At 39.4% G+C, this 61684-nt stretch overlaps 2 protein-coding genes across 4 annotated transcripts in view; one reads left to right on the forward strand and one right to left on the reverse strand.

Moving 5' to 3' along the window:
- The window catches only part of Rictor (RPTOR independent companion of MTOR, complex 2), a 68620-nt gene extending 49129 nt beyond the window's left edge, over positions 1 to 19491 (forward strand). The window contains exons 25-33 of the mRNA XM_013018519.1: positions 618 to 1623; positions 2003 to 2074; positions 4904 to 5081; positions 5985 to 6069; positions 7236 to 7469; positions 12494 to 12649; positions 13492 to 13615; positions 14841 to 14979; positions 15072 to 19491. Of these exons, the coding sequence (XP_012873973.1) occupies positions 618 to 1623; positions 2003 to 2074; positions 4904 to 5081; positions 5985 to 6069; positions 7236 to 7469; positions 12494 to 12649; positions 13492 to 13615; positions 14841 to 14979; positions 15072 to 15146 (2069 nt within the window). The 3' untranslated portion in view covers positions 15147 to 19491. The remainder of the gene's footprint in view (positions 1 to 617; positions 1624 to 2002; positions 2075 to 4903; positions 5082 to 5984; positions 6070 to 7235; positions 7470 to 12493; positions 12650 to 13491; positions 13616 to 14840; positions 14980 to 15071) is intronic.
- Positions 19492 to 27455: 7964 nt separating this feature from the next.
- Positions 27456 to 60233, reverse strand: Osmr (oncostatin M receptor). 3 transcript variants are annotated; one of them, XM_013018636.1, is made up of 16 exons: positions 60063 to 60233; positions 55721 to 55892; positions 53569 to 53844; positions 52295 to 52430; positions 51622 to 51773; positions 44645 to 44787; positions 43923 to 44073; positions 41920 to 41996; positions 39855 to 40077; positions 38036 to 38215; positions 36929 to 37033; positions 34768 to 34941; positions 33929 to 34096; positions 31755 to 31836; positions 30969 to 31041; positions 27456 to 30157 (listed from the first exon to the last, which is right to left on the reverse strand). In XM_013018636.1, exons 1-16 carry the CDS (start codon positions 60231 to 60233, stop codon positions 29585 to 29587), a joined length of 2856 nt encoding a protein of 951 aa, XP_012874090.1. In that variant the 3' UTR covers positions 27456 to 29584. The 3 variants fall into 3 exon arrangements, with proteins under 3 accessions (XP_012874090.1, XP_012874089.1, XP_012874091.1); XM_013018635.1 differs by having other exon boundaries at positions 43923 to 44076; XM_013018637.1 differs by lacking the exon at positions 33929 to 34096 and having other exon boundaries at positions 43923 to 44076.
- Positions 60234 to 61684: the final 1451 nt, after the last annotated feature.

Consider the following 61684-nt stretch of genomic DNA (forward strand, 5'->3'; position numbering starts at 1 on the left):
TGAGAAATCTTTCTCTTTTTTAAAATTTATTAACTTTTTTTGAGTACTGGAATTTGAATTCAAGGCCTCATGCTTGAAAACTAGATGCTATATCACCTAAGTCACACTCTTAGTCCTTTTTTGCTTAAGTTAATTTTTTAGATAGAGTCTTGTTTTTGTCCAGAGTTGGTCTCAGCTATTAATCTTCCCAGTCTCTGCCTCCTGAGTAGACAAGATCTCAGATTAGTACAAATTTCTAGCTGAAATTCAGTTGTTACTGCTTTTGTGACATAAACTACTAAGAGTTTGTATCAACCAAGTAAGCATATATACTTGAGTCTCCATTTTCCCTGTAAATTCATCTTGAATATTTGGAAAATTAAAGGTAATTTTATATAAACTATACCATAATGAGGCTTACAGAATTTCTTTGGAAGTAAGATGAGATTTTCTAATGTCACAATCTTACCAGGGAACACTTTTATGTAGTTCCATAATTTAACCCTTTAGCTTTTAATTTTTCCCCCAGATGACTCTTTGAAACACATTTTTTAAAAACATTTTTACTGAAATGGATGTCATTAATAGTTGTCATGAATTTCTTTATATGCTTTAACTAATAAACCCATCTATCATAGGTATGTTCATAATGGAAGATGACCGATTCGGCAGCAGCTCTACTAGTACATTTTTCCTTGACATCAATGAAGATGCAGAGCCAGCATTTTTTGACAGACCTGGACCCCTAAAGGATAAAAATTCATTTCCTTTCTTCGCTTCTAGTAAGCTTGTGAAGAATCGGATCTTAAATTCACTTACTTTGCCTAATAAAAAACATCGTAGTAGCAGTGATCCAAAAGGAGGAAAACTGTCATCTGAAAATAAGACAAGCAACAGGCGGATTAGAACACTTACAGAGCCCAGTGTTGACTTCAATCACAGTGATGATTTCACACCTATCTCCACAGTACAGAAAACATTGCAATTAGAAACTTCATTTGTTGGAAATAAGCACACTGAAGACACTGGTAGTACTCCAAGCATTGGAGAGAATGACTTAAAATTCAAGAGTTTTGGTGCAGAGAATCACAGAGAAAACACAAGCCGAGAAAGGTTAGTTGTAGAAAGTTCAACAAGCTCACATATGAAGATACGTAGCCAAAGTTTTAATACAGATACTACAACAAGTGGCATAAGTTCAATGAGTTCAAGTCCTTCTCGAGAGACAGTAGGTGTAGATGGAACAACTGTGGATACAGACTGTGGAAGTATGAGTACTGTGGTAAGTACTAAAACTGTTAAGACAAGCCACTACTTGACACCACAGTCTAACCATCTGTCTCTCTCCAAATCAAACTCAGTGTCCCTGGTGCCTCCAGGTTCTTCACATACACTTCCTAGAAGAGCACAGTCCCTTAAAGCACCCTCTATTGCAACGATTAAAAGTCTAGCTGATTGTAACTTTAGTTATACAAGTTCTAGAGATGCCTTTGGCTATGCCACATTGAAAAGATTACAGCAGCAGAGAATGCACCCATCTTTATCTCACTCTGAAGCTTTGGCATCTCCAGCAAAAGATGTGCTGTTTACTGATACTATCACCATGAAGGCCAACAGTTTTGAGTCCAGATTAACACCAAATAGGTGAGTAAAAACATTTTAAAATGAACAATAATCATTGTATAACAGACCTAAATGTAAAACATGAGTCAGGTTTAACACTGCATAAGAACTGACCTAGAACTGGGGGGCATAGCTTGGAATAGAGCATCTGCCTATTAAACCTGTTAGGTCCTAAGGTCACACTCCAGTACTGCCAAAACAATAAAATAAAAACTGACCTATTATGATTGGTTACTATGGTAGGCTGTTAGCTCCTTGTTACCCGATATGATTTGAAATGGATTCTTGCAGCTGCGAGGGGGGAAAATAAAACTCCATTAGACCTTAAAAATAAACACTTGCTTTTCAAGGACACAAAAAGTCACAAAGCTTTTTTTTATTTATTTCTCGCTTCTGCAAGGATCGATTTTAAAAAGAAGCATGTCGGGGGAATCAGGAGCTTAAGACCTACAATAACAAACAACCTTTTCAGGTAGGTCAATTTAAGGCTCCAAAAGTTGACCTCTTTTTTTTCTTTTTAAATAACTGAATTTTTCAGTTAAATTATTTTAGCTTTCAAGTACCTCAGATTATTAACTAGGGACCTATAAACACTAAATGAATTAACTGTTTGGTCCTCAGGACTCAGCAGAGACTTCTGAAGCACACTTTAATTTTTATCAAACTGTTCAGAGAGAACAGTTTGTTTTACCTTGAAAAGAGATACAGTATAAGGCCCAGCATCAGTGACTCACGCATGTAATCCTAGCTATTTGGGAGGCTGAGATTAGGATAGTGGTTTGAAGCTGGCAGGAAAGTCTGTGAAACTCTTAACTTCCAATCAGCCACTGAAATGCCAAATGTGGAGGTGTAGCTCAAACTCTTGAGTGCAAGCCCTAGGATATATGCACACACACACATCCTTTGTTGTTTGTTAGGACAAACTTCCCTTAGTTTTTAAATTACTTCTATTTGTTTAAATATATTATTACATAATGTCTGGCACATAGGGAGTACTCTATAAAAATTAGTTATAGCTGGGTATTGGTGCCTCACACCTGTAATTCTAGCTACTCAGGAGGCTGAGATGTGTGTATTGCACTCCAAAGCCAGCGCAGGCAGGAAAGTCTGAGATTCTTATCTCCAAGTAAGAAGTAGAGCTGTGGCTCAAGTGATGGAACACCAGCTTTGAGCAGAAATGGCTAAGGTACAACGCCCAGGCCCTGAGTTCGCGCCCCATTACTGGCACACATGCATGCACACACTTAAGTGTTACTCTTGTTATCATTGGTAGTTTTATGAAACTCATCTTTCTCTTACATGAAAGTCTAATTTGAATAGTGTTACATTTAATTGAGGGGAGGTACTAATATCAGATACTGAATTTTATCTCCTGTTGTAGAGTTTAATAAATTATGATGTAATGCATGACCTACCTAGAAGAATCTGGCTTTGACTCCTTCACTAATCCAGAACAAAGCCAACATCCTGACATCTATGCAGTGTAATTCATGAATTTGCCATTTGGGCAAATACCTCATATAATACATACATACAGATACCTCATATAATAGAAATTAGATAGATCAGTGCTTATAATAGTGCATTTTAAGTAGAAAAGCATCCCTTTTTACAACAGAAAAATAATACATAGAGTAGATGTAAATGAGAACTATATTGATTGAAGTAGAAATTGGAAAGGAAGACAATCCAGTGTTTTCCCCCCTTCCATAATTCTTGAAGAGATTTATGAAGTCAAGGACACGTAATAGTAAGAATAATCACTGACCTCTTTTATGAAATTCCGAAATTTCTGTTGAGTAGGGTTTAGATGGAGATTAGGAATGACTTTGCTATGAAAATTGTAATAGCTACTGCTGATGCCTTTGTTATATGTTGTGTGAAATAATTCGTTGATTTAGTATCAAGCTAATTGAGGCAATTTTAACACACTTGCTTTTCAAAATAGTAATATTCATAGGAATGTAGAACTTTGAATAGTGTTGTACACATAAAGCAGATGCCAAGTGAATGGATTAGCCATATCTGTTACATGAATCTATATGGCAGTTGTGTATTTTATGGAAATACCGATTTGTAGTATTTGTTGTGGAATTGTTAGTGACAAGTGGTTGTGTAAAGACCAGTGCCTCACGAAAGGCTATCTCTTGTAATATTTATAAATTACACCATTTTATTTCGTTACATAAAATCTGTTGAAAATTAGAATGTTAATAAGTAATTGCTCTTATTTTTCTTAAGTATAATAGTGAATGGTATTAATAGATGTGTCTTGAGCTATGTGATAGCAAATCCAGTAGTCTTAAGTGACTGAAAAGATAGTACTTGAATTGTACCTCTATTTCTAGGTTAGTTCTTTTTCTACTCATAGATGTTGAAGTTTTCTAATTCCTTGACTTTTCTCCTTTACATGGGCTATCTTTTTTTTTTTTTTCTAATTGTAAAGATGCAGTTACATGAGTAAGGTACATTTCTACCTGGGATATCTTAACAATAGTCTTTGTTGACATTCAACACTACTTCTGATTTTTTGTGGGGGGTAGGTGGGGGAGGGGCTGTGGGGCTTGAACTCTGAGCCTGGACACAGACCCTGTGCTCTTTAGCTCAAGGCAAGTTCTCTACCACTTGAGCCACAGTGCCACTCCCAGTGGTGGTTAATTGGAGATAAGAGTCTCACAGACTCTCCTGCCCTGGATGGCTTTGAATCACAATTCTCAGATCTCAGCCTCCTGAGTAGCTAGGATTTTAGGAGTAAGCAACCAGTGCCCAGTTACTTCTGATTTTTTTGTATATTGCTATAGCAGCTAATTTTTTTTATTGTGAAAATACTGTACAGAGGGGTTACAATTACATGGGCAAGATAATGAGTACATTTCTTACCAAGCATTGTAGCCTCCTCCTTTGTTTCCCCTTCCCATCCCTTCCCATCCTACCCCTGCCCCCGCCACCCAACGCTCCCCCCCCCACCAAAGTTGTAAAGTTCCTTGTATGTCTCATTGTTGGAATTGGTCCACCTGTATCCCTATTTAAACAATTTGTTTTTTCCCTTCCCCTCCACAAATTATACCGACATCAAATACAGTGAAAGCAGGAGTTATACCGTGGGGGAAGGACATACAAAGCAACAGAGAAATAATCTTATAAATGTGTTAGAAACAATCGCATGAAAAGTGTGTATGTGATCCCAGTAAACAGACTGTTTAGTATTTGGTTAGCTACGTTTAAAAAGTTAGAAATAGAAATCACCTTTTAAATATAATACACATCAAGAGACTTAATGTAATTTTTTGTGGCATTGTAGGTTTATGAAAGCTTTAAGTTATGCATCATTAGATAAAGAAGACTTATTAAGTCCCATTAATCAAAGTACCCTCCAGCGATCCTCCTCGGTTAGGTCCATGGTGTCCAGTGCTACATATGGTGGCTCAGATGACTACATCGGTCTTGCGCTTCCAGTAGATATCAATGATATATTTCAGGTACATATTACAAATCTTACTGTTTTCTTATTACCTGATGGATTGTTTTCTCTTAAATGTTTATTGGAAATTATAACTTAGAGCAAGTTGTAAATTATGGGGAAGATAATTTTAAGGCAATTTTGTCTTAAGGAAATTTTAAGATGAAAATTCACCTTTTCAATTATACTCTTTAGTCAACTCTTGTAGACTCTTGCATTTAGTACCACAAAGTCTCTAGAATTTCATCCTTTCTCTCATACTAAATTAGCACCATGTTTGATTTATTTATGTATTATCAGTGAAAAACTAGTATTTCTGACTTTGTTTTTCCATACTTGTTCCTCTTTTTCCACCTAGAGTAAACATATCTGATGCCCAGTTATATAAACTGGTACTAATTCTAGGAGATACCCACAGATGTCTACATGGTATTATATATAGTACTGATGAATACACATTTGCTCAAAGGACTACGTTTTCCCCCCCTAGTACTAAAGATTGAACTTGGGACCTCAGGTTTATTGATAAGCACTGTACCACTTGAGCTATGTCCCTACCCTTTTACTTTGATTTTGAGAGAGGACCTCGCTTACTGCCTTTGCCTGGCTGTGAGCTCTAGTCTTCCTCTACCTCCTGAGTAGCTGAGATTTCAGGCATGTGCCACCATCTCAAATTAAATACCTTAAATAACGTAAATTACCAGTTTTTAACATATATTTAGATCATTGAAAATATGCTAAAAGGGTTTTAGAGTTGGTCCTTTGTCTTTTTGGGCAATCTCTCCTTTGCTAATAAACTTTCCATTGTACATTCATAATGTATATACATAGCAAATCTGTTTTAATTATATTTTACTTAATTTTCTTCATATTCATAAGGTGGACTTTTTGTACCAAGACTTATGATTCATATCTGTTTTAGGTAAAGGATATTCCTTATTTTCAAACAAAAAACATACCTCCACATGATGATCGAGGTGCAAGAGTGTTTGCCCATGATTCAGGAGGTAATGAATGCATGCTCTTTGTTTTCATGAGACTACTTATTAAGTTAAAAATGAAAAGTTTTTTATAGAATGACACTAAAAATTCAGGTAAATACACTTTTGGATCAGTTAAAAAAATTATACCAAGGCTGGGTTGTAGTTCTAGTGGCAGAGCACAAGGCCTTGAGTTCCAACTTTGATATTGACCAAAAAAAAAAATTAGACAAAGTAACTGAGACACTTAAAATGAAGCCTTTATTAGACAAGTTCTCAATCTGTAGGTCTGTAAGTACAGGCTGCACTATATATGCTTGTCTGTAACTCATAATCCTCTCCTCAGCCTCCCAGTCCTGTGATTAGGCTTGTATCAACAAGTCTGGCACAAGTTTTTTTTTTTGTTTCTTTTTTTTTTTTTGGGGGGGTGAGGATGTTCTTTTTTTGTTTAGTTTTGCCTTTTGTTTTTGTTTCTTTATTGGTCGATCGTGGGGCCTGAGCTCTGGCCTGTGCACTGTTCCTCAGCTCTTCAGCTCAAGGCTAGCGCTCTACCACTTGAGCCACTTCCAGCTTTTTTTTTCTGCTTATGTGGTACTGAGGAATTGAACTCAGGGCCTCATGCATGCAAGGCAAGCACTGAACCACCTTCCCAGCCCCTCATGTTTTTTTTTTTAATAAGGACTTAAAATTGTTATTCCAATTAAGTGCCTGCCTTCTAAATGATACTTTTTTTTTTTAAGTCCGTGGAAAATGCTTAATAGTAATCTTCATAGGTTCAAGAAACATCTGTTTAGGATGAGGAAAGATAAAAAATGTTTCTGTAAATTTTACAATCTATTTTTTATAAAATTTTATATTTTATACATATGAATACAAGCCAAAGATTTTACAGCTTCATAATCTTGATTTTTAAGTCTTTAAACTTAGATTATTTCTTGTCTTTAGGCAAATTCTGGGGAAAATTGAACTGATACACTGTATTTTATATTTAAAACTCATACTAATGTAATATAAATAAATGCTGATTATAATTATATCATAACTTAGAACAAATTATTTTTCCCAGTTAAAATTAGATGTTAAATCATAAAAAGAATTTTGATCTTCTCTAAATTTCCATACAGTTTAAGTAATTTATAGAAGGTATCCTTGGTACTATCTCATCTGACTATTTTATATTTTCTTACATATAGGTCTCCCATCTGGAACTGGAGGTCTTGTAAAAAACTCTTTTCACTTGCTACGACAGCAGATGAGTCTTACGGAAATAATGAATTCAATCCATTCAGATGCTTCTCTGTTTTTAGACAGTACAGAAGATACTGGGCTACAGGAACATACAGATGATAACTGTCTCTATTGTGTCTGTATTGAAATTCTGGGTTTCCAGCCCAGTAACCAACTAAGTGCAATATGTAGTCATTCAGGTCAGTGATTTTTCTCCTTTGAGATGAATCCACCTGCATTTGAGTCTGTTCCAGTCAGTCACAAGTCAGCTGTCAGCCCTCTTGACTATTCCTTCTTACTCCATTCTTGCTAGTTCATACTTACTCAGTATCTCTACTGTAGTATAAGTGTTTTAGCCTTTAATTGTGATTTCCTCCAATCCACCCTTAATACTCTTGACTAACATTCATCATAATTCATTTATGATACACAAGACTCTTTGTGGTTTACCTAGTGTTGTTTTTCATCATTTTTCTCTTTTTTGGGGGGGGGGCTGAACTCTGGGCCTGGGGCCTATCCCTCAGCTTTTCAGCTCAAGGCTAGCGCTCTACCACTTGAACCACAGCGCCACTTCTCGCTTTTTTCGTTTTGCTTATGTGGTGCTGAGGAATCGAACCCAGGGCCTCATGCATGCAAGGCAAGCGCTCTACCACTGAGCCACCTTCCCAGCACTCATTTTTCTCTTTTACAATTGACATACCACTACTGACTGACTGAATAACTGCTAGGCATGAAAAATGTGTTTTCCCCACTATTCTTGTGAAATATGTTTTCCCCACTGTTCTTTTCTTACCCCTTCCCCTCTTCACACAGAAGCAAGTTCATCACACAGATGCCTATGGTCTATCTGAGAAGTCCACCTCATCCTAAGTGTCAAGCACTTTTTATATTGTGTATTTCTAATATCTACCTATGTAGTAGGCTCTCGGTTTATATTTGAGAGCATGTGTGCATATATGGGTATTCATACATACACCAAGATTGGCCTTTCTTTTTAATATGAATCAATAAAAGTTACACATAAGCAGTTTCAAATTAGTATAAATGTGTTTCAAGTGTTATTGAGTGTATACTTTTTCTTAATAAATATTATCTAGATACCTCAGGAAAACCTCGTAGTGATTAGATTTCTCTGGCTCTTCCAGATTGCTTCTTCATAATTCAGTGCTTCCCAAATCATTGGATTGTGGCATGTAAGCATGCTACACATAGCATAAAATTAAGCAGTAGTATAGCAATCTTCTCTTTGATTCCGTATCCCAGTGAGGCCTGAGTTTGGTAGATCCTTTTGACATGATATAATTATTTTCACTTATTTATAATTTTTTTCTGTGAATTTGGGAAAGTGTTAAGATATATTTCACATAGTAGAAAAGATACACTTTTGAACATTTGGTTACATTATTTATTCTCTAGCTCCTATAAGTTCTTTTTCATTTACTTGCTCAATAGGTATATATGAAATACTTTCTAGTAAGCTTTGCTCTACTGTCTTTTACTTAGGTATGAAATATATATGGGATTAGCCCTGGAATGACCCAGCCATAGAGCAGTCACAGCTAGTTTTAACCTATTTGCTATCTGCAGCAGGGAGTGATCAAGCCAAGTATTACAAGGTTGGGGACTAGAGAAACACTTGCTGCAGTCTGAGAGGCCCTGGTCTTGATACAGCCACCTTTCACCCCAAAGTTTTTTCTAGTGATGCCAACTGTTAGATTGAGGAACAGCACATTCAGAACATCTTTTAATTTGGACAGTATAATGTGCCCATTGATAAGCATTTTGTAGCAGGGATTCTAGTTGAACCTTTAAATAATCATGCACAAGGAAAATGATAGCCTTTCAAAATTCAATATTATATGTTTCTGTTGGGTCCAATATATATACCGCCACATTTGCTATATTATATACTTAACCAACTTACAGCAGGAAATCTTACGAGTATATTTAACTAACCAGTGTGAGAGGTGACTACGGAAAAAAATATTGACAAATATAAAAATAGCCTCCACAACAGACAAACAAATGAAAAGGAAAAGTAAGGGCATCATTCTGAAGGTCAGGATTATTAAGATGATAAGCTGAGAGGTAAATAAAAACTACATTGGGGAGAGGAGGATCCAAAGAGACAGTGATGGATTTCACATTTGGTTGACTATGGGATTAAATGTTTCACTTAAAATCTATGTGAAAAACAAGTTTATATAAAACCTATACAGATGATGGTGTTGGGGAAAGATGAAGTGGAACCCTATCCATCTGGCTTTCTTGCCCAATTTATATACTTTGAGGAGGCCCCAATAAATAATCTAATAGCAAAGTAATGAACTTTGGGAGCAAAGAGACTTAGGTTCAAAGCCAAGACACTCTTGCTAAGGTATTTCATCTTGTATCGTCTAGTTAATCTCACCAAGCCATAGTTTTATTTTTAGCTGAAGTCTGGAAATAATGACCCCTTCCTAGTATTAAACCCTCAGTAAATAGTTTACATTGTAAATAATTATATAACTACACTTTCATATTCCTAAATAAAATAGCCTTGTTCTCTTCCTTTTACATCTTCTGCTATTCTACAGTTAGTTGGTAACTGGGTTTATAAATTCAGAAATAGACAGGCTTTGTTGGCTTAGGCCTGTAATTGTAGCTGCTCAGGAGGCAGAGATCTGAGGATCAGAGCCAGCCTAGGCAGAAACATCCATGAGGTTCTTGCCTTTGATTAACTAGGAAAAGGCCAGAAACAGCTGTGAATCAAGTGGTAGATTAGCAGCATAAGCAAAATAACTAATCCAGGCCTTAATGCTGGAAATTGTAATATCAGCAATAGATTTCCCTATAGAAATGCTTAATTTTTTCTAGAAATAACTTAACATTTCCCATAAACTAAGTCTCTTTGCTCCCAAAGTTCATTACTCTGCCTGTTAGATTATTTCCTGGCGTCTCCTCAAAGTCCATAACATGGATTTCTGGTTAAACAACAACAACCAAAAACAACAACCTTATGATTTATTTTTCTGAGTTAAGGCAAATGGATGTTTTGCTTACAGCATTTTGTTTTGCTTACAGCTTTTTGTACTTTCTCTCATAGTGGTATTCAACTGCAGTCAGCCTTATCTTGCACTACAGGGAGTAAAGCATGCAGCTCCAGTGTATTTTGTTTAGGGTATAAGCTATGCTAAATTTCTTACCTTCATTTTTAAATATAAAATAAGACTAAGCTCTAGAATGCTATAAATTTAAAAGAGAGGAAGCAGTCAAAGCAAACAGGCTTACACTAAGCATCATCCTTTGTAAGTAAATCCACTTAGTTTATAGACTAAATGCTTTATCCAAATTAACAGTAATCTTGAAATAAAGTATCTCCAGTGAAAATGTGTTTAAAGTTCATTACATGGAATTCTTCTTAATTGAGAATGGAATTTAAGTTCTTGAAAGTCAATCTTCGGAATCTGGTGTGTACAATTTGCCTTCAGCTGAATAAGATGCATATCCTCTATCAGTAAGAACAGTAAGTCAGTTAGCTGTTCTTTTCCCCATCCCAGGAGTTTTTGGTTCTCTTTATCCTGCTGGTATAAATAATACCCCTATTTTGATCAAATCTCTGGAGTTTTCATGTAGCACATATTTATCTCATTTAAGATGTTATTGGCGTGATTTAATATGTTTCATAACTAATGCCCTTCATACAAAGAGCATCATCAGAGGAGAGAATTATATTTGAACCTTACTTACTTAGAGAAATGAGGTTTGTTTATTTTATAATGAAAAGCTAGAACTGAGAAAAGGTAATTGTACCCTTCCTCAAACCAGGAATGTTTTACCATTTCCCCTTGGTAGTTCATAAGCTGAGTGTAGTTCATAAGCTGAGTCTAAAATAACATGATTATTCATTGTTACTTAGGAAAAGTAGTTTTAAAGTACATCTTTAGTTTAAGAACCTTTCCCAGTGGTTTTATTTTAAAAAGCAGTGCATACTAACATATGTTACTTTTACATGTTTGGCAAACATAATTCTTTAATAACCAAAATATTAAACTGCACTAAATTTAGAAATCTTATTTTCCAAGGAACTAAAGTATTTTCCATTTAGTATGATATAGACAGTAATCTTAGCAAGTACAGTTAGATGAATGATAAGTCTTATTTTGTGGAAACCAAAGTAGGAGGAGGTAATAAATACTTCTCATATTGTAGGCTAAAGAAAACTGGACCTGCCTTTAAAAAGTTTTCTCCTCTAGCTGATTGTGTGTGTGTGCTCTGTCAAACTTGTAAAAATCAATTTTCAACATTTTTTAAAATATCAGGGTTGTGCAATTTTTTTATTTATTTTTTATTTTTATTTTTTGTCCGTTGTGAGGCCTAAACTCGGCCTGGGTGCTATCCCTCCACCCTTCAGCTCAAGGCTAGCACTACTACTTGAGCCATAGTACCACTTCCAGCTTTTTCTGCTTATGTGGTGCTGAGGAATCGAACCCAGGTCCTCATGCATGCAAGGCAAGCGCTCTATCACTGAGCCGCCTTCCCAGCCTTGGGTTGTGTGATTTTTATAGGTTGTCCAGTGTTAGTTCCTAGAAAGGAAAACCAATGATTTTCTGACTTCCAGTTGCTCCATGTAAGTAAGTTCCCAGGGGAAAAAAATTAAACCCCCAAACATTTGAAGTTAAATGTTAGTTTACTTCAAAATCCTCTTAGCAATATGTAGGTCATATAGTAAATAAAATTATAGGGAATGAACTGAGCTTTATGTAGGAAAAGCATTGTTCTTATATTGATTCTGTTCAGTGGAAAAGGGAAAACTCAGGAAATAATACACTTCAATGCTGCTAATATAACACAAGATCAAGAAAGAAAATTAAGCCAAAGACCTGAAGAAGTATGTATATGGGGGGGCATGTACACACATGTACACACACTTAAGTTTTAATGGCATTTTACTATGAAAGGTATTTAAATGGGGAAGGAAGGATGAAAAGAAAGAAAACAGATGTTTTCACTTTTAGCTCTCTATTCACTTGAATTTTTAATCACATTGCTATAGTATTGTTATTTAGGAAAATAAAGAATGTCTTCAAAGTTTAAGATTACCCTGTGTTAGCACTCAATATCTAAGTAATCTCAATTATTTTGAAAATCTTATTTTGAGAGAATTGTTATAAATACTCTTTTATTAGAGTTGAGAGTAAACAAGAATAAAGTATTTATAATTCTTTAAATAAATTTGTTTCAGATCTTCAAGATATTCCATATTCTGATTGGTGTGAACAACCTCTCCACAATCCCTTAGAAGTAGTTCCGTCTAAGTTTTCGGGGATTTCTGGATGCAGTGATGGAGTGTCTCAAGAAGGCTCGGCAAGCAGCACTAAGAGCACAGAATTGTTACTAGGTGAGCTTTTAGATTTAATTCTCATCATGAATGTTAGCTGGTTTTTAGCTGGTTGGGTTTTTGGTTTTTTTGTCATTGTTTTTCATAAATACTGAAAATTAAAGTCATTTCAAAAACTCAGCAAGCCAGAGCACAAGTGGGTTCATGTTTATAATACTAGCTACTCAGGAGACTGAGATCTGATCATTGTACTTAGAAGCCAGTTGGGGTAGACAAATCCTAGAGGCTCTTACCTTCAACTACCCAGCAAAAGGCCAGACAGGAGGTGTTGTTTAAGTGGTAGAATGCCAGCTGTGAGCAGAAAAAGTCCCAGGATCAGTACAAAGAAATTATAATGAGCTTAAACAAAAACTGGCAAGTTTTGTTTTAGTGAAGTAGTTTAGCAGACCTTTTTTTTGTCTTTATACCTTTATCATTATTATCTTTACATAGTTGTGCTACAAAGGAGTTGCCATTTAACAAATACAATATATCTTGATCAGTTTCATCCCTTTTGGCATTCTCACCCACCCCTCCCCTATCCACCCCTTCCCTTTTCTTAATTTTATGTATATCACATTGGATTCTTGTTTAATTCCCCCCCCCCCCCCCCCCCCCTCTCCCTCCCCCCCCCCCCCCCCCCCCCCCCCCCCCCCCCCCCCCCCCCCCCCCCCCCCCCCCCCCCCCCGCTTCTCTTTATTCGTCTACCCTTTAGCAGCAGCAGGTTCTTAAATATTGCACCTGTACCTGCATTCACTTGTATGGCAGCCATCTGCTTTTATTAGAAAGTTTGGTTAGTGGCAGACAAAATGCAGTTGGTTTCAGTTTTTAAAGTAACTTTACACTCAAAATCTTCTTTTCAGGTGTTAAAACAATTCCAGATGATACACCAATGTGCCGTATACTCCTTCGCAAAGAAGTTCTAAGATTAGTTGTCAATCTGAGTAGTTCAGTTTCCACCAAGTGTCATGAAACTGGGCTTCTAACGTGAGTAAACTGTGCGTGAATGTTATTTGTAAGATTCTTGAAATACTTAAGAAGTTAGCTTATCAGCACCTCAAACACATCTGTATGAGGTTGAATTTTGTTACACTTTGTATGTACTTCAACAGATGGAACACAAAAGCAAGAATGAGAATCTGTTTCTTATCCATTAAGCCAGACATTAAAATATAAGTTATCTCTAAAACAGAACTGGGCTGGTGGTTGAAACCTATAAATCCTATTCAGGAGGCTGAGATCTGAGTTTCAAAGCCAACTCTGGAAAGAAAGCTTGTGAGACTCTTCTTTCTAGTCACCAAAAATCTGGAAATAGAGCTGTGCCATAAATGGTCAAGCACTAGACTTGAGTGAAAAGCTCAGGGACAGTGTCTGAGTTCAAGCCCCAGGACCAGCATACACACAGAGAAAAGCTGTCTAGAACAATGCCACTGTGTTAGTGTTTTTACATTTTGAAAAAAATTAGTTTTTGTTATTAAAACATATTTACGTGGCCATGTGAATGAAGAATTTAAGACAATTTCAAAATACCTTATTTAAAAGCACAGCCTTTACATTCTCAATTTGTTTATGACACGGTAATTATTAATGGCTGTAACACTTGACTTTTTAAGAGATTTAATCCAAAAACCAAATGTCTGAGAAAATGCAGACTTCAATTTTTAAAAAGGTGATTTTTTTAATTGATTTTGTTTCCAATTTCTCTTTAGTGTTACAGACTTTTTTTCCTAACTTACAGCACCATGACAAAAGGAAATTTTGACATTATTGTCAACATCTGTATTTGCACTATTTAAAGTAGTGGTTCTCAAAAGAAATGCACTGTAAGGTCTCCTGTAGGGCTTTTAAAAGTAATGCAGGTGCCAGCACCCCTCTGCAGATTTCTGGGCAGAGTTCATATCTGCCACAATGGATAATTTTAAGCTGCTCTCCAGCAAAAGTCACAGTTTGAAATATTAAAAGACAAGTTCAGATAGTTAAAGATATTATAACTTTAGTCTGACAATTTTGTTGTAAAATTTGATTTTGACAATACTTGAGTGTCCTAGGCTTATGTAAATGTGATTTCTTATACTAATGAGAATATTTTTAACTTTATCAGAAGCACTAAGGTTATGGTAACCTTAAAAAAATAAAAGTTATATATTGGAAGAAAACTGGATGAATCATGATTACAATTTGTATCATCCCATGGACTTTTCTTTCATTTTAGAATTAAGGAGAAGTACCCCCAAACGTTTGATGACATATGTCTTTATTCTGAAGTTTCCCACTTGCTGTCACACTGCACATTTAGACTTCAGTGTCGGAGGTTCATACAAGAATTATTTCAAGATGTACAGTTTTTACAAGTAAGGATTTGTATGTCTGAAGACTTTCCAGAATCATTCCATCTTGTGCTGTTTCTGTAAAAGGTCTTAATAATTTACCACGTTTTTCCTAGATGCATGAAGAAGCAGAGGCTGTGTTGGCAATACCACCAAAGCAACCTATAATTGATACATCTGCTGAATCCTGACCTCTTATTTATGATGAATATAGATACATGCTATATATATTCATATTTGTGGATACCCCAAAAGCCTCAGAAAGGACTGACTGCGCAGCAAAGACCAAAGTCTCTTCTGCGCACCGTTCCAGCAAGTACTGCTACCTGAACAGTTGGAACTGCTGACTTCCTAACCAAATCAACTTCTTTCTCTCCCTTATTGAACCCTTTGAAGGGTTCCTGATTCTTACCAAGTTTAAGAATTTCAGTTACCATCATATACAAGAGCAAAGCACTGAATACCTATGTAGGTTTTCTATTTTTTTCATTTTTAAAGGCCTAATGACAGTGGATCAATAATAGGAAATATAAAAGCACCCATCACACAGTTAATATTGAATTCTTTTTTTTTTCCTTTTTGGGGTAAATACAAAGATGCCTTGTTTGTTAACTGATTTGTGGAAGCCAGGAGTCAGTATCTGTGAGGCACGGGATGGGGTATGCTGTAACTGCTGGTGTTAGAGAGTGAACCTCGGCCCTTCCACCTTTTCTTAAGGTTTGTAACACTACTTCAGAGGTTTATAACCTCAAAGTGAAAGAAGAGCCTCAGCAATCTAGGACTCTTTAAGTTATTTTTTTATGTTATTAGACTGCATAAAAATTCTAAGTTGTTTTCCATCTCTCCAGTTATGTTTCAATGTATTATTATAGGCTGTTTAAGCCAAGTAAGGTTTTTCACTACAGTTTGTGATTAAAATTTACAAAACATTTTGTAGTTTAATTGAAAATATTTCCCACTTGAAGAAATATATACATTTCTGGTAGACTTCCATTTTCATCTACTTCCTATGTCATCGTTTTAAGTAGGGACTTGAATAAGCACTGTTAGTTTAGCCTAGAGCAAAGGAAAGCATTAAAGAATACTTTGAATCTGGAGCAAGAGCTGTGTGTGCCTGCAATTTACACATTCCATGGGAAAAGAAGAGCCATATATCCTTAAAATCATTATTGAAACTCATTAATCAAATTGTAGTGAAAAGCCTTAATTACTAAATTTTAAAGCTTCAGTAATTTAATTTTTATCAGTGTTCATATTTTGCACAAACTAAATAAAGGTAGTGATAGGTGAGTTTAAGAATACACTTACTGCCTTTATCACATTTGTGAAGTTCTTAAGTTATGGGGGGCAAGGTTTTGTTTGTCTGACTTGTGTACGTATAAAGATATTTGGAAACCTTTACAAGAGTCAAACATATATGCAAATTTGTATATAAAGATAGCATGACCACCATCCTTATAATGCTTGTAAGTGAAAGGATTGTCTTTTTTTGAAATCTACATATAAATAGAAAAACTCCAGCTGGACTGATTAGGACCCTTTTTTAATTCGTTTCTGTAGACCATTTTTATAATTACACATCAGCTTTGACACAGTCATAGAACATTGATTACTATTTTCCTATGTTGCAGATGCTTTTTGTAATGGTCTTGTTCTTTTGAGATCTCTGTAAAGGACCCTGTGAACTAGAAAACGTAACTCGCAGAGATGTTTGTTTTCATTTTTAACTTCCTAGCACTGAAAGCTCCCATTGGGATGAAGCATTTCATCTCACTTCCTAACACCGTGTGGACTGCACTTCAGTTGTTCTCATGTGCACTGTGTAGCAATTTACATTAAAACAAGGCAGATAAGGGCTCTAAGCTGCTGCTTATGTTAAAAAGTGGTCTTCTCTCTCATAAAATTCAGTGAAAGTAAAACAAATAACTTTACCACTGAACCCAAGTGTTTATTTAAATGTCAACAGTACTTCTAAGAACGTTGCCTGTCACCTTGATCTTTGGTCTTGGACAAATAAAACTGCCTTTCCAGAGAACCAAACATCAGAGATACTAAACCAAATAGTGGTTAAAATTCCAAAGGAAGTAATGTAGTAGTATTACTCATAATGGGATTAGCATATTTTAGACATTCACTTTAAACACTACCTCAGTTAATATAGAATATAAAATTCTGTGGTTTAATCTCTCAAAAGTCAATAATTCTTTTCTTGTCACAGACAGCCCTCCATCCTTGTACCCCACCTGTCATTCATCCTAAAGAAGGCTGTTACTATTAGCCTGAACAGGTTTTGTTATTGTTGTTGTTGTTGTTTGACTGTTACTTTGAAAGACATGTATGTCATCATACCTGCCTGTAGCACTTACTATTGGAAGATACTCAGCTTTGTCAATATACTCAGAAATCTGTGTTTAAATTTATAGTGCTATTTGGTTTATCCATATTTTTACTGACAGGTCTAATATGTTTTCTTTAAGTATTTGCTTGTACAAAAGTAGATGTTTATGATGAAAACTACACGCAGTGCCAAGTGATTAACTTAGGTGTTTAAGAATATTAAATTATAGCAGAAAAGTCTTAAGAATGGTGTCAGTAATAATAGAAATAATTGAGAAAGTTATCTATAAATAATAGATATTCCCACACTATAGAACACCAAAATAATGTCAATACTGTATGTTTTTTTAAAGATTTTAGGATTAATCTTAGTCCATATAAATTTCTATCACTTGATAATTACTGAATAATTTGGAGGAATTGGAACAGTTATACTGGTTGTAAACTGAATTTCTAATTGTAAAGTGAATTATCATTTCTAATTGAACTTTTTTCAAAAATAGATTTCAGTTTCACATACTAAGAAAATACTGATAATGAAATTAGAAACTTAGTATTCATAATTGAATATACTCTTAAAATTTCTCACATGTTTATCCCATTTGTGCTTAGGTAAGTTGGGGAGTAGAAAGTAGGAAGTGTGTTCTCCCTAATTAACATTTTTCGATAAAGATTAGTAGCATAAGGACATTTTGTAAGACAATAATGTTAAAAGAGGTTTTTTAGAAATCTATACATTATTGGTATAATAATGCATAGAAAACTCCTTCAGAAATCATGGCTTTAATAGTTTCCAGCTCTTCTGCCTAGAGCTTGAGATGATTAAAGGTGAGTTTTTCAAGGCATGGCTCAGTGGCAGAGTTTTCAACAGTGAGATGTCAGTGCTTATTTAGATTTGTCTGCTGCTATTTAAACAAATTTTTGTTTCACTCCATTTAGAGGATACCTTTTGTCCCCATATGAAAGCACAGATCACAAGCAATAAAAAAAAAACTGTATGTCATTCAAATTAAAACTGCAATTATTTTTGCGTGGTAAGAGTGAGGTGCTAATTTTGTGTGAAAAGAAGTTGTAAATTGATTTGGGAAATGTTCTTTGGAAGTAAGGGCTTTGTGTTATTTTGGTTTTCCCCCCAAACTTTGTCTATGCTTCCATTTTTCTCTCAGATTAACAGTCAACTAAATGGGAAATCAAAGAGGAGAATTACTTGAGAGACCTTTAAGAAGAAGTGTTAGAAATGAATGACCATTTCAGATTTTCTAAAATATAGTTGGTAAAGGTCCCTATGTCTTTGTATTTGTAAAATACCTTGTTACCATCTTAATTTCAAGAATGTCACTACAATGAGAATTTCATCAGAAAACAACAGTGAAATTAATAGCAGTGCTTATCGAAGAACAGTGGAATCTATAAGATTTCAGAATCTTTCCAGAAAAGTTCTTTTTTCTTTTAGTTCTAGGTTCCCTGGGTAGTTTTCATTCATAGTAGGTTTAGATAATTCATAGAATATGGAATTTTCCCCCATTGGAATATTTTTTACAATTAAGTTTATAACTATTCCATGGCATGCATAAATTGCACATATTGTTTGATGTTCTTTATAAAATAATTTGAAAATTATAATTGATGCCAAAAAAATCTTACTATTTTGCCACTTAACCAGGTTGATTTAGCACAAAATGCAAAATCTTGGGGCAAGAGGCGGGGAGTGAAGAAAAGTTGATGGATGATTGTTGAAATATGTTCCATTTACTGACCTGTCAGAAACCCTTAGAATGCATTGTAAAAAAAATTGGTGTAAATTAGTTTTGAAAAATAGTAAGGGGTTGTGAAAAAAATCTCAGACTTTAATGTTCTATAACCACATGATTTCTTTTTATTTAGTAATACGCTGCTACATATTTGGAGGTTCTGGTGTTTGTAGGTCACTGAACAGACATTGAAATCTGATTTATATTGTATAACTGTAACATAGAAACAAAAAGTATTTATATATTTTCCGTAAGAATATTTCATTGAGTTGTGTATAATTTAAATAAGATTTGTCCCCAAATGTTTTTGCTCACCCTGATTTTTTTGTTGTGGTTTTCTTGTTTTTGTATAATGTGTACAGTTTATGTCAAGGGCATTAAAAGCCTCCTGAAACATAATCTTATCAAAGGGATACATTGTTAATAAAATGTACTTAAAATTTCTAAACTGGTGGTGCTCCTGTTCACAATTTAATCAAATATATCTACATTGTCATATACACAAGTGAGTTACGCAGCCATGAGCAAAAACGAAATTTTATTTGAAGGAAAATGTATACAGCAAAATAAGCCAGACTCAAACTAATACTGCAGTATTCTCTCTTATATGTGGCAGCTGGACTTTAAAGTGCATGTGATCATACGTGGAAGACTAGTGAAGAAAACCAGAGGGAGGTGGGGAGCAAAGGTGATAGGGCAGAAGATGATCACAGTATATTGTATGCATATATGGAAAGGCCATAATAAAACCTGAGTTTAAAAATTGCAAGAAAGGATGGGGAAAGGGCTAAGAAACAGTAGTCTATGGGGTGAATATGAGAAAAGAATATAGATGTATGTGACAAATCCCCTACATTGTACAATTAATACATGCTAATAAAAATCGGAGAATATAAGGGTTTGGAAGATAGAAGTATTTCTAAATAAAATCAGTTCTGAAAATTTGAGGAAATGATACTTTTGATAATAATCTAGTGAAGATGCCTTCTGTGGGAAGTATTCCATTTTTCATGGAGGCCTGATCAGATAGCCTAACCTGAAACTGCCTAGTGGTAGAAAAGCATACCACAGGCAAAACAATTCTGGAGGATAAAATTCAGAGTCAAACCTAGGATATGTGATATTTGTTAAATGTGTTGCACCTTAAGAACAGATTTGTTTTTGATATGTTAGGCATTAGGCACTTTAATTATTTTTTCCCATCTTTTTTTAATTGTGTGTTTGAGGAATACAGTTGTCTCCAAAATAAGAAACACATTGTCATTCATCTGTAAAAAGTCAGAATGTCGTTTAACATTAAAAGATCATTTGTTTATTTAAAGAACTGATTAGTATATAAACTACTCAAAGCACTACTTGAATATTTTAAAAATTAAGATATTTAAAACTTGTTTCTTTATGTTTATATTAGAGAACTTAAGTGAAATATGTATGCATAATCCTTCAAATTGAATGCTGAAGGTATATAAAAATTCTGAGGGCTTTTACTGCCATCAGTTAAAGGTTTTTAGATCTTCTGCCTCATGTAATGTCTTAATACGTTTTCCAAATTCTTTGAAGTGAAGCTAACTTATTCTTAGCAATGTTAACTACAACCCAGTTCAACTTGACTCTCTTCTAATAGGTAATGACATTGACTATAATTAACAGATTAATTGTTACAAGGTCAGCAAGCATTCAGGCCTATGACTAGAGAGCCCTGCTCCCATTCTGAGTTATCAGGATTCCCTGTACACAACTGAAGATTGCTCTGTAGACTGTGCAATATTTACAGGTCATGAATGCCAGTCCATCTTACCACCAAAATGCCCTTCATCTCTAAGGAACTATGAGTTGGGTTTAAGGTATACTTATTGTAAAGGTGATGTACAGAGGGGTTATAGTTACATAAGAAATAAGTACATTTCTCCTCAGCCCATTTTCTCCCAGGTCCCTCATCCCCCAACTCAATTCTCCCTCATATTGTAAAGGTCATTTCCAACATGGTGTCTTGTGAGTAGTGCATTTGCATTAGTTCAGTCTTTGTCCTTTGTCTCAACATTTTGTTATTTCCCTTTCCTTCCCCAAATCAGATGAACATCATATATACAAGGTACCAAAATAAAAGACAGTGACAACAGGGGATAAACCAAAGGAAAAAACTTCACACAGTACATTAAAAAAACAATAAACTTATTTCCATATCTTGGAGCTCATTTCAGTTAGCATCATTTTTTATGGTCCTATGTACATAGCTATTGAGCTATTGTGCTCCTCTGCTAGGACTGTCCTAGATACAAACTAATTATTACAAATGAGGGGAACCATGGAGCCTGTTTGTTTGCATCTGGCTTACTTAATAGGATTTTTTCCAAGGTTTTCCATTTCCTTACTGATGGGGTGATGTCATTCTTTCTAAGGAAGCATAGAATTTTATTGTGTATATATACCACATTTTCTTCATTCATTCATCTATGGAAGAGCATCTGGGTTGGTTCTATATCTTAGTTCTGAGGTTTCTCAGTTCTGAGTTGCTGGCTTGATCTATCGAGAGGCAACAATGGTATATTAAAGTTACCAACAATCAACATGTTTGGATCTATGCATGATTTTAGGGTAAGTAGTGTTAGTTGGATGAATTTGGGTGCTCTAGCATTTGGTGTATAGATATCTAGAATTGTTACATCCTCCTGTAGTAGATACCTTTATTAGTATGTATTATCTCTTCTAATTTTCATTTGAAGTCTATTTTATCTGATAGTATTGCAACTCCAGCTTTCTTGTGGGGGCTGTTTGCTTGATAAAATTCATTCCAGCCTTTCACAATATGTTTCTGTGGGCAAGATGTGTCTCTTGAAGACAGCAAATAGATGGATCTTGCTTTTTAATCCAACTAGTCTACCTGTGCCATTTAATTGGAGAGGTAAGCCCGTTAATATTAAAAGAGTTAGGATTGAGAGGTATTTGGTAGTTACTGCTATGTTATCCTCCTTAGGAGCTGTGCCTGGTTAATTCTTACTGTGATTATCTGATTCTTACTGTGATTATCTGATTCTCTGTTTAGGGGCCTGTTTCTCTGCCTTTATTGTGTTCTTATTGGTTTTCTATATGTAGGAGGCCCTTAAGTATCTTTTGTAATACTGGTTTTGTGGAGATACATTGTTTCAATTTTTCTTTGCTGTGGAGAGTTTAGCTGGGTACACTATTCTTGGTAGTTGTTTGTCTTTAGGGTGAGGCATGCCTCATTTCAGGCTTTTCTTGCTTTCACAGTCCCTGCCAGAGTTACTCTGATTGGTTTTCCCTTACAGGTGATTGATCTTTTCTCCCTGACAGCTTTAAGGATCCTTTCCTTGGTCTCTATTGATTCTGTATAGATTGCAATGTGGTGGTGGGCTGTCCTGTTCTTGTCTGGGCTGTTCAGGGTTCTAAAGGCTTTTTGTATCTTGGGCCTATCCTTTTACATATTCGGGAAGTTCTCTGCTAGGATTCCATTAAATATATTTCCTATTCCTTTAGCTTCCTCTTCAGGCCCTCGTCAATACCTATTTGCCTTAAATTAGGCCTTCTGATTGTGTCTGGTATTTCTTGTAGGGATCTGTCTTGTTTCTTGGATTTGTTTGGAATATTTGTTCTTTCTAAAGTCTAGACTATCTTCAATTCCAGAGATTGGCTTTAATTTCTTTGTTGAAACTTTGTTTTAGATCTTGTATGGTCTTCCTTGATTTGGTTTTCAGTGTTTTCTCTCAAATCCTTTAACTGAGTGGCTATACTTTCATTGGACTCCCTTTACTTCTTGGAAATTCATTCAGCTTTCTGTTTGTGGATTCGATGAATTCCTCTATTAATTTTTGACTAGCTTCAACATGTTTGCTCATACCCATATTCAGGCTTTCAATCTTTTCACTCAGCATGTTTACCAATATTGTTTGTAGAGCATTTTGAGAGCTATCCTCTAGGTTTTCCATTGACTGCACTGTTGCCTTTTTGAGTGGGAATTGAGGTTCCTTGACTTGTCATTTTTCTTGTGTTTCTTTGTTTTATTCTGCCCATTTGGAAATGAAATCAAATCCAATACCATACCAGAACACAATTTTAAGACAAGAACCAACACAGAGCTCTGTAGTTGCACATACTTTAGAGGTTCACATCATAGATAATTTCACTCTCCTTTTTTGGATATAAGAAACATATCCAGTACCACCACAGATCATAGTTTTAAGACAAAAACCAACCCTGAGCCCTGTAATTGCACTGATTTTAGAGGTTCAAAATAGAAATAGATATTCCCCTATCTCTGCTTTTCTTTGTTAGGGGAGCGGTATTGTGATTAGGAGTGGGGATTATATATAATTATAATCAGTAAACAAATCTGTCATGAGGTTTAAAGCAATCTGGACCAAAGGATAACATGATAAAACCACTTTGACACAGCCATAATGAATACAGATACAGTCTAGCTCAATGACAAACAACTAGGGATCACAGACTAAAGAAAATAAAAAAGGAATGAGGGACCAGAAATAAAGGTAAATAGGTTGAGATGAAATTACGAGAAAGATTAAGAGATATGAAAAATAGGAGGAGAAAATAAGAGCAGAGGAATGTGTTAGGTTTTTAAAAAGAGGTAGCCGATTAAGAACTGCACCAGCACGCACGTGGTATTCAGGTGAGGGGTACGTTTATTCAGTAGACCTGCTGGGACCAGGCAAGGTTGGCACTCCACGTGGCTGGGAAAGAGAGGAAAGAGCTAGAGCAGAGAAAGAGCAGAGAGAGCTAGAAAAGAAGAGCAAGAGAAAGAGCAAGAGCAAAAGAGCTAGAAAAGAAGAGCAAGAGCAAAAGAGCTTGAAAAGAAGAGCAAGAGCAAAAGAGCTAGAAAAGAAGAGCAAGAGAGAGAGAGCAGAAAAGAAGAGCGAGAGAGAGTGAGAGCAGAAAAGAAGAGCAAGAGCGAGAGAGAGAGTGAGAGCAGAAAAGAAGAGCGAGAGCAAGAGAGCAAGAGCAAAGCAAGAGCAAGAGAGCGTCTGGGCCTGGGCTAGGCCTTATGTAGGGTATGGGCGGGGAAAGGTGTGGCCACATCAAATTCAGATGTGACCTCAGTGGATGCAGATGTGACCTCTTCCAGGTGTCCCAGTTGCCTAGGTAACGCAGGTAATGGGTGGAGACTTTGCTGCGAGGAGGGTGGAGTCTGCTTGCCATCCAGGGCGGACCTTACAGAATGTAGAGAAGAAAAGGAACAGAAGGAAAAAAACTAAGACCTAAATTCAGAGAGAAAAAAGGGGAGGGGGAACAAGAAAAAAAATACTTTAAAAAGGTATATGAATAAACTAATAATACTAAAAATAAAAATATGATTGAGAAATAGAGAAGTAATCAAAATATGATCTGAAGTATGTTCACAATGAAGGAAGAAGCCTAGTAATCTAGTGTATCTAGAAATGAACTGTAAAGCCGAATTCGGAAATCCTTACCCAAAAGACCACCAGAGACGGTCACCAATGTAAAAGCAAAGGAGTCTTTATTGCAAGCTGGAGCTTGGTTCCCCCCCACCCCACCCCTCCCCCCACCCCCCATACATGGCAGCAGCTGGTGACGCTGAGAGGCCCCAAGCCCATGGTTACAGCACTTTTTATACATTTTTTAGGGAAGGCAAGGGCTTTGCATACATCATAACTTCTTGTAACAAATGACTACAAACTGCAGGAAAATCATAAAACAACTCTGTAGTATGATTGGTGCACTACAAAGTGGGAAAGGACCAGAAACAAGTTGTTGGTTAGCTCAAGGGGGCTGACATACTTTAAACTGGTTGGCTTGCACCACAGGGGAGTCTCAAGAGGAGAGGTGCTAAACTGCAGGGTGTCTGGTTTAGATAATGCTCACCAGACCCCAGGAGGGGCAATTCTGGAATTTCAGATACCTTGACATACTGTCTTGAGAAAACACCATCTGTGGTTCTGAGAATTGTTTGTGCAAGGCTTGCTGTCCTAATTCCTAGCATTGGGGCTGAGGTGGGTCAAGGGTTAAGTTGCAGAACTGAGATGGGGGTCTTAAGTGAAATGGAGTTGCTTAGGTTCCTCAGAACAGAACAGCAAAGAAGAAGAAAAATGGGGAAAATAAAAATAATAAAAGAGTAGGAAAAAAACAATTAGAAAAAATATTCAATTTGTTTTGGGGGTCTGGGGTGCCCTATGCCAGCTATCCAGTCTCTTGATGGAGCCTTTGATTTCCTTGTGATGGTCAGTTTTCTTTGTGGCTTAGCTGGTTTCTCTGTTTGAGCATGTAGAAAAAAGTTCTACATTACAGACTTGGGATCTTTGTGTCTCCTCCCAGACTAATTTAGCTGAAGGGTGATCTGCTTTGTGTGTGACACAGGAAGGAGGCGGCTTGTTTCTGTAGCTTGGCGTCTGCAAGTGAGCTTGGGTGTGAGTGGGATTGTGACTTACCTGGAATCAATGGCTTTTCCCAGAAGGTCTAGCTCCTGAGCATCTCTTTTGGCCCAGCCTGGAGAGCTTCTCAGCTTTTAGGGCCTATCCATTTTTTATGTACTTTTTTTAAATTGAGATTTTACAGATTGTTGGTTTTTTAATTCCAGCAGCCAGCTAAACTGCAGTTTTAGCTGCTCTTGGAATAGAATGTTACTGTTGACTGTAGAGGGGCGGGGCCACCTGATAAAGCCCTGCCCTAGGTAAAGCTTCCTCCTGAGCTGCAGGACATTTCCCCTAGCCAGAGCTGCCTCTCATTGCTCAGATTCCTTTGCCCTGTTTAAAAAAAAAAAAAATTGGTGCCACGGCCCCTGTTTTTCCAGCCCAAGTTACCTGCTAACAGCTCTGGCAGGGTCAATGCCAGTATCAAAGATGGCATTCTTCTGGGGGCGGAAAGGAGGCTCTACCCTCCATAAGCTGTTCTGTGAGGAGTGAGAATGTCTTTTGAGGAGGTTTTTCTTGCTTTTTCGAATGGTCTGTGATCTGTGTCCATCTGTGGCCAGCAGGATGTGGATTTTGGCTTCTACTCATCCAGTTGTGCTGGAGGTGAGTTAAAAGCCATGCACACTCTGTCCTGACTCTGTCTGGCCACCACAGTGCTCAGGTCTGGCTACTTAAGCGGGCTGCCTGAATACTTCTTCTCTGGCCCCAAATCTCTGTCCTATTAAGGGTCACTTGGTATGACTCTAGCTATGTACGTTTCATTGCAATGCTAAAACTGGTTTCTTGGAGAGAGCTCAGTTAGACCCCACCTGCACTTCTGCCGTCTTCCTTGGGAATCTTATTTTTTAAGGTATTTATGGCCTTGTTGGAAAAATTAGAGCCTATTTAGAGAAATTATTAAAGTATTTCCAAAGGAAACATTATTTTCTTCAAAATAACTTAGAGGGATAGGGGAGTATTTGTGTGTGTGTGTGTGTGTGTGTTCGCGCGTGTGCGTGTGCGTGCGCACGCTCGCGCCTGTCCTGGGGCTTGAACTCAGGGCCTGGATGCTGTCTCCAAGTTTTTTTTGCTCAAGGCCAGCTTTCTACCACTTGAGCACTGCTCCAGCTTTTTGGTGATTCATTGAAGATGAAAGTCTCAAACACTTGCTTGCCCAGGATGACTTTGAACTGTGATCCTCAGATTTTGGTCTCCTGAGGAGCTAGGATTATAGGCATGAGCTACAAGTGCAGTAAATGTGTTTTGATGTGGCTAAACCCAGCCATTGGTGTAATGTTGAGGCTGATATTTCTGCTTTTGTGTAGTAATTTTTTTTCTTTTAATCCTAATGCTTCTACTGATACATGAATATAAACTTATAAGCTTCTGAATAGGACTTCCTTAAAGCAATACTAACATGATATATAATACCAAACCCTTTTTAATTCCAATATATCTGGTTGTTATAAACATTGAGGAAGAAGCCACAACTCTAATCATACAGATAGTGTGAACACGAAATTATGTACCTGTGCACTTGCTGTTGGTATATTGCTGCATTTCAGGAAGATTTAATTTAAGCCACTGGTTCTCAGAAGTATACAGTAAATTGAGTGCATGTCTGAGAACTGATGCACACTGGTTTCAGGTCACATGCTGCTGAGGCTGATTTGGGGGGGGTAGGGGGGATTGGTCATGGGGCTTGAACTCTGGGCCTGGGCGCTGTCCCTCAGCTCTTCAGCTCAAGGCGAACGCTCTCCCACTTGAGCCACAGTGCCACTTCCGGTTTTCTAGTGATTTATTGGAGATAGAGTCTCATGGACTTTTCTGCTCATGTTGGCTTTGAACCATGATCCTCAGATCTTAGCCTCCTGAGTAGCTAGGATTACAGACATGAGCCACCAGCGCCCAGCTTAGCATGGTTTAAGTGTATTAGGAACTTAATTTTTTAGTAGTCCATGAAGTGATTAATATTGTCTATATTGAGTAATAGTTAGACATTGATTTCATCAAGGTAGATAGAACACAATGATGTGATGGTGAAATGTTTTAATTAAGACTTTCTGCAACAGTAAAAGAGTGTCAAGACTATGGATTATTTTTTAAACCAAACCTAAATGGAAGAATACATACACAAATCAGTGCCATTGGCATTTTCTGGGTACGTTTCAAATGAAAAACATAATTAACAAAGGAGGATGTGTGATTTCAATACTGAGCAAAAGTCTTTTCACAACTATCAAACCAAAGGAAACACTGCTTTGTGCGATGTTATTTTTTTCAACAAAAGGCTGTGAAGAAGAGGCTGAAAAGTTTGAACAAAACTACTGCTTTGTGTAGGTATATTCTGCTGTGGATAATTTCTGTAGGGTAACATTAGGTAGTAGCAGAGCTACATGCATAATCAGAGTCATTTCTACCACACACAGCAGCTGGCAAAATGAAAGAAACCTTAAAACAAATGTTTTCAGGCCCACAAATTCTGAGCGCTCTACTTTGTCATTTGCATCCTGAGCTTCAGATACTCCTCAGCTTTCCAAGGAGTCGGGATGTGTGTGGGGGAAATCGGTTCTGCGTCTGTGGACAGAGGTGAAGGGACGGCCATTGATGCGAGGATGAACACAGGAGCAGCTTCTCACAGAAGCTGCATATTTCGCTTTGTTGGGATGTCTGTCCTTGTGTTAATGAGAAGAACACTTAGAAGTTGGGGGCCTTAAACCATTTGTTTTATAAAATGTAACAAACATTAGGGATGGGCTGATGGGAAGAGTAAGGAATTACATGTGTTAAAACCTATTCTGTATCTACCCAGTATTTTGCATATGCAGTCATCCCACGGTGGTGTCTACTGCAGTTACCCATTTCCAAACCTAAATCTTCATGTTTATGTAATATTTGCAAAAAACCTATGTGTATCCTTCTATATACCATGTCATCTCTAATACCTAAAATAATGCAAAGGCAAACATTACTAATCTTGGGGTGAGAATCCTCATATACGGAGGACCAAGTGTAATTTCAAGAGATAGTTTCTCTAGAGCCAACAAAAATTTCTCACTCCATGAAACTTTTCAAAGTTGTGTCTCAAGTTACAGCCAACAATGAGGTTTCAGTTGACTTATTAGTTTAGCACAATAAGAATGTAAATGGAGAGAATTTCCTTGACCCAGACAACCTACTGTGGAGTCCAAAGGGTGCTAAGTGGAAATGGGTCGTTCATATAGAGCTCTTGAACAAAAATGGGAACAATAAAATGTCAATGGAAATACTTAGTGATACTTTTTCCTTTTCTATTCTGAGGTAGTTGAAAATTAATCTTATTGTCTTACCACAGTAAGTTACACGTAAGAATTATGAAGATCTTATTGTTTCATCCATAGATCTTACTTTTTAGGTTAGATCTGTGCCTCAAGAGTTAGTTTTGCAGAGATGGAAGGGAAAAATCTGGGAGAGAGCCAAGGAAGTGGTGACATTGTCCAAAAAGAAATGTACTCATTTACCTGACTTATGAAACAGTAACCCTTTATAATAACAATGAAAATCAATAATGAAAGTTAATGTTAATGACTCAACAAACTAGAAATTCTTAATTTCTAACCAAGTCTAATATCTGTTAGTGTCCAACGTTTGTAACTTTTTCATTAAACACAGTAAATTTGAGTTGACAATGTATGTTCCAGTAATAAATCTTTTTGTGGTCCCTATTAAATATTTAACACAATTGCTTTACCCTAAAGATATTAAATATCAGAGTAAAATTTAATGACACTCTTTTTCATGGGAAATGGAGCTTCTAGGACCACAGCTCCCTTCCACAGTACAGAGAGGGCAAGGCCTGAATAGTGGCTATGCCCATTCCGTACTGTGGAAGGTTAGGCTATGTCTAACCTTCTGTCAAGTTAAAGTAGACTGTGCTAAGGGTGAGCCTGGAATAAGCAGCAACAAGGCCAGCATGTTCCCATTATCTACTATTTCTGAAGTAAGCCTACCAGAGGGAATGCTGAGCCCCATAGTTCTAGTGTTTAATCTAGCCAGACTGCAGTGTTCTTATATAAATCAGACCAGCAAGCAGAGACTGCTCACTGGGATAAAGGACCAAAGCCTGTGGTGCAACATGGTGCCAAGCATGCTACTCGCAGTGTCTGTGTGGGGTAGATCCTGTTAATGATAGTGTTCACCTTGATCTAAAAGGACCACTGAGGACAAGCTGCTCTCTTTGCTTGGGAGAGGCGAGGCAAGGCATGCTGGCACCGCCATTTGCATTTTATAGTCTGAACAGGGCTCTGGCATGGTTGTGGTTGGATTGTTTGAAAAACTGTCCTTGTCTCCATACAGGGGTGATGCCAGTTGAGACACATAATTCAAACTTGCTTCTCCAGCTGGGATTTCTCTCAGAGGTTGCTCACAGTTTCCTTCTAACACATTTAGTAAGTTGTCAGGTTGGGTCAACAGTCCTTGTTGCCACGGTAGGTCTTTTGAGGGTACTGGAATGTGACCACACAAACCAGCGTCAGAAGCTGACTGATTGTAAGTAAAGTTCTCGAAACAGATCCAGGGCCCAGGGCCTGAGTGCTCTTTTTGCAAGGGATAAAGGTAGGCAGTTAATTCACTCTCCGCCAAGAATGGCTTCTCAGTACCCATGACTTGTGCCTTGGTGCTTTCTGGCTTGTTTATAACTTCAAGAGCATCTGGAATGCAGTCTTTGACATTCATTATTGTTAAATGAGGGTTTTCCTACATAGGAAACAAAAGAATATGTAAATATAAATATACCTGTGTACACTAAAGGTGTATGTGAAAAAGGCATGTGAAGTACACTGAGAGGTTCATGTTTCTTTCTGGTCACAAGTGCGCTTGGAGATGGGGTTGAAAACTAAATGCTTTGCCTGAACAGAAGGAATCAAAGCTCCAATAACCTATTAATTTTCCTTTTCCTTCCTTGTCTCCTGCCTACCTTCCTTCCTTCCTTCCTTCCTTCCTTCCTTCCTTCCTTCCTTCTTTCCTTGCTTCCTTTCCTCCCTCCCTCCCTCCTTCCCTTCCTTCCTTCCTTCTTTCCTTCATGCCTTTCCTTCCTTCCTTCCTTTCTTTCCTTCTTTCCTTCTTCCTTTTCTCCCTCCTTTCCTTTTCTTCTATCTTTTGCTCTTTTCTTCTTCCCTCCCTCCCTTCTCTCTCTCCCTTCCTTTCTTCTTTCCTTCCTTCCTCACTTCTTCCTTCTTCCCCTCCCAGCCTTCCTCTCCTTCTCTCCCTCTTCCTCTCCCTCCCTCTCATTCCCTTCCTGGCCCCTGCTCCAATCCTTCTCCCCCCCCCATTTCTCCATAGCTCTTTCTCAGTCCTGGGGATGGACCCCCCAGACCTTATACCTGTTGAGTAAGCACCCTACCACTGAGCTACACCTCCAGCCTCTTCAGTCACCTATCTCATAGATATAGGACCAGAAATGATTCTAATTTGAAGGGGTTCAGGAAAACATCATTACAACAGCCCAAAGTTGGATTTTTCCTTATTAGGGATTTTATATACCAAGAATTTCCTCATATTTGTTTACCTTGGATTTTATCAGTGACAAGATGCTGCTCTTGTTAGGATCTGGGATTTCTGGGTAACACTTCTCCTTCACCCTAGGAAAACAGTGGATATGGAAGTAAATTTCACAGGATAGCGGAATGGTTAAGAACTCTAGAGTCCCATGTCTGGGTTCTAATCCTTCCTCTATTCCTTATTAATGCTTCCATTGTACTTCAGCTCATTGGTTACATGAAGGTAATCCAATACTTATAGTGATCTTGCAAGAACAACATGGATTATTCCATATTGAGTACTTAGAAGAACACTGAATACAGACTGAGATATCTAAATTGGCTATGGCTACTGAAACACTTGCAAACTCTTTATTAGATTTTATTTTATTTTTTGTTCCAGTCCTGAGGCTTGAACTCAGGTCATAGGTGCTGGCCCTGAGAATTTCTGCTCTAGGCTAGCATTCTACCACCTGAGCCACAGCTCCACTTCTGGCTTTTTTTGGTTGCAAGCTAAATTGGAGATATGTGTCTCACAGACTGTCCATCCTGGGCTGATGTCAAACTGCAATCCTCAGATATCAGCCCCCTGACTAGCCAGGATTACAGATATGAGCCACCAGCACCTGGCAAACTCTTTATTTTACATGGTTGTTTTTCTCATGTACTGATTTGCAAAGCAAAATTGTCAAAGAAATTATACAACCTCACCTAGACTTTTGTCCTTTACCCTTTTGTGTTTCTATATTATACAATGTCATTGCTAGCTGATGATGTCCTCTGAGTTTTGGATACAATTTTGCTCACATACTTACCACTGACTTTTCCAGTAACACACAGAAATGATGAGCAAGACACTGAAAATCATGGGCAGTATGATCTGTACCAACGTGTAGGCTGAAGAAGGAAAGAAAGAATCTTTGTATGAGTAGTTCTACCTCCTCAAAGAAAATTTTTTTAATTAAGTGTTCAAAGGAGAATAACATGCTTATTATCCTCAAATTTCTATTAGGCAAACTTCATGATTGACCAGGGGCAAGAAGGACAGTCAGCCAAGATCCAAGACCTTTTGCCATTGGTCAAATGCTTTGTGAATCAAATCAATCCTTCTAGAGTGGACCAGTTCCTCACTTACTCCCCAAATTAGAATTACACTTTCCCATCTTTGCCCCAGCTTTGTGGGTAGATGGAGAACATTTTCCTGCTATATAACTATAGGTCTTGGTTTGACCAATGAGATGATGGTGATTATCTTGTAAAAGGATTTGAAATGTGCTCATGTAGACTGTCTTGCCCTCGGGTGATCCTTTAACCCATCAGGAGTTTGCTCCAGGTAGCTGCTGCCAAGATGAATTTACATGTAATACATCTGAGCCACTCTGAAGCCTAAATTCAGCTTGGCCCAGCCTAGATGAGAGTCAGGCCACAGCTGACCTAAGACCCATAAGCTGAAAGAAAACCTTATCTATCACTGAGATTTTAGCACTGACTAGAAAACTCCTAAGTAGTCTCAAAGTTGCTTAAATACTTCTTACTTTGGGTAATGGTGTGTGTATGTGTGTGTATGTGTGTGTGGGGGGGGGCGTGCATGCACACACACGTGCACAATGCTATTGCAGCTTGAACCCAGGGCCTGGGTGCTATCCCTTAGCTTTTTTGCTCAAAGATGGCACTCTATTATTTGAGCAACAGTAGAGTATTGATTACCTCAAAGGTTTGAGCTGGCCTTGAACTGCCATCCTCAGATCTCAGCCTCCTGAGTAGTTAGGATTACAGGCATGAACCACCAGCACCTGGCTAATGGTATCATTTTGTTTCTCAGCTTTATCAGCCATGCTTGTTTTTTCTTAATGCTCATCATCCTGGTAGCACTGCTTGTAATTCAACTAATTAATGATTTTACTCGCTGGGTCAATGGATTGTTCACATGTATGATTCTGTTCAACCCATTTGTCTCCTTCAATACTTTTCACCCAACACTTGGCTGACCAGATAAAATGGGTGAGCTGAATAAGGGCTGCCTTAGGTAGAGGCCACATCAATGTGATCAGGCAACAGGGGGCTCTGGAAAGAAAGACCTCTCAGGTAAGAGGGGACCAGAACTAGCTTCTCAACAACTGGCCCCAGGTTAGCCCTGGCCCAGGGCGGTGGAGGGAAGCTCTCTTCCACTCACTAGGGACACTTTGCCCCCAAGATCAGCCTTTTTGACTACTACAACCATTTCTCAAATTTGGTTAAGTTCTGCATTTATACTGTATTTGCGAACAAGTGTGTGTGTGGGGGGATGTTAATGATGTTTCCAAATTTGTGATTAGTTTTTACTAAACTTTTTATTAAAAAAAATAATAGGTTGAATATCCTCCTTTCCCTCCCTGCCCCCAACTCCCTTCCTGCTCGGTGGATGTTCAGATTTGCCAGTTCCTACCATTCTTTCTCCATCTCTCCAGGCAAATGCATTTGGACAAGATAGATCTCCATTCATGACACCTTTACCTGACCAAATTTGCAAACAAGGAGGTAGGGATGTCTCCACCCTAGGCCACCCATCTTTACCAGCCCCCTCTGGCAGCACAAGAAGCAGTTATTTGCCACTGGAAAAGCCAGCTGGCAGGAAGGCTGGGTGCAGAAAGTAATTCCACCAACACCAATCCCACACTGTGGCCTGTTCTATATGGAAGTCTGTGGCTCTTCGAATGTCCACACTAAACTAGGCTTCTGTGGTTTCTCGAGAAGGGCCTCAGAAGCCAATGGGAGGCAGAAATAAGTCCAGCCCCTAAATCAGTCAGATTAGCTCCACCCTGCCCTGGCTTTTGGAGTGGGATTCTGTATAATAGTTTGTGGAACAAAAGTGAAGGAGAAAGAGGGAGAGAGAGAGAGAAAAAAAAGTTTTAGAGAGACAAAATATTCGCAAATTCCGATCTAGACAAAGCCTAAGGCAACACTTTCTAGGAAACTCCCAGGGAGAGGGATTCCACGTGCAGGAACTCACAGAGTTCATCTGGAGTGGTGACTGCCGTGAATGTTCCATTGGGGCCTTCTCCAACACGCGTATAGGATGTGACCAAAAACTCATAGTGGGATTCTGGCTGGAGGTTTTCCACAGTGAATGTCTTTTGTTCTGGGTTTTTGATGTTGTATTTGCAACATACCGAATCATCTGTGATTTAAAAGCAATGTTGTTTACAAGGGGGACAAAAAATAACCCAGCAGCACAGTAGAAATTGGTGAGAGAGCTGGACACTAATGCTCTTATTGCAAGATTTTTTAAACCACCACCAACAAAAAAATTCCAATGATAATCTTACCACCTTGAAGACCCTGAGAAAACTTTAAAGAAAGGGTACAACAAGCCAAGAGTCCACTATATAAAGAGAGCACTTGGTGATCCAGATAGACAGGAAGAACACACAGATCTGCCAGTGATGGTAGGAACTCCGAAGAGACTTAGAAGTAAATAGTAAGGCTGGGAGTGTAGTTCAATGGCAGAACACTTTTAACTTGTGCAAACCTAGTTCATCCCCCACACCACCAAAATAGAACTGAATAGAAATAATGGGCAGTCAGGACAATTGACAAAGTTAAAGCAAAGAGGTCCAGAAAATTCTGTACGTGGCAGGGTTTCTTAAGGAGTTCTTAGCCCAGCCTTTTTCTTTCTGAAATAAGTTACAAATCCTGGTCTTCTTCCTTCTCTTTTTTTTTTTTTTCTGTATTTAAAAGCTCCTTCTGATCCGAAAGTGATACAAGAAGTCCATTCAGCCTGGCCACAAGCCAGGGTTTCAAATAGTGAGATCCTGAGAACACAGGTGAACAAATAAAAAGAAATGTCACCTGAACAAACCGCCTTTTCAAATCCTGGTTGGCACTGTCTGTTTTTGGATTTCAGAGAGACATGGTACCCTTGAATAAAACCTGACTGGTCATTTGTGGAGTAATCCGTCCAGCTCAGAACAAAGGAGTGGGAGGTCAAGTTTTTCACGGTCACTCGAGGGTTCATTGAAGGAGCTGAGAGAGAAAGAAGAGATGAGAAAACATTGTGATTTGGAAATGGTCTGAGAACACCCACATAAACTGAACGGAAAACAGTAGCAGCTCTGGACAACATGGCGCGTATGCCAAGTAAGGAGCTTTATCTGTGTCCCTTGTGAGTTTAATGTAAGGTTGTGAGAACTGGGAAGGAATTGGATAACGTTCTTGTTCAAGCCACACCTTTCACAGACAAAGACACAGATGCCCAGACAAAGTAACTTGCACAAGATCACATAGACATTTTTACAAGGAACAAGTCTTTCTTAGGCTTGATTGTGAACTTGAAGCCTAACTAGCATTTGAGAGAAGACCCAACAGAGGACCTACAGATGAGAAGAAGATGGGAAGGAAGAGGCAGGGTTATGTTCCGAGAGGTAAGAGGCCAGATGGCAGAAGAACTCTATTTCCCAAGTTAAGGCAATGAAGTTATTCAGATACCAGTAGGAAAATCTGAGAATGTATATGGAAGCTTTTCCTAGACCTGCTCCGCCACACCAGAGTTCTGCACACTGCTCTACGCACATGAACACAGCCACCAATGCTCAGCCATGCCCCCCTCCCCTCCTTCCTCCTCAGAGGCAACTTCGCTCCTCCCAAGGGAAGACAGTGAGCATTGGTCATGTGAGAGAATCAAGTCCTGCTGCCCGTGCTGCTTTCAGTGGCCTGGGATGTTGGATGTCAGAGTGTGAATGAGTACTCCACAAGGAAAATGAAACTCCCCACACTGCTACAGCGACCATGGTGGAACTATGCAGACCTTTTCACAACATGACTGAAAATTCTTAAACATTATACAAGAAACAGAGGGTATACTTAATTATTTCAAAGCTGCTTAGGAGGCAGAGATCAAGGGATTATGGTTTGAGGCCAGTCAGAAGTTCCAGAGGCTTCATCTCAGCCAATGGATGCGCATGATAGCATTTGCCTGTTAGCCCAGCTATGGAGGAAACACAGTGGCTGGGCAGAGTGGGAAAGCACAAGTAAGTGGACTGGAGTCCAGGCCAGATGCACAGAAAGCAAGACTCTACTTTGAAAATATCCAACACACAAAAGGGAAGAGGATGGGTCTGGGAAGGTGGCTCAGTGGTAGAGCACTTGCCTTGCAGGCCTGAGGCCCTGGGTTGGATTCCTCAGCACCACATAAGCAAAAAGAAAAAAGCTGGAAGTGGCGCTGTGGCTCAGGTGGTAGAGCACTAGCCTTGAGCTGAAGAGCTGAGGGACAGCACCCAGGCCAAGAGTTCAAGCCCCACAACCAGACCCCCCCAAAAAATAGCAAAAGGAAAGAGGATTGGAGGCATGGTTCAAGAAGTAGAGCAGGGATCCCTGAGTGTGTCCTTAACAAGAAAGCTCAAAGGAACCCTTGACATGAATACTATTCTAGCTCCAGGACTTCATTGAAGAGTCATTATCTTGGGTATTGACAAAGACTTAGTAAAATGAAAATGATTCATGTAGGATCTAAGAGCAAAGAAAGAGAGAGATTTAGCCCTTAGAAGCACAAGATACTAGGGTAAGTTTTATAGTTTATCAGTGAAAATAATTGTAATCCCTGAAACTGTCCAGTAAAAGGTGACTTGTACTATAGCTCTTTTCAGTCATGAAAGTGACATGGTTAAATAATATTTTAGGACAAGAATAAAAAAAATCAGCTTGTATTCAAACAGAGTAAGGTCCCATTTTTTATTTAAAAGTATATGTCTATACAAAGAGAAGAATGCTCATTTATGATAGAACTGAATGTTTGCCTTATTAGCAACAATTTCCTTTTTTGCATTATATTTCACAAATGACCTTGTAAGGAAAATTTTTTATGCCTACATTATTTTTTTAAAAATGCAATTCCTAGTATAAATGGAAACATGAAAACTGGGCAAGGGGAAAAATCTTCCTCAACACAAAGCTGGCATCTATGGATGGATCTGAACAAATCCTCACAGGGCCCCATTAAATGCTTTCCACTTACTCAGTTCCCGGTAGTATCCTGTTCTTTTCTCTATTAAAGAAGCAACCCGTCCTGTAGATATTCCATAAACTCTGAAGTCATATCGAATCCCTGGTCTGAAAGCATCTGGAGAAGAAAAAGTCAACACAGTTTCAACAATACAAAATGGCGTTCCCCTGGATTCTGGAAAGGAGAAGAGTGAAAAATGAATCTGTGTTTCCCGGATCATTTCCTTCTTAGGATTGCTGCAATTTCTCCACCATCCCCAACTCCTTCCCTGAAGCCTTAGAATCATCTGTGTTGTAAACAGCTGACCTTGTGGTGTTGACTCCAGCAAAGCTACAGGATTGTCATCGTTGTCAGGAGACAAGCCACACCTGCCATACATGGCCTTCTCCATGTGCATGGAACTGGGGGGCAAAACCCTTCCAAACCCTCCATTGACTTGAAATCTCCTCAGGGTCCTTGCCTCAACCATTACAGCTCAAGGTCTTGGAAGCTTTGCTTCCTCTTCCTCATTTCCCCTCTCCTCTGCCTCTCTGCACTCTCTTCACCCCCTCCCTCCTGCCCCTGCCCCCACCTGGCCACTCTAACCTGCAGGGCAATCCATCTTCTGCAGGAAACAGCAATTCCCACATCTTTCCCTCCATCCACAAGATGGCGCCACATACCCCTCCTGCTTAAGCCCCAAACCTGGATGCCTTTGACTTTGCTAAACTAGCATGCCTCCTTATAAATCCAATGTGGGAGGTGAGCCATCCAGATTCTGAATTTATCAGAATTCCAAGTTGAGGGTTGACTCCCACCAACTATAGGTTCCAAACAACTCTCAATCTGTGCACTTCTCTGTCTCTTACCGAGCTCTCTGCCCAGTGGTTATAATGTCCCTGTCATTCATTTGAGACCTCTAGTTTTAGAAGAGCAAGCTTATCATCATGAAGTAAATGAATCTGGACCTGGGGTCCATATATCCTGTGAAAGTAGACTTAAAAATCCAATCTTAGTATGCAGTTGTATGCAGTCTGAACTCCAAGAGCCCAGGTTAGATTTGTTGCTTTGAAATAATGAGCTTGACACAAAGTAACTTGCTAAGTGGACTGGGCAGAGTGGGAGGGCAGCAGTTCTTACCTGAGCTGATGACTGTACTTGTGGTATTGGGTCCTATGTTCTTCCACTGCAAATCACAGAGTGGGTCCTGGAGACGCACACACCAGCCCACAACATAGCCTATGATGTTGTCTGCAGATAGAGGTTTCCAGGACACAAAGAATCCATCCTCTGTACGTTGAATTCTTTCCTCTTCAACTTCTTCTATAAAATAAAAAAAATAATGCTTCTAATTTTAAATAATTGTAATTTTTTTTACAGTTTCTAAAGAAAATGAATCTACATAGGCTATGTATCGGCTAGATTTTGGCATGAAATTTCCTCAAAGGTCCTATGTCCTAAAGCTATGTCCTAAAACGTGGCTATTGGGAGATGATAACCCTTCTAGGATATGGAGTCCAGTGGAAGTTAAGTCACTGGGGTCTGTGCCAACCTGCTGTCTCTTCCTGGCCATCATGAGGGGATCAGCTCTACTCTACTGTATGCTCCCACCATGATACTCTGCCTTGCCACCAGACCCCAAAACAACACAATTGATTTTTGAACAGAAACCTCAGAAAAATCTCAATAGTGTTTACTTCAGATAGTTGTTTACAAAAAGCTGACTGATAGTAGTTCCCAGCTAAGAGCCAAGCATGTTAAGGCCCACGTCAAGAGGCTTGGTGGGGGGACTTCCAGCTTGCCAGGAGACATTGTCACTGAACGGTGACCTGCTCTTCTGACATCTGGAGACACAACTGGGCTTTGGCACCTAGAACAGCAGTCAGCAGACCATCTATTGCCAGAAGAAAAGTTCCAGTCTCTAAGGCTGACATAAGTGTCATATTAAGATATGACCCTTGAGCAAAAAAGGGTTTTATAAAACTAATCAGTGATCATCAACAATAATCAATGAACAAAGAAGAGCATAGAATATACAGAGAGACTTCAAAAGCCTGAAATATTTACTCTCTATCCCTTTACCAAGAAACTCTTGGCTGATCCTTAACCTACAGCCCAAACTGACACTTGATCTGTTTCAACAGTCCAGGCTGCCCTTGGACTGACCACTGCTTCTGAGATGCGCAGGGTGGGAATTAAGTAGAGAATAATAAGCATTTGTGACAGAGGAGGCTCCCGCCTGATGTGTCTGGTGTTCAGGCCCTTTTCCTAATGCCTGACAATGAGCACAAAGGCAACATGGCCTCATGGAGCTATTCTTTTTTTTTTAATAAGTTTTTTATTGTGAAAATACTGTACAGAGGGGTTACAGTTATACGAGCAAGGTAGTGAGTACACTTCCTATCCAGTATTGTTGCCTCCTCCTTTGTTTTTCCACTACCCTTCCTTCCCTCCCAACTCCTCAACCACACTCCCCCTCTCCCCCAACCATTCTTTTCTACAGAGACTTATACACAACACTGACTTACCTGTTGTGCACAGTTCAAATTACACTGGGCATCTTACATTCTGGCAATCCTGATTATGGAGGAACATTGGATTGAAAGCATGGTGACAGTATATTCTTCTAGAACATTGCATTGTTAAAGGGTTGGGGCCACCCTGGTTTAAGGTAAGAGCCCAAGAAGGCCTTGCAGACCTAACCTTCATAGTTTCCTCACCTTCCTCCATCAAAGGAATGAATCTCCTTTACACAGAGATGAACATTTACTTCTTAATATATACTTCAAATTTGGATTATAACTCTCAGCAAGCTGCTTCTTTAACACTGCAAATACAAGCTTTTTTTTTTGTTTGTTTTTGCTTTGCTGTAGCAGGGCTTGAATGCAACGCCTAGCACTCTTGCTTGGCTTTTTTGCTCACAGAGAGTATGAAAATCAAACCACTCAGAACAACTCACCTTTCCCAGAGTCTCCAGAGATGGCAATGACAGATGCAGGGGACTGGCCTGCACTGTTGCTGGCTGTGACATTAATTTGGTAAGCACACTGGTCTAGGGTTAGTTTCATGTCATTAGCTAGTCCTGAAGCGGAGTACAGTTTTACCCTGTGTGGTTTGTCTAGATTTTCTGTAATTATATTATAGTGTAGGATCTTGCCTTTGGCGTGAAGTTTTGACAATGGCTGAAAACAAACAAACAAACATTCACAAATTTCTCAAAATGGGCTTTACTTGGAAAGAATTTTATATAAGTACTTCTTTATTTTTTTCTATCTACCACTTCCTGGCCCACATGTATGCAAATATACATGCACAAACTACTTCTCACCCCATGCTGACAAGATAATTTAAACAATTTTTTTGTGTTGTGGTGTGTATGTGTGTTGTGGTGTGTGTGTGTGTGTGTGTGTGTGTGTGTGTGTGTGTGTGTGTGTGCTGATACTGGGGCTTGAAGTCAGGGCCTACGCACTGTCCCTTAGCTTTTTGCTCAAGGCTGGCACTCTACCGCTTGATCTATACCTCTTCTTCTGGCTTTTTGGTGATGAATTGAAGAGTCTCACAGACTTTCCTGCCCATGCTAGCCGTGAGATCTTCAGGTCTCAGCCTCCTTAGTAGCTAGTGTTACAAACAGGAGCCACTGGCACCTGGGTAATTTAAACAATTAAATAGAAAAAGGAAACTTCTCTACACAAAACCTGGAATCAAGCATTCTAATTAAGCAAAGTGAGTGGAGAGTACAATCATTTAGGGATTATATTCAAGATACAATGTTCAGAGAGCAGTGATGGAGTCTGGAGTCAATAGGATGGAGAATAAGACATGGAGGAAGAATAAAACATGGGGGCAGCCCAAGAAGAGAAGATCTGGGAGAAGAGCCAGCAGCACCTCAATATCATTGCAGGAGGAACCGGAGTCCTGCTCTGATCTCTTGTCCAGTCATGTCTTCTCCCCACCCAGGACCAACTTTCCTCATCTTCTAGAAGATTCTCCAGGTTGTAGAGCATTTCCTGTCCACACAGTAGTGGTAGTAGGTCCAGGTCTGCTTCGCACCCCCACCCCCTGCCAGGACAGACTGTGCTCTGGAGTGTGCATCCTCCACCTGAGGCTGAGTCTGGACAGCACCTGGAAGGAGCCTGGTGGGTATGTATGTATGTATGTACAGATGTCTCTACAGAATGTGCCAAACTCCAGGAGGGAAGAAAAGCATGGAGGCGTGTAGCCAGGGGCCAATAACTCTTTCACCATGTTTCAGTCTAAAACACCAAAGAATCTTAGAGTTCTGAATACAAAGCTGGGCTTCCAGGTCATCCTGGAGTAGATGAGGCCAGGTAGCAGGATGCAATGTGCTGTGTATGAAGTTTACTATATTGATTTGAAGTTTTAAATATACATAAGGTATTTAAGTATTCATAACTTAAAAATATGATATGTGGAAGGGGCTTATACCTAGAATCTCAGTGATTTGAGAGGCAGAGGATTGTGGTTTGAGGTCAACCTAGGCAAAAGTTTAACGAACAAGATGAACATGATGGGGAACATGCATAATTCCAGCTATGTGGTAGGCATAAATCAGAGGATCATTGTCTGAGGATGACCCTAGACAAAAGTGCCCTACCTGAAAAATATCTAAAGCAAAAAAATAAAAGATCCGGGGACATGGCTTATGTGGTGGAGTTCTTGCCTAACAAGTGCAAGGCCCTGAGTTCAAACTCTGGTACCACCCAATGCATTATCTATCTACATATGGTGTGTGGTCTTCCGCATATACCTGAGCCTTGTGGAAGTTAAGGATGGCAGAGTAGAACACACTGACAAGAAGGTTCTAAAGGTTCTAGCAATTAGTGCATGCACTCACTGTCAGGGAAGTGGGGGTACAAGCATTAGGATGGAGGTATGGAGGGACCCCGCGCCCAACCAGGACTCATGTGGAGGTCCTCCTCCCCTGCTGCTGGGCAGAGGCATGCTAGTTAGAGTCACTGAAACCCCAGAGGCAGCATCAGACATTCTGAAGCTGCACGTCTTACCTTCCAGAATAAGTTCACAATACAACTGCCATTCTCTTCCCTCACTGTGCTCCAGACAGCGAGAGCCTCCGAGGGAGCTGAGCAAAGAGAAGACCTTGGGTTAAAAGATGAGCATGAACCAAATGCACACACTCAACGTCATTCTAAGACAGCAAGGATCACCTTCCCTGCCAGTGGTCTGCCTCTCACCCTCCGTTCTCGATGACTTCTACCCCTGTGCCCAAAGCCATGCTACTTACTTCCCACTAGGCGTACATAATAGGTGTTTAAGAGAAGAAAAAGATCAGCTGGTCCTGAATACAACAAGACACTCAAATCTTTTATAAATGACAAGACCTAGAGCATCTGAAAGCCACCAATAATTTTTTTATCAGAGTAATTATAGGCGTTAAGTCAGATACCTTTCCCCATGTGTTTACTTTGTAGGTAGCAGGTCATTGTTACTTCCTGGCTGTACTGGCAGTGCCCAGCAGAGGGCCCTCCAGGGGTGGAAGCACTTGTCAGCTGGTTTGAAAATGACTACCCAAACCAAAACATACAGCTGTGATGAAGGCCAGGCTGTGGTCACTCCAATAAAATACAGTTTCTCCTACGATGTTCTTTGAGTCTATCTATGCCCTCGTGACATTGATTATACCTTAATTGTGACAATCCGCTTAAACACTGAGTTTTCCAGCACTAATTAAGCAAAAATGTTATCACAGGTAAATAAGTACCTATAGATTCACCATCAGTAGGATGCATCTTAGTTTCTTTTTTCTTTTTGTCCATTGAACTCTGGGCCTGGGTGCTGTCCTTGAACTCTTCAGTTCAAGGTTAGCACTCTACTGCTTGAGCCACAGCACCACTACCGTATCTTACTTTCTTGGCAGGACCAAAAGCCTGTATAAAAGTGTTTTCAGGCTTATGATATTATAATCCAAAGATATTCTACCCATTTCCTATTTCCCTTTGCACCAATCCTGTTGTACATTTGATTAGTTACCATTACTGTCTACAAATTAGAGCCATTGCTTGAATGGTGTGTCCCCAGAATACCGCAGAAATAGTTTTGCCGCCAATCCACAACAAAGAAGAGACGCAATGTACATGTGTAGTCCTGCCTTGGGCAACAACTTGGCCAGGACTTGAATCAACATGATTTCAGGGCTGTAATAACAATGTGGAATGATAACACACCAAACCCAGTGCTGGCTAAGGAGGGGCTCCAGGCCAGGCTGATGAGTTTGAGAAGGATCTTAGTCACCCACAGCTGGGTCTGAGAAATGACTTCACTTGTCTGTGCCTCAGTGGCCTCCTCTACAATCATACAGCACCTTAACCGTGCTTCCATTGGTAGTGAACACACAACAGATGTGAGCTGCAGTCGTTGTTATTGTGTGTGCCATTAACACTGCAAACTTGGTGAGTCTTTCAGGAACAACAGTAAAACTGGAAAGATCTGGAAGCAAGACTAGGATAGCTCTTTTCCTCAAGCCCAGTTGAGCTTGGGGGCATATTATTTGGGGAAACTGTACAGCTCTGCAGAAACTAATGCCAAGAGAATGCAGAGAAGGTTTCCAGTGTGTCCTAAAACTGAGCTTGAAAATAGCATTACATTGCCCAATATGAGCTGATGCTTAAGTTTACTTTAGTATGAGACCAGTGTTTCCCATCGTATTTAACAATTTCCATTTTTCCACAGTCTTGAGTTAAAGATCTAGGCTAATTAAAACAGCCTCAGCTCCAATAGGAATCTAGAAACAGCAACAGCTGAGAAACTATTTTAGAAAAATGAAAAGCAAGTGATAGAATGTCCTAGAAAGAACACTGATGTCAAATATTTGAGTTTGCTGTCTTCCTGCTCATTAGGCATTTGTTGCAGTTTTTCAAATGCTCTCTTCGTTCAGCTGTAATGTGGTGGTCCTCTTAGTTTTAGATGCAGCTCAAAGCTCACAAGAAAGTCAACCCATCTCCTGGGGCTTCGTCCTTCCTCAGCTTAAGTTCCAGGGAAAGCAACATACCTGCCTCAGATGTGCTGAACTTCTGACAATTCCATTCGCTCCACTTCCAGAAGTGGCCTGCACCTGCACATCGGATGCAGGCCTGGTACTCGGTATCAGGCACCAGTTCACTGAAGATTTCCTCACCGCTCACCTTAACGGACACATTGGACTGCTTGACCAGAGAAGAAAAGAAAGCAAAAAAGCAAAGAAGAAGACTGAATTATTAGTGATTACACTTCAATGCAACCCTAAATCAGAGCACAGAAAATCCTGAGTGGGAGAAAGGCCAATTTTTCCTTTGGGGAAAAAAATCCATGAGGCCTTTTCCCCAATAATCAAAGGTTAATTAGTTAATATATTTATTGGTTTATTTATTTGATACTACTGGGGTTTACACTCAGAGCCTTGTGTTTTCTAGACAGCTACTCTACCATTGAGTTACATCTCCAGCCCTTTATTTCTCTTTCAACAGATGATCCACACTATATAACAAACACAGACATAATACTTTAAAGGGATACATGTATTTGTGTGTGTGTGTGTGTGTGTGTGTGTGTGTGCATGTGTGTTTTGAAACAGTATTTCCCTTTGTAACCCAGGTTGGCTTTGAACTCACAATCCTCCTTGCCTTTCTGTGAATACAGGTATGCGTCACAACATTATGATAATTTTTTTCAGCAGTCTCTCTTTTAGTTATATCAAAAGACTTTTAAAAATAGAGAATTAAGCTGAACACTTACTTGTATCACTTTTCCTTCACCTTCAAGTTCAACCTGACACAAAAGTGAGTAACGATTTCCATGGTAGAGCACTTTCCATCTTAATGTGGCTTGTGTGGCTTCTATACTTTCAAGGCTGACATTATAGGGAGCCAATGGATGAACTGTCAAACACACAAAAGAAAGAAACAAACTCAGATCCGAAAGGACTAAAGAAAAATTTTTATTTCACTTATTTGATCAGCAAGCATTTTCATGTTTAAAGAAAATGGCAAACAAAACCGGATTTAGTCACAAGATGTAAGAGTCAAGTACAGCCTTTCTCACTCACTGATCAGACACAAAACAGGAGCTGTGCATAGAAAAGGGAGCCATGCAGGTTGATGTAAACAGAACCCAGAGTCTAGCAAAAAATATAAAAACAAAAACAAAATCACATGAACGCTGTCTAGGATATAACCGCAAATTATCCAATATCTAAAAACATCTGGCATAATGCCCTGATTCCTCAGGGAAAAGATGATGAACAGATGCCAGTCTCCAAATGCCACCATTAGGCAGTGGCTTCAAAATAGCTTCATTTGTATAATGCTCAACACAGCTGGAATGAATAAAAGGGGAAAAAGTGTGGCAAAGAAACAGAAGCTATCAAAAGAGAATTCAAACCCCAAACTATAATTGAAATAAAAGCCCATGTGGGATTCAATTGTGAAAAAAGACACATGGAAGGCACTGTGTGTCCTGCCCTTCCACTGACCTCCGTGATTGGCAGGGTGAAGCACTGTCTGTCCTGCATTCACAGAGGGAAGTAGATATGACTCATAGCATGGGAACTCGAATAGTAAATAGCAACGAAGAGACTGGAAATACTACTGAACTGGCAATGGATTTCCTCTTCTTTTCCATCACTCCTCCCAACACCTGGCTTACATGAGAATACAACAGTGAAAGTGAGTGTAAAGTCCCAGTTTTCTCGCTGGAGAATCAAAAGGATTCCAGTTCCCTGGTACCACAGGCAATCACGGAAAGAAAGGAACTTGGGAATGAGGCTGTAGGAAGTTGCTCATTAGCTCCATGTTCACTTCCCAATTGTGCTTGCCTGGACTTCACATTACAGAACATACCAAAGACTTGGCAGATCACTAACCAGGTCCTAGACTAGATATACAGATTTTAAAAAAGCACTGCACAGCTCTAAACTACCACTGGACCCATGGCTCACAAGCACATGTTGAAATGTGGCCCACATCTAACCAAGTTAATGGTCAACTGAAATAAAATTGTCAATATCCTCCAGTGGTCCCAAAGTATCTAGAAAAAATCCCAAATACAAGCCATTAGGGAAGAAGTCTCAGTTGAAATCGGAAAATATAGTCAACCAATGCTGGTGAAAAAGTGACCAAAGGTGATCTGGAGATTGAAATTATCTATGAGAAGTTTTAAGCAAGTGTTATATAAAACTGTTTTAACAGGCAATCAGGAAATGCACCAAATAAAAGGCAAACAACAAAAACAAATCCAGAACATCTCAGTGAAGAACTAAGATAGAAGTTTTAAAGCTGAAAAAAATACAGTAAAAATTAAAACCTCACTCCAAGGCTCAGTAGAAACATGTGGCAGATGAACGAGGTAGAGTGATACAATAGGAGGAAAAGGAGATTTTTTTTGGGGGGGAGGCAGTACTGGAGTTTGAACTTAGAACCTCAAACTTGCTATGTTGGTACTCTACCATGTGAGCCATAATCCCTGCCAGGAAAAAAGATTTTTAAAGAATACAAAAAGCTTCTGTGAAATCTGAGATTATTATAAAAAGAAAGCTCTAACACATGGTAAAACCTTGACAGAAACTAACAAGCTCACAATGAAACCTAACACAGGACAACTACAAGGAAATGTGTAATAAACACATAATAACCAAAACGATCTTGACTTAGACATGGCAGTACATGACTGTAATCCCAGTGAAAATGGGAGGATGTGGTCTGAGTCTTTCTTTCTCCTCATCTTCCTCCCTATTTCCTTCCCTCCTTCCCTGCCTCCTTCCCTCCCTCTCTTCTTCCCTCCCTCCTTCCCTCTGTCATTTCCTATCTTTGCTTACCATTGGGCACAGCTCTCTGGAGACAAAGCATCTTATGACTATAGTGCTACATGTGATGCTATGGTGTGAACCACTTGTTCTTACTTGAATGCTTGCAGAGTGCACCGATGAAATTGGACATATCCAACTGAGCTGAGTTATTAACCAGAACTGTGCAAATAAGATGAGGACCCATTGCTGTATGCACAAATGTAATCTCTGCAAAGGGACACCTGCTCTTCCTCTGGCTATGTAGAGATTTAAAAAACATGCTGACTAATGGTTTGTAACCCTTCACTGATAACTGTCAAACCAAAAACATACAACATAATGAGCTCTAGCAGCCATCTAATCAGATGGTCATCTTTTGATGGAGACTGGACCTGAACATTCTGCCCACTCAACCAAATTACACTCTGTGGTGATAGCTATGCTGGCCATCCCTACCACAGCTTGCTTCCTGGGAGAAGGAGGTATGGAGCTGTGGCTGAGGGTGAAACTTGACCTGAGGACTGCTTGGTGTAGGAATAGTTTCCTGAAACTTCTAGTTCTCTATCCCTGATCATCCCATTTTAGATTTGAGCTGAAAAGACAGGAATGGGATGCTAGGCTTCACTGATATTTATGGTCCGACAAAACATGATCTGATACTTGCAGGGAAATTCAAGCACATATGCTAACATAATGAAATATCATCAGAGCTACATAACTATAGCAACAAACACAACAAAACGGCCTACAGATTGCCACGTAGCAGTAGTATTAGAACAAAACAGACCAAGATCATTAAATAAACAAAAGAAATACAATTTTTAAAAACATCTAGAAAAGCTAATACATTATACAGAAGATTTAACTGGCTAGATGCTGAGGTCTTGAGACTGTAATGCTCTGGAGTTTGAAGTTAGAACAGGAGGATTATAAGCCAAACCAGGCAGAAAAGTCCAAGAGACTTCATCTCTAATGAACTTTTAACAAATCAGTACTGGAGCATGACTCAATTGGTAGAGCACTAGCTGAGCAAGCAAGCAGAGTGAGTAGGCCCTGAGTTAAACTCCAGAACTACTCCAAAAGAAGATACAACAAATTTAAACTTCAAACCTTATAAAGTATCTTCAAAATGTCTAAACAAAACCATATTAAAGTACAAAGGTAATTTGAATACAACTTTCAAAAGTCGAGGGTATAAAAGACCTGAACAACACAACAAAACACTTAATAGATGCATAGAGCATTTATAGTTCATCATACAATACATCAATGCCTGAGAGCCTGCATTTCCCCAGTACTATGCATGATAAAGCTTCTGATCTACAAAACACATGTTGACAGCCAGATACTAGACCATAAAAACAAGTTCAATGCAAATATATTACATAGACATCTTCTCTGGTTCAGTGAAATTCTAACAGACATTAATAATAAAAAATGAGAATTTCTTCCTTTTGGAAAACTTAAAAGCATGGATTATTAATGGATTAGAAATAGTATCATATGTACTCCACTGGAAAGAAAGTGTCCCAATGCCAAAACTTGTTGGGTTATTTCAGATGCCCCAAACTGATTTTTCAGTGGAAGTTTACAGCTTTAAATATTTTGTTTATGAGCCAGTTTTCACTGTAAGAAAATAAAGGAATAACAAAATAAATTTAAGAAAATAGAAAAAAATTTGAAAAGAACAGCGAAAATTCAATTAATAAAAAAGGATGGTATAAAGGGGATATTTTAAAAGCTAAAAATTGGGTTTTAAAACCCTAGAGTAGTTAAGCTTCCAGCAGGATTGAGGAATGAGGGCAAAGGAACAAAGATCTAGGGACACAATACTGTAAATGAAGGACAGAACCAAGGGGAAGCCAAAGGTAATAAGGTAACTGAGTTTTCAACTATACAGAAAGCTCTAAGGAAGTAACACAAAATATTAAAGAGTAATATGAATCAAATTTACCAGAAACCATAAGCCAGGTAACAGAGCTCAAGAAAGATCAGATATACAATTATTTTTATCTAATGAATTCTGTAACCTGTAGGAAAAGAAGAGGTTTTAATAAATAGAATTGAAATCAGGCACTGGTGGCTCATGCCTATAAGCCTAGCTACTCAGGAGGCTGAGACCTGAGAACTGCAGTTGGATGCCAGCCTAGGCAGAAAAATCTGTGTGACTCTTATCTCCAATAAACTACTCAGAAAAAAACTAGAAGGGGTGCTGTGGCTCAAGCACTAGAGTGCTACCTTGAACACAAAGAGGCTTAAAGACAGCACACAGAACCTGAGTTCAAGCCCAAGGACCAGCAAATACAAATAAAATACAAATACAAATAAATAATTGAATTGAAAAATCACCAATGATATAATTCTACCTTATTTAATATGTAAATATAAGTACTAGGTGGAGCTGAGATTTTTATTTTCTTTTAAAAACTTTTAAATTCTCAGTAGAAATTTATAGGTGATTATGTTTCTAATTTTGAAGTAGACAAGGATTTAAGAGATTTTCATGGAAGTTTTTAAAGTGGAGAACCTTTGTTTATCAGTAGACATGTAAAAGAAAGTGAAGAGGTACAAACTGAAAGATGATATTAGCAAACAGGACTTGATAACAAAGGCTTAATGTCAAGAATAAATAATTCTTACCCATGGGGAAAAACATAAACAATACATAGAAAAGTAGACAAAGAACTATGAATAACTCTACTTCATAAAAGAGAAAATGGATGTGTTCAAAACATAGGTAGAGGAATATAGATCAAATGTAGATCAAAATATAGGAAGAGAAAGATATATCAAGATCACATGAAATGTCACTTCACACTCCTTCCATTGGCAAATGGAAGAGATCATACCAATTTGAGGAGAACATTTGAATCCATAGGGCAAATGTATAACTGGAATAACCACTTGGGAAAATAATTTGATATATTCAATTATTTAGGCATTCTGTCTCCACCAATTCCCATAGTCAGCCAGGTGCTGGTGGCCCAGGCCTATAATTCTAGCTACTCGGGATACTGAGATCTGAAGATCATAGTTCACAGCCAGCCAAGGCAGGGAAGAAAGCCCATAAAACTCACTTCCACTAAACTACCCAGAAAAAGCCAGAAGTGAGTCTGTGGCTCAAGTGATGAGTGCTATCCTTGAGAAAAAGAAGCTCAGGGACAGCGCCCAAACCTTGAGTTCAAGCCCCAGGACCAGCACACACACACACACACACACACACACACACACACACACACACACACACACACGATAGATGGGTATTGGCTCACATGTAAAAACGTTCATATTAAATGAACAAGACAAAAGGAAAAGAAAACCGTAATAAATTTTTTGCTTTTGCTTTTGTTTGTTTATCTGTCTCTGAGAGGGTAAATGGGTGATACAGAAATGGTGGGACAAAGAGTGAACAAATGCCACAGTGATACTCACTACACACTATGTTGCAAATGAACCATACAATTTGTGGTGGGGATGGAAAGAGTGAGGGAAGGGTTGACATTATTCAAAAAGAAAAGAAACTCATTACCTGACTTATGTAACTGTAACGCCTTTGTACAACACCTTTACAATAATAATAACTTTTAAAGGCCTTAATAAAATTCAACATTCTTTTTTTTTTGGTCAGTCATGGGGCTTGAACTCTGGGCCTGAGCGACAGGCTGTCCTTCAGCTCTTCAGCTCAAGGCTAGCACCCTACCACTTGAGCCACAGCACCACTTCCACTTTTCTGGTGGTTAAATGGCGATAAGAATCTCATAGATTTTCTTGCCCGGGCTGGCTTTGAACCATGATCCTCAGATCTCAGCCTCCTGAGTAGCTAGAATTATAGGCATAAGCCAAATTCAATATGGTAGCATAGCTAAATTCAATATTCTTTTATGATAAAAGCACTGATGAAACCTAGAAAAGAATTTAATTTACTAGAGACTATGTATGAGAAACCTATAACAAACATCACCTTTGTATACCAGCATATACTAATAAAAATAAATACAGCAAATTATTCATATTAATTTAAACTGTATCCAAAACCAAAACCTTCATGGCAACCTGAAATCTTTTGAAAAAGGTGTATGCCATACATTTACATGAAATACTATATTAAAGTATAACAGACTATAACAGCACTCAACAGTGAGTTGAGTATTGAGTATTCACTTTGAGCATCAACAGCGAATTATAAGAATTTAATGCTATATAAAAAGAAAGTAATAGACTATTACATAGAGCATCACATCCTCAGTGAATGAGACAAAACATAAATATGATTTTAGAAGGACAAAACAAGAACATAAACCTTTACATCTACACGCAATTTAAAGCAATAGTATTTGTGTGTGTGTATGTGAGTGTGTGTGTGTGAGTGTGTGTGTGTGTGTGTGTGTACGCACGCGCGCACGTGCCGTACTAGGGTTGAACTCAGGGGCTCTCATACTTGCTCAGTTTTTTCTCTCAGGCTGGTGTTCTACCACAGCTCCACTTCCAGTTTTTTGTTGTTTAATTGGAGAAAAGAGTCTCTCTGATTTGTCTGCTTGGGCTGGCTTTGAATTGTGATCTTCAGATCTCAGCCTCCTGAGTAATTAAAATTACAGACTTGAGCAATCAGAGCTGGGCTGGGTCTCCTGGTTTTTAGTTACCACAATAAAGAAGATGGTAATGATCTTGGTGGGAGGGAAACATTGGGAGAGTGTGGAATAGAATATGAGACAAATTCATGTCAGTCCTAGTTTTGAAGTGCTTGGCAAGTTCCATGGTACTGGAGACACTATAAAAACAACGAATAATGAATACACACACTCATCATGTTAATTGTGGAATAAGCAATGGGTAGAAAGTATAACTTCCACTTAGGCTGTGAATTGAGGAAAACTCTCCAGCACATTCACTGGATGCAGAATGAGTTTAAGTTAGTTAAGTCGATTCTTACCTCGATGAGTCAAGTTAAAAAAAATATTGACACTCCTTTTCCTTAGGTGATTTTCAGCTATGAGAGTGAAATTATATATTTCTTGCAATTCTTGAGTGATTTTCCAATTGCATACATTTTTGTGCTCACAATGTTTCCTTTCCCTAGAGACTCTTTAAAAAATAAACAAAACAAAAGAATTAAAGGGTCTATATTTCTGTCACAGCCCCAAATGTATGCTTATCTTTTGGGCACTTTAAAACTTTATTCCACCTACTGCCTCGATCCATCATCAACAAATACTAGTAATAGAAAACATGCATCAATGAGTTTGCTAGATGTGATTAAATGTGTGGACAATGAATTGCTGACTCTCCCTTGTGGGTGGTGAGAACATTTAAACTATTTTGAATATTCTCTAAAAGTCAGAGAGCCAGATGATCAGATGAAAGGGTATGTTTTTTCCCATACAGATACATCATGAATGCTTTTTCTTATTTTTGTAACTTTTTTTTTAAAAAAAGATATGTAGTAAATAGTATATTGATCACTTCAAGACTTCTGCCTGATCCCAGCAGGTGGTTTGAAAATATCCATTCAAGGTAGTTTTACAACATTACATGTGACTTGTGTCATGTCACGTGCTTTATTAACAATGATTCTACTGTGAATAAGGCAAGCAGAACGAACTTACGATTCAACTAAAGTGTAGCTTTGGGAAGGTTGCATAGACCAACCTAAGCCAGTGTCCACCCCGGGACTCCATGTACAGCTCAAAGTCTTGAAGTCCCGGGTCTCACAGGAAAAATCCTTGGGCTCCTCAAGAACTTCTGTCCATAAGAAGAAACAGAAAAAAAAAGATGAAAGACCTGATGAAGCCCCTTTCCTGGAAGATACATCAGATGGAAAAGGATGAGATCCTAAGCCAAGAGAGTCATCTCTACCACGAAGGGTCTGCCAAGGTGGGAGCCAGCAGCAGATCACCAGCTTCACAAAGTCACATTTCAGGTGCTCTCAATATGTTCCCTCTTTCTGGACTCCCTGGTGATTTTTTCCAGACAGAACAACTGTTTGGCATTGTGTTCCCTTGAGAACAGATATGTCCCCAGTGCCAATCAACGCTTCATTTTGGGCGCTGTGACTCACAGAGCTCCCAAGGGGAACCAGAACGTTAGTCAGACTTTGTGAACTGGCAAAACTCCATCGCTGGGAGCAGAAAGCTGCAAGGAAGAGAGAAGGTCCTGCAGGACATCAATCACTGTGGTTCTAAGGGCCATGCTAAGGGGTACAGATGCACTAAGCATCCAGGAGACTGGAATGACCACAGAAGGGAGATGTCACAGATGTTGCCAGATGGAAGACAGAACATAGAAGGCTGCTGAATGGAGGCCTACAGGAAAAAGTCAACTTGCTCCTATTCCACTGACGCAGCCCAGGGAACTGATTTTCCACAGGAATGAGCAGCAATATCACCATTTGCTGAACTTCAGCTGCCTGCAGCCAGGCCTGGGCCAGGCACGGTCTATGTTCATTGGGCTTCACGATCACCACAATCCTTATTCCATAGAGGTGAAAACTTGGCCCAGCCAGGGAAAGATCTGAACCCAGGCCTTCCAGACAAGTACTCTGGCTGCCTTTCTGTGGTTGGCTTTCTGCAGCCCTTCTCCTCCATGTATGATCTTGAGAGAATTTCTCCACCACAGAAGGAAAGCAAGATATTTTCATGTCATGATCTGAACTTTCTCTCCTTTCATGATGTCAGTTTCTAGGAATGAAATTGTCAAGGCAAGAAAACAACAGGAAATCCTGGAAGTGTTGCTTCAGGATACTGCTTTTAGACCCTCTCCTTAGAAGACTTAAGAAACAATAGGAAATGAAGACCAGTGTGGAAATAAATGTTTACTTGTCTTCAGTAATACAGGTTCGGCATAGTCTATCAGAAATGATTCAAAGGAAAGACATACTTACTTGAGACAAAGAGAACAATGCCATCGGTAATATTTGTTGGCTTCTCCACACAGTAGAAATTCATCCCTGATACTCTAACAAAAGGAACATTACTCAATTCGAATGTCAGTATATGTGAGTCAAGTTGCTCTCCATGAATCAGTTCACCTTCCAAATAACAGAATATATCTTTTAGATTGCTCCCAAAAATAGAGCAAATAGTAACATTGGCACCCTCTTCCACCAGTTTCCGTTTAGGGAATACAAACAATGCATTAGGTTCAAGAGGATTTTGAGCTGCAAGACAAAAAAAAAAAAAGTTGGGTTAGAATCTTGCTCTGAATCCAAGGCAAAGCCCCTCCCACTTCAGCCTCAGCAGACTTCCTTAGCTCTTCTGCCTCCTGAGAAAACAGCTGGAACTTCCTCATCAAACCTATACCCTTTCTTTGGTACATGAAAAATACTCTTGCTCCTACTATGATATGAATTATCACTGTTTCTGCCAAAGACAGTATCATTACCATTATTCCCACAATCCCTCTGTTGGTGTTATTAGAAGCCCTGCCTGTGGAAGGCCCTGGGTGAAGTGGATCTCACGTCAGCTCCTACTGTACGAAGGGAAACACGTAGGTCCTCTGAGCCATCTGCTAAGCTAGTCGGTGGCAGAAGGCACAGGAGGTCTATCTATGAGGTGTGTTCAACTCCCTAGCCTTGTGTCCTTCATGATCTAGCAGAGATAGAATAAAAGGGCTCAGTCCTTCCCCAAAGCGTGTTTTCTGCTTTTTATGTTGTAGTTTTCTTAGTTTGTTGGTTTTCTCCCAGAGCCAAAGCTGTCTGGAGCCAGCGGAGCAGGTGTCATCACTCAGTTCTGGGCTGACAGCTACCTCCCCCTGTCCACGTCTGGAGCCCAGGCACCAGTAGCCACTGCCCTGGGTGTGCAGAAAGGTGACAGGGGACCAGGATCAGGAAAGGTAGTGACAAGCACTGGCATTGCTCTGCTTCATGCTAATGCAGCTGGGAAAGGTTCCATAGAGGCTGCTTCCACTGCACAACCACGTTGTCAGGACCACAGAGACTATTCTAGAAGCTGCCATCAACTGCCACAGTTTCTGCTAGCTTCCAGAGCCACCTAGGAAGCCACCATGGTGCTTCTCCAGCTATGGATGCTCCTGAAGTCTTCATTCTAGTCGCTATGTGAGCATGTCACCGCAACCTCATCATCATAGGCCAGACTGACCCAGCGCACATGGGCAGACTAGCAGAGCCATGCAGAAAGATTGTGTGGGCCCAGTGACAGGGCACTGTGCACCCCAGTGGGACTTCCCTCTTTGTGTAGGTAAGCACCTCTTCTCTCTCCTGCAGGAAGCCAGACCAGGAACACTCCAGTGTACTGCCTCCCGGGTACCAGGCACAAGTCCCAGTGCAGTCTTGTTCTGATGGCTTTCTCTGGCCTATTCATAATTTCCATCTGACTAAACCAAGCTGGTTACACCAAGAACTAAGCTCTCCTCTGCCACCACGATATTCTGCCCAAACACACAGAAGCCAAGTAATCAGGGAGTAAAAGCTCTGTAACTATGAACCAGAATAAAGCCTTCATCCTTTAATTTGTTTGTGTAAGGTACCTTATCACAGTAATGAGAATATAATCAACACAACTTCATAATTAGCTCAATGAATAAGTTCCAAGATAAAAACCTTAGACCTCCATCTCCCTGTGGCAAATTTCACATCCACGTGACACTTCTTTTTCCATTTTTTCTTTCTTTCTTTCTTTTTTTTTTTTGTTGTTGTTGGTCATGAGGCTTGAACTCAGGGCTTAGGTGCTATTCCTGAGCTCTTTTGCTCAAAGCTAACACTCTACCGCTTTGCACTAAGTGCCACTTTTGATTTTCTGGTGATTAACTGGAGATAAAAGTCTCACAGACCCTAATGCCCAGGCTGGCTTTGAACCATGGTCCTTAAATCTCAGCCTCCTGAGTAGCTAGGATTATAGCATGAGCCACTAGTCCCTGGCTACACCCATGCTTCTTAGTGCCAATATGAGGCAAAAGAAAATGGCATGGGGTATCTACGCAAGATTCTTCAAAGAAAATTCCATGACTTGCCAACCGCTTCCTGAGTAATATTAAGTAGTAAATCTAGTCTCTTTTAACATCATTCCCCTTCTTACCATGAACTTCCTCCCACGAACTCCACTCACTCCAGGAACTCAGCTCGGGCGGCATGCCATTGTCCACCATACTCTTTATTCTTACGAAGTGTGTGGCGCATTCTAAAGGCAACTCGGATTTCCAGCTCCAGTGGATGACTTGGTTCCACTTCACAGTGGTGCTGTAATTCCCCTAAATGTGAAGGAGGTCATTGGAAACTTATGGGCATCCTAACCCAGAAGACAGCTCAATGCCACTTCCCCAAAGCACACATTTCTACCCCATTTCAACTCTACCATCATGCACAAGTGAAATCCATTCCTAACCAGTCAATCCCCATTGCTCTGATGTCTCAACAGTGAATCAGAGATGATTTCCTGCCTCTTGAAGATTCCATGTCACCACCTATGCTCCTTGATTCCAGGGACCCCGTATGGGACAAGCAGGAAGCAATCAGCAGGCACTCAAGTCTTGGGGGAGAGATTAGAGACAGGAAGTATTCACAGTGGTGGTCACAGAAAATGTGCTAAGAAAATTCTTGAAAGCTAGAAAATTGAACAACCCTTTAAAAGAATAATCAAGATTAATACTTTATTTACTTATTGTCATTCATTGGCTAGAATAAGTCTACAGATAGCTCTCCATGTCTCACTCATTTTTCTCTCTCTCTCTTGTCTTTTCAGAGATGGGGGCTATGTAGACCACTCTTCTCCCTTAAGGTTCAGCTGTCAGAGTCTTGGGCTCTAGAGATATCAACCTCACCAGATGACTTAACAATGCTCCAGGATGCAGTTGTCTATACTTCTGTGACATACCTGCGCTTTTAACTCTCAGTGCTGGCTCGCACAGTGCTTCTAGCTTAGTGTCCTCAGCTTTCTTCTATCTGAGGAGTTAGCTCCATTCCTAAATCCCCAGGTCCTACTAGCCTTCTTCATGAGACACTCCTTTCTTTCTTTCCTGTTTCTTCTCTTCCTTTATTTTCCTTTCCTCTCCTCTCCCTTCTCTTTCCTTTCCTTTCCTTTCTTTTCTTTCCCCTCCCTTCCTTCTTTTCCCTTCTTCCTCCATCCTCCCTCCCTTGCTTTCCTTTTTTTCTTTTCTTTCCTTCCCTGCCTTTCCTTGCCTTTTGTCTCTTCTTCTCTCCTTTCCTTCCCTCCTTCCCTCCTCTCCTGCCTGCCTTTCTTATCTCCAGCATTAGGGATGGAATTCAGAGTCTGCATTCTAGGCAAGCATTCTACCACTGAGCCTTGGCCTCATGAAGTCTCTCCTGCTCATTCTTCTGATTTCCTTTTATCTCCACCTCCCATGATGCCTTCATAGATCCAGCATGGCCCCAAGTGAACTAGACTGTTTCTTTCATGTTGTGTCCCCATAGCTCTAAGAACTCTAAGAACTCGCTCTCCTCAGTGTGCCACCTATAAGACCCCTGCTTCCTGCCCCTGTGGCTAGAAGATGGAAACAAAAAGTCACTTCCTGGGGAAACTGAGTCTTGGTCTGCATCCATGTATATAAGGACAAACAACAAGCTCTCAGTGAAGAGATAGAGGTAATGGACACATCAAATCCTCCCTAGACATAGTCATATTGAAGCCTTCCCCGCTATGCTTGCTTAAGCTGGCTGAACTTAAACTGTGTACTTGGCAGAATTCATAGTGCCTTGGAATGAGACACTCTAGTTGAATCAGGTGCAGGCTGTGAATGTTAATTAAAAGTTTTATAATTGCATTACATTATTCTTAGATCACAAATGTATTTTTTATCCATAAGTTTAGAGGTCCTGATCCACTCAATTTTCACTGTTTTTAACATATGCAATCTTGAAACATTTTACTAAGACATTTTAAAACCAAAATGCAAAGGCCAAACAACCAAAGGAAAAGAAAAGAAAACTAGCACTGACTGGTGTGGCTCAAGTGGTAGGGCACAAGCCCTGAGTTCTAAGTCCCAAACTAGACTTGTACAAGAAACTGCCCTGTCTAGACCACCAATAGGTCACACACTGATTTTACTTCCCTCATGTCCATCTAACTGAGCCCCTCATCTCCTCCATCTCTGCTCTGGCCAAATCTCCCCACCCTCTGACTACCACCACACTGCTCTTTCCCAGGTTTCCTGGCTGTTTTCTGCTCTGCAGCTGAGTGGGCTTTTCAAAACTCCAAATCACATCCTGCCACTTTGTCCTTCTTTACTTCCCTTGAGATTAAAACTAAACAAAACAACAACCAAAACAAACAAACAAGCCTTGTGCATACTCATATGGTCTTGTGTAGTCGGATCTCATGCTTGCCTTCGCAGGTTGTCCCGGGGTGCTCAGAGCCCCCCTCAAGCCTGGCAGCTCCTCACGCCCCTCTCTTGGCCTCCCCCATTCCAATTTCCACATCCACTTCCTTTTATTGCCAGGCAGGGTCACCCACATCTGTAGTCCTAGCTTCTCAGGAGGCTGAGATCTGAGGATTGCTACTTGAAACCAGCGGGGCCCAGGAAAGCCCATGAGACTCTTCTCTCCAAAGAACTACCAAAAAAGCCAGAAGTGAAGTTGAGGTTCAAGTGGTATAATGCTAGCCTTGAGCACAAAAGTTCAAGCCTAAGTACCAAGGCCTGAGTTCAAGCCCCAGGACTGGTACACACACACACACACACACACACACACACACACATTTCATTTCACATTATGGCTCAAAGTCCATCTAAATTGCAGGAGAAAGTCAAGCCTAACCCCACCCTGTAGCAGCTCACTAATCATTCTAATGACTGTATCTGCCCCACCCCCAACACACACACTGAGAACAACCCCTGCGTGTTTGTCCTTCATTCCTGCTGTGGTGTGCTCAGTATTGAAATCCCCATGCTTGCCCAAGCTGAATAATTAGTCACTTGATTGACATGTTATGAGTTATGTTTCTCCTACCTATTCTGTACAGATTTTGTCTAACATAAATCTATGCTTGTAGTGTTTACAGTTTTGTCTATCAAAGAGATAAAAAAACTGAATACATTGATTCAGTAATTAAAAAATAATGCAAGGAATTGTCTTTAGATTCTATTAGGCTAGTTTAATTTGGCCCTCTCGACATTGGTGAGTCACAAAAACTGACTCCGACGAGGCCACAACAGTATAAATAAGGTCACTGATTCATCGCTGAGGCTTGAGCACTATCTCCAAACTGACTCATGTGCTAGGCCTCCTTCCCAACTTGAGCTGCTCCTCTTCTTTCTCTCTCCACTGACAAATCATTCAAAAAGTGCTGGAAGGAAGGGCAGGTGTTTGACCCAGGGAAGGACTGTACACCATGGCTGTCAGCAGGGTTTTGATAGACCAGCTCTGCACCAGAGGTGCCCTGGTCCAGTGATAAGCTCCCCGACGGAGACGCTTTCCTTTGGCTTGTTTGGAAAGCAAATGGTCTGAGAGTGCACTCTTTCAGCATCAGATGCCCTGCCTGGCTTGCACTGCAGAAAAAGTCCTATGGAAAGAAGAGTACTGTTCAGACTGGAGGGCTCTCCCAAAGGGCCCTCTCCTCCTTCACTGGAGAAGGATTTTCTTTGCAAAGAGGAAGTCCTGGGGCTTGAACTCAGGCCCTTGTGTTTGCTAGGCAGATGCTCTACCACTTAAGCTATGCATTCAGCCTTTTTGATTTAGGTTATTTTTGATATGAAATATCGTATTTTTCCCCTGGAGTGGGACCACGATCCTCATATTTACTCTTCCTATGTAACTGGGATGAAAGGCATGCATCATTACCTCTATCTTTTCATTGTTTGAGATAGAATCTCCTTGAATGTTTTGCCCAGGTTGGCTTCAAACCATCATTCTCCCAAACTCCACCTCCCAACTGGCTAGGATTATAGGTGTAAGCCACAGTGCCCAGCGGAAGAGAATCTTACATCTCTCCTTAATTTCAGGTCTGGGAGGGTTGCACAATGACTTCTTATAGAAGCCACAATTCTGTGGGACATATGGCCACTGATGGCATAGTGAGACTGTATGTAGCTATCCATCTTCCCTGTTTGGGTAAGGGGTAAAGAATGATGATAATTTCCTGTCTCTCTCACCTGGAGCCACACAACAAACTCTCTGTGCTGTGTGTGGTCTTCTATGTTATAAAAGACAGATTAAGAGTAAAGGAGAATGAACATGACCCAAATGGAACAACAAAGATTGTTCAGAGATTGGTTTTGGAAAGGAGGAGGAGGAAGAGTAATGGAAGGGGTAATCAAGGTACATTGTATGCGTATTTGAACTGTCAAATGAAATTCTCTTTCACAATTAAAAGATGCTAAAAAAATAGACAGACAAAGGACAAATTATGGCACCAGAAAAGGATTTTAAGAACATTAAGCCACTTATGCCCCTCAAATCATACTTACCACCCAGATGATATTGGATGTTCTAATTCTACTGATTTCTATCAGAAATATCATTTTTAGTTCCTGGTGATGTGGAAGGTTTTGGACAGTCCATTCTAAGTCCAGATGTTGAAGTGAAGATTTGAAGGAAATTCTAGGTGATACAGGAGTCAGTGGTGAAAGTTTATCCATGACTGAAAGAACAAAAAGAAGTATGAAATAACTTGCTAGATCCTGGCTGAATAGTCATGATAATACTGTTATCTGAGTAGCAGATAATAGTGTTCAATATTGTCATTGGGGTACCTTAGGAAAAAACTGTATGTACCTGAAGCAAGAAAAGGCTAGGGCATAACTCATATACTCAATTTAAGAATGAGTGTAGCCAGGCACCAATGGTTCATGCTTAGAATCCTAGTTACTCAAGAGGCTGAGACTGAGGATCACAACTCAGAGCTAGCCAGGACAAAAAAGACAGTGAGACTCTTGTCTCCAATTAACTACCATAAAGCCAGAACTGGAGTTGTGACCCAAGTGGTCGTAGTGCTAGCCTTGAGCAAAAAAACTCAGGGACAGTGCCCAGGCCTGAGTTCAAGACCACCCCCCCAAAAAAAATGGGTATATTCTTTGAATGCTCATGTCTCCAAAGAAGATATATAAATGGCACATGAAAAGACACTCAATATCATTAGTCATTAAGAAAATGTAACTCAAAACCAGAGATACCACTTCATACTCATAGTAAGGTTTTAATACCAATAGTAAAAATATGGAAATGATACACGTTAGGAAGAATGTGGAAAAATTTGTCATCCTATGCACTGTTAGTGGGAATTAAAGTTGCTTACTGCAGTGGCAAACATTTTGGAAGCTCTTCAAAAAGCTAAAATAGAATTGTGATATGATCCAGAAATTCCATTTCTAGGACTACATGCCAAAGAGCTGAAACCAGAGATCTGACAAATATTTATCCCCAAATGTTTGCAGAGCTCCATTCACAAGTGCCAAAAAAATGGCAGAATCAGAGGCTCTGGTCAGGCTAACACACTCCTACATGCAAGCTAGCTTTCACTCAATGGTCATTTGCTTGAACCTCAGCAGGCAGCGGACTGAAATGAGAAGCAGACATGCCACAGTGAAAAATCCTACTGCTTCCCTTTCAGCATCAAATTATGGAAGAAATTCACAATGAATTTTAAGGAGTAGTATGCCATACTTCCATATGCCCTGGAGTCAAAACAAACCCAGATATTAAAAAGAATCAGTGAGCTGAGCTATACACAAAATGAAGTCTCCTTTCATGAGGTTTTTAAAAGGTGATGAGAATGTCTATGCATATTTCTTACAAGCACCATTTTCTTGAGTCAAAGGCCAAGAATTGGGTGGGGAATTCCTAAGCATACAAATCTGAACAAGAAGGAAGAAACACATGAAGATCACAATGCAAGGCTTTGCAAAATATAGAAGAATGCAATGCAATTTTATGACCCAATGGAAACTCCTTCAAATTTAATAGGTTTAAAGTTATCATCAAAAGATCCACAGATGGGGCTGGGAAGGTGGCTCAGTGGTAGAGTACTTGCCTTGCATGCTCGAGGCCCTGGGTTCGATTCCTCAGCACCACGTAAGAAAAAAGCCGGAAG

The sequence above is a fragment of the Dipodomys ordii genome, unplaced genomic scaffold (genome assembly GCF_000151885.1).
Source record: "Dipodomys ordii isolate 6190 unplaced genomic scaffold, Dord_2.0 Scaffold41, whole genome shotgun sequence".
NCBI lineage: Eukaryota > Metazoa > Chordata > Mammalia > Rodentia > Heteromyidae > Dipodomys > Dipodomys ordii.

Bases quoted from the DNA above. Each gene is read 5' to 3' on its own strand.
- Osmr (XM_013018635.1), bottom strand. From the start codon at position 60,233: ATGGATAAACTTTCACCACTGACTCCTGTATCACCTAGAATTTCCTTC. The intron at 41,997-43,922 runs GTATGTTGCTTT...CTCTTTGCTCAG, and splicing joins GTTCAGCACATCTGAGGCAG to CTCCCTCGGAGGCTCTCGCT. The intron at 34,942-36,928 runs GTAAGTGGAAAG...TTTCTCTCTCAG, and splicing joins AGGATACTACCGGGAACTGA to CTCCTTCAATGAACCCTCGA.